Genomic DNA, 72089 nt, shown 5'->3' with positions numbered 1-72089 from the left:
GTGAATTGTGCATACCTCACAAAATTTGACAATAATATTGTAACGCTCTTACAATATTTTAAATAATTCCATTTCTATTTTAAAGTTGAGTAAATGAACTTTTAGATAATAAAAAGGCATTGTGTGAAAATTGGAGACAATGTTTTATATTGTACATTGGGAATGTATTTCTGTAACATTTTTGTGAAGTGTTGAGAAATTTTTAGCAAAAAAAAAATAGATCTTTTGACTTATGTTAATGTATTTTTAATTCTTTACTGTAAATGGAAAAGGTGTATTTAAAAATGTATTTGATGTTTTATATTTACTTTAAATAAATTTACACATTTTGGAATATAGAAAAATGCCTTTAAATAGTTCTTGATGGAACACATTTTACACTGTTAAGGTTCAAAGTGTCTTGTCACTGTAGTGGTAGGATCAGATTTGTACCTTTGATGAAGGTACAATATTGTCTCTGCAGGGTTTTAAAAACCAAAGGTACATTTTGATTTCCCATGGTACAAATCATGTCATTAAAGGTACAACCTGCAATGGTACAAATGTATTTCTTTTTTTGTCTTAAGGTTAAATTCTGTTCCATGAAAAGGTACTGCCGAGTGACAAGGGCTTGTACCTTCTTTAGTACAACATTGTACTATTTTTTTTCTTTTTTTTTGAGAGTGTAATATGCAAGTAGTCTCTGTAGTTTTAGTGTTTCAAATAATTGTATTTATAATTCATTCATTTTTCTTCGGGATTTATCAGTGGTCGCCACAGCAGAATAAACCACGAACTATTAACGCAGTGGATGCCCTTCCAGCCACAACCCAGTACGGGCAAACACCCATACACACAGTGGCGGTTCTAGTTTAAATGGCACTCTGGGCGAACCACCCCAGACACCCCCTTATATTTATTTTTCAATAAATATAAACATTTATTTATATTTATTATTATTATTAATATTATACAGTTATTATTCTAAATAATAACAGAAATCAATCCTAAATGTTACTGGAAAACAATGGAACAACTGAAGTGATATGCTAAGATCACTTAAAAAATCTTTTGCATGAATATTAATTTTGACAATTCTATAGAATACCAATATATATATATATATATATATATATATATATATATATATATATGTTTTATAGAATTATCTGTTGTCTTATAGACCCGACTCATGGGCGAGAATTAATGTTATGAAATCTTACCTCCCTGACTCTTTATCCCTTATTTCTGCTTTATAGCCATGTTTAGTGAAAGTAACATCATCGTCATATTACATTAACTTTAGTTTTGTCGACTTGCAAAACTCGCTGCATGCCGACACCTCTGCACAAAAGGCTGTTACTCCGGTTTTTACGGCGCATGAGCATTATTTTATCGGCATGCATGCAAACAACTAAGATTCACAAAGTGAGGCATGTGGGAATGGTTTTCTGTGCACATGCGTCTGTTTGCTTTTACCAGAATTGTTTCAGTTACACATAGAGAATAACAAAATTTGCGCATGCAAAAGATGCCAAATGTGAATGGCCCCTAACATCTTTATTCTGGGATTGCCACTCTAAATGAATACACTTGCAGCCAATTTAGTTCATTCAATTCACCTATAGCACATTTCTTTGGACTTGTGGGGGAAACTGGAGCACACAGAGGAAACCCATGAAAACATGGGAAGAACATGCAAACTCCACACAGAAATGCCAACTGGCCCAGCGGGACTCGAATCAGCGACCTTCTTGGCTCAATACACTTTCTAACTTGCTGATTATTAATAGTTATTATGGTAGTAGTTGGGTTATTAAGTTGGATTAGGGACGTAGAAAAGATCATGTAGAATATGTATTATATAAGTACTAATAAACAGCCAGTATCTTAATAATATGCAGGTAATAATCCAGTAGTTAATAACGAGTTTTCGGTACCTAAACTAAAGTGTTGCCCCATCATTCTTGTTCCAAATATGCCTGGGAATTTTTTGGTATAAACCCCCTTTTCATCTTTGACCCATATACCAAACCCAGTCTGTTCACAATGAATCTAAACTAGCTACAGTTCGAAGAAAATTCCCAGAATATTAATTGCACCAGTACCCATTAATTGTCTGGGAATTGTTGACCTGGGCTCGAGTTTGGGGATATTTCTCCATGCAAATGGTTCTGTCATAGCATGTACAGCTGAAATGTAGAGTGTTTGTTCCTCTCCCCTCCCCTGCTCAATCTGACTCTGATTAACGCCGCAGCCCATGGCGGGGTGGGAACTGACCTCCGCAGTGATGTCATCATGACCGGAGCACTCCAGGTTGACCATCGCATACGAGGCGGAGTGCTGAGTCATGCGCTACATGCCCGGAGCTCTGGATTTTCCGTCAGGAATAGCGCGGAGCACGGCTGTTTGTTTCCCAGCGCTGGCTGAGGTCATGACGGGATTGAGTGGAACGTGTGCTGTATCTTTGGCTGGGCGAGAGGCGTAGAGAGTCCACCCTCATTCTGATACACTCGCTGCTGGGCCTCCTTTTCGCCATGTGCTCAGACTCGCACACACACACACACCTCTTCCCTGGAGAAATCTGTTTCACCATATATCCTTAGGACCGGCCAGGCTCAGCGATCACCACACACACTTTTGTTCCTTGACAGAGTCTCACTTTTCATGCACTGGGACCCGTCTCCTACAATACACGGCCCACCCAGGAGTGCAGCCTACCCATTTCATAATGTGTGTGCGTGTAAGTAGGCAGGTGGTTGTGTATTTGCACAACTCATCTGTTTCTGTAGGTGATTTGTTTTAAAACGAACGTATGCTTTGGGACGCAGTGTTGCATTCCATGTATGTACGCATAGCGAACACAGCTGTTCCCGCTCACCTCGTATCACTGCAAATATCTGGCTCTGCCTTCACATTCACTCTGGAGCCTCACACAAATATCTATTCCTCATTCGTCTGTATTTCCAGCAGGCATCTCCAAGCTCACGTCTGCCATTTTGCCTCTGTTTTCTGCATTTGTGTTGAATGCAAGCACCGACATGCGGAGGACAATCGTTCAACGTGCAAGTCGATTGGTCTGACAGTCCTGTAGAAAAGGCCTGACAAATGGATCATGGCAATCTAAAGCCAAATCAAGCTGTCATTGGGCTCCCAGAGCAAACGAATGAGACATATCAGAGATCAGAGGACATGCTCGCAACACTTTGCTGTTTATTTAAGCCATTCATGCTTGTCGGAGACTAATGTACATGGTTCTTTGTGCGTCTTTGAATCTGTGCCAGCCTTGCAGTGTCTGGGAGCAAATGGAAACTGAGAGGATGCAGTCTTGGTTGGGGTAAAACAAGAATGCAAAAAGAAATCATGCTACATTTACCAGATAGTATCCAACGAAATGCATGGTTTACAGGGCAAATATTTAATTTCATTCATATATTTTCCTTCGCCTTTGTCCCTTTATTTATCACAGCGGAATGAATCGCCAACTTATCCAGCAGATGATTTACGTACACTTTTGCCAATTTGCTTTATTCAATTCACCTTTAGCACATGTCTTTGGACTGTGGGGGAAACCGGAGCACCCGGAGGAAACGAACATGGGGAGAACATGCAAGCTCCACATAGAAATGCCAACTGACCCAGCCAGGACTCGAACCAGTGACCTTTTTGCTGTGAGGTGACCACTGCTAACCACTGAGCCACGTTCCACCCAATATTTAATTTAAGGTAAAAATTCAATTAAGACCTAGTCCTGTTTAAAGAGCTTGGACATGTAACTTGTGAATTGCCAGCTCTGGGCTTTAGTGACTATACAACACCATCCCTCATATGTTTTCAACAAGATTAGTCCAAACCCAAACAGGACTGAAAACTGTCTGAAGAAATGCACTAGGCCAGAGGTGTCCAAACTCGGTCCTGGAGGGCCGGTGTTTTGCTGAGTTTACCTCCAACACACCTGCCAGGAAGTTTCTAGTATATCTAGTAAGAGCTTGATTAGCTGGTTCAGGTGTGTTTGATTAGGTTTGGAGCAAAACTCTCCAGGACACAGACCCTCCAGGACCGAGTTTGGACACCCCAGCACTAGGGTATATGCATTGGTATGCAGAAGGACTTTTAATTTTGCAGTTACCTGGGTCAAGCACTTCTGGTGAACTGTATGCCATTACAAAATCGGCATGTTTATGGTATGTTTTCTTTAATCTTTAATCTTCATTGCCTGGTTGATAGGCAATATAAAGTGGGTCTCAGATTGTACAAGAAACACTGTATTCAATTAAAATTTCCCATGGCATGTCTTTAAAATATGAACATTTATTTTACCCCAGTATTTTCAATGTTGTTTCTGCACTCGCCTGCTGATCATGATGGGCACGTGCATGTAAATGGGTTTTCATCTCGGTTTACACTTGAACAACTAAATGAATACTGAAGTCTATTTAACTGATTGTATTTTAATTACAAGATCGATGCTGTTAAAGGAACCATATAAAATTGAAAAAAGTCACATTAACTGTTCACCAGGAGTGTATCAGTATGGGAAGAAACACTAGCTCTGCATATACCATCAATAAACATCAAAGGGCACAGACAGTTTTTCACTTTGACAAATACAACTAGTTGTTGAAAAGCATTATGCAATATACTCGTAACCGAGGCATAACACAAGCCTTAGTCAGAGTAGATGTCGTATTTAATGGGAATTCTTCCAAATATTAAAAGTGTCATCACTTACACTCATTTCACTCAGTCCAGATCTGTTTGACTTCCCTTTTAGCCACTCTGAAATACAAAAGAATTTATCAGTGTGTTACTTACTGTCCATGCAGTGAAACAAAGTCCATTTTTTTATTCTTCCAAAAAAAAAAAGAAAATAGTAATTAGTTAAAAAAATAGTATCTAAAGCAGGTCAGGAAAATTTTCAGTTTAGTTCAGTACATTAAAGGTCATGGCATGCATTCTCTAGATCAGAGATGCCCAAACTAGGGTCCGGGAGCTTAAGTCAGCCCATGGTAACCTATGATTTGGCCCTCCATCCCATCTGAGAAGAGAGGGAGAACCATGTGGATGGTTTCGAGATTGTCAATTCAAATTTAATGTAACTCTTTTTTTTTGTTTGTTTGTTTTATTCTTAAAAGTTGACCGATATGAAATTGTTTAAATTAAATGGTATAAATTAATCAGATTTTTAAAAAATATACATATTGTCACCTGACAATCCGGAGGCTTTGGTGAGCAATTCAAATCAAAGGCAGATTTTGATTGACTAGCGTACTCATCATTGAACTCCACTGTGTTATAAATGTGTTTGTTTATATTTTTATTGCAATGAGTTATCATTTAACAAGATACACTGCATTAGTTAATACCATTTAATGCAAAGATTTCAATTTATTTAGAAATATTATTAAATAACTTAGAAAACTAGCCATGACAACTTTCATGTAATATACTGTAGTTTGGTATATTTACCTTCAGCCCACGGCTATCAATGATATTTGGGTTTTGGCCCTTCATATGAAAAAGTTTGGGCACCCTTGCTCTAGATGCTGAAACTACTGTCTTTGTGCATGCACAGTAGCTAAGGGAAACTAGAAATTACATTTTTAAAAAGTAATTAGAGGTTATACAACAATATGTAATTAAATTGTGAGTTCAGTAAGCAGTTTTCGAGATTTGAGAATTCAACCATTCACTTAGATAAGGCTTTGGTCTTGGATAAGCAGCAAATATGGCTGCCAAATTAACCGACTTTCCATGAAAGGGATTTTGACTATACAGTACATGCATTTTCTTGGAGTCAGTGCATCTTTAATGTGCTGTTTTTGATGGATATGACTAAGCAGAATGTTCTTCTGGTAATCATGGACCATTATTTCTTGCACATTGACCACAGAGAACAAAATTGTTAGCATCCAAAGACTTTTAGGCCTTTATCTTCTCTCTTGTAAAATTACTCGGAGTTTCAATGCGATAGTTGTATATTTCGGGTTGGATGCTTGGTCATTTCATCTTATCCAACATCCATTGGGAGGATGCCATCGCAAATGGACCTGTCAGACGAACGCCACTCACTTTCATGTTATATTTGCCGAATAACTGTGCTTATCACTGGGTGACAAGCTGTTATAATACGCTGAAAGCATTATGTAAATAATCAATATAACTTATCTCAAATACAACAACAAACTCTGTACCGCATCGGGTATCATTCCCTCGCTGTAAATAAAAAGCGTTCAATGTCTAACTTGTATGAATTCGCATGATCTCACTGTAGCGCTTAGATTTGGTCACATCAGTGATGTCATAAATAGGGACACACAAAGCTCCCAATTTTGCGGCTGTCCTACATTTTTTTCCCACTACAGAGCGACTGAGGCATGAGCTGAAAATGCTCTGCACTTTTCTGGAAAGCATGCAAGGGTTACAGCAGCTCATTTGCATTTACACATGAAAACTGTGTTGGCATTTTCAGCATGGTAAAATAAATAATCCTTGGAATATATTGGGTTGAAACTTCCCAGACGTGTTCAGATTATGCACAAGACGTATACTGAAGAATGTAAAACTGCATAATAGGAATCTTTAAAATAATAAAGCTTCTTTATTGATAGCTATGGTTCCAAAAAGAAACTTAAACATCCACTTAACAATAGCTGTTTCCATTGACCCATATTTTTATACGCATTTTGGATATGCGCATAAAAATTGGTTGATGGAAACATCAAGATGCGCATCAATTTTAAAAATGCATATAAAAGTTGTATGCGCATAACTTAGTAGCATAAACTTTTTATTCGATAAGAAAAGATGCACAAAACTATGATGGATACACTTTTACCGAACAAATTCCAGTATGCGCATTAAAAATGTCATGTGATTTTGTTAAAAGACATCATGTGATGATAAAAATGTGTGTGAATGGACAAACCAGCAGGCTGAGCACATTGTAAAGCATCGGAAATGTTGTTTTGGTTATTGTTAAATACCGTTTCAGTACTATGCCTCATTCAGACTAGCAGCGACTTTGAAGGTGCCTGTCTCTCTGGGTGGTGACCTGTTTCAAAGACAGGGGTGTGTAGGTATAAACAGCATGAATACAACCGGCCTCTGAGCGAGCTAAGAGAGGATCACGTGAGCTCTACCGGTGTTCCTTTTGGCTGCCACTCAAGAAAGTTGCTCTTCATTTGCATAAAGTTGAAGGATTCTCAACTTTGTCGCGTCGCTCGACATGCCCACCTGGTTGCTAACTGTCGCTGTCGCTCGCGTAAACGGAGGTCACCAGAAGTCGATCACTCTCTGTTTTGAACGGTCGCATGTCGATTTGCCGCTGCGAGTCGCTTGTAGTGTGAATGAGGCTTTAGTGTTACTATAATATTAATTACCTCCAGAAATGTCAAGTGCGTCTGTGCTCCACGTCTCACGCCTTCAAACGCCACTACTTGTTTATTGCGTGTCGGCATTGTCTTCTGAAGTGCAAGTAATTTATTAAATAAGGAAAAGATCCACGCAGCTTCTCCTACCTCAATAAATTCTATTTTACTTTTGATATTTGGCGCCAGTTAATCACGAAGTGACGACGTTGTTCTCTTTGACATACTGGATGAAAACAGTGCTTTATACACACGTCTTTTATGCGATATTCCAATTTTGAACATAAATTTAATTCACATATTTGGATGGATACATAGCTAGTGAGGTACTTCAGATTATGAAAAAAAATTGAAGTTAAGACAGATTAAAAAGAAAGTTATTTGAAAGGTTCTATTGCGAACATAAAATCATTTTTTCCTGCTTTACTGCAAATTTTTCCTTTTGAAGGAATATATACAAATATAACAAACACATTTTTTTACTAACTTAGTATTTAACACCACTTGTTTGTGATATAAAAGCAAAACACAAGCTCAACCCATTACCTGCATAACGTCATCCCTGAGAACACTGAAAGTGAATCCATTACCATGGCATCCATTGTGTAGAATAGCTGTTAATTACACCCCAAATGAAGCGGTTTCCTTGACAACGCCCCACCTCTCAGCAGACCAGATTTCTCTGGCAGGAAGAGGCACAGATGCTCTCTGTTTCAGGAAGGTAAAGACTATGTTTAATGTAAGTCTGGGAGGAGGACACTGCCTCTGGGATAAAGCAGCTGTTTGCTCCTGTTAAAAAGAAAGAACAGAAAAAAGAAACATTACGAGAAATATACTGAAGAATGCAGAGGCTCGTATGACCATACGAGACTCGTTGTTGGTAATTATAGTCCCGGAGATAATGGCATTATCAACGGCAGAAACATCTGCACCACTCACACAAAACTGCACAGACATGTTTACGGCATGTGGCTGGAATCAACACATGTTTAAAGCTGCTCTCTGCCATCTAATGAGTAACTGATTCTTTGTGGTATTTGAGCCTAGGTCTGAATTACGTGTTACACATCTTTCAGTTAATGGTGTATAAGAACTCTGTGGGAGTAAAACATGTTCGAAGAATAAGTTTCTTAATCAGCCTACTAAAATATTTTCATAACATTTTGAATTATTTCAGGAACAAACCACTCTGTTACAGGTTAGTTCCCCCATCCAAGTGTTGTGGTGGTTGTCATCACAAAGGCTGCTTTGGAATGAGGATAATACGACACCTTGCAATGTGCATTCTTTTCTATACAAACATACTCGGAATTTGCTAATGAATTGTGTCCACTGATAGTGTTGTTTATTTGCACCCACAGTCTGCTTTGTTTCTGCACCTTGATTCATGCAAATCAGGTTACTGAACAGAAAAATACATCGCAAATCTTGTGAATGCATCAGACTTACATATACTGATGTGTTTGCCTGGGATTGTATAGCACTGCATCAAAATTGTAAACCTATATATATATATATATATATATATATATATATATATATATATATATATATATATATATATATATATATATATATAGAAGTGTTTACATGGACACTTTTAGTTTCTGATTTATCCAGACATAGTACTTACAGTACATGAATGTTAAATAAAGTCACCTAGTTGACATGCTTATTGTCACATGCTTAAAATCGGATATGCACTGAACAAATATAGAGTCCAGAATATCCAGAATAAAGGGTGACAAGGTGGCTTAGTTTTTAGCACTGTTGCCTCCTGTGTCCTGACTGGGCCAAGAGAAATCTCTGTGTGGAGTATGCATGTTCTTCTTGTGTTCGAGTGGGTTTCCTCCGGGTGCTCCGGTTTCCCCCACAGTCCAAAGACAAGTGCTACAGGTGAATTGGGTAAAACAAAACTGGCCGTAGTGATTGTGCGAATAAAAGAGTTTATGGGTGTTTCCCAGTGATGGGTTGTGGCTGGAATGTCATCCGCTGCATAAAACATATGCCAGAGTAATTTGCAGTTCATTCCACTGTGGCGACCTCTAATAAATCTGGGACTAAGCTCTGGAGGATAATAAGTGAGTGATCTAGAAGAAAAAAAAAAAAGAAAAAGAAAAAAGATTGAAAAAAAGGAATGGGCAAAAACATCAACAATCAACTTGCTGTTAAGTCTTTACGCAGGACTTTATCCTAAAATGAGGGTAATTAGGTAAAGAACACAACATCCCTTATCTATTACCATTATCAGTGGTTCCTCGCAGATTGAGACTGAACTCCACCACTGAGGAAAGCTATTTTAACAAGACCCTTGAAGAAGGAAAAAGATGATCATAAAGTCAGAAGTGTGCATGGTGTCATGTTAAACTAATCTGTGGAATTTACAAGCGTCTTTCAAGTGCTGACCAGAGAGCAAAGTCTTGTGGGATTTGAAAGCTGCGCGGTTTCACCCCAGGGCTCAGAAAGGTGAGTTAATATCAGATTCAGCAAATAACCTGCGTCACTCCGTTTAACACCCTTTTATTTTAAACATTCACGACTCATTATGAATGAACGGAGTTTTGTAAACATGTCGAAGACTTCAGAAGAAAGCCAGGATTACAGCGCCGGTCAATTTACATCTGTCTCCACTTGTTATTTTCATGTTTTAGAGTTTTCCTTAGCTTTAGAGATTCAACCAAAGTGAGGTAACCCGCATATTCCTTTTTCAGGCAAAGAAAAATCTGTCACTAATAGCTACAGATGTGAAATATGAGCAGCATTATTAAAGGTAACAACTTTTTGGGTGGCACTGAAGGGTCATTGTGGACATTTCAAAGACAGCCGTTCTGGATTATGGTTATGCTAGCGATCATATGATAATGCGCTGCTAAATACACCCTACGCTTTGCATTTTTGGAGGTTTTGTGACTATGTCCCCATCTCTGTGGGATGCTCAGGCCAGGTCTGGGCAGGCTGTGCTGCACATCTGTGCTGCAAAAATGCCAAAATGTGTGTCAGACTCAATTTAAGCTAACACGAACTAAACCCACCCCTAGCCGAGTTGCACTGCACCTGTAGATTGAATTTTGAACTGTGAAATTCTTCTATTCCCCATGCATTCTTGCAAGCCCCTTCCTTAAATAGGAAGAAAAAACAGAACAAAACATACACTTCACCTCAAACAAAAGTGGTCACGATTTCACTCGTGTGAGTGTCTGGGGTATGTATTGCAGCAATATATGCAATGCATGTTAACCACCCGCAAGTAATACAAGAAAGCCAATGGGGAAACTTGGAAAACGCATCTGCTGCATGTGTCCATTTTGCATAAATGTGTCGATTCGTGAGGTCTGACTGAGATGTGCACGCAAGGAATATCTAAATCTGTGTGTATCCATCTATGTGTGCATGTGGGTAATCTAACAGATTTATGGACATATCTCCAAAATCAGTCCTCGGCTTATCTGAACTGATGTACTGCGATACCTACAACAGTGTGATGGACAAATTTGGTCATTTAGTGTAAGAGAACACACGCACTTTCACATAAAAAATATATTTGGAGAGAGAGAGACTAAAAAAGCATAACTTATGTGATTAAAAGGAAGACATCTGGTCGTTTTCTTTAACTTTGGAAAGCATCCAGTTGTCAGTGATAACATCATTGTTTGGTATGGGCAATAAATGTGAGATGTTCCAAGTTACTGACCTTTAGAGAGCAGGTAAATTAGGCTTGAATAAAACACTGCCAAACCGTAAACACACTTCGGCCTCACTGAAAGCATGACATACATTTTTAAATTATAATTTAAAAAATAATGATTACTACAAACTAACTCAAACCATCATATTCCTGTCAAATAAACTGTTTGCTTGCATATTTAGAAAAAAAAACTAGATTTACATTATGTACTATAATAATCTTTAAAGACATCAAAGATAGACGGACATTTAGTTTTAGTTAGATTGAAGGTTTTTTCTGTGCGTGACGATCGGGTTGTCGTGGTCCTTACCTTCGACCACCACCCGTTCCACAATGCGCCGGCCCCTTACGGCTCCCCCTACAGGTGGTGGGCCTGCGGGTGGATGGTCCCACGTTGATCCTTCGGGCTAAGCCCGACCAAGTTCCGTGGGAAAAAACCCAGCCACCAGGCACTCGCATACGAACCCCAAACCCCAAACTCCAGGATGGGGCCCCGGCTGTGCCATACCGGGCGACGTCACGGTCCTTGATGTTTTTGTACTCGTAAGGGGTTTTTGAACCGCACTTAGTCTGACCTGTCACCTAAGACCTTTTTGCCTTGGGAGACCCGACCAGGGGCATTAGCCCCCGACAACATGGCTCTTAGGATCACTCAGGCCCTCAAACCCCTCCACCACGAAAAGGTGGCATTTTTCTTCTCTGGGTAGGTGTTCAAGGCATGTCCCACCGGGAAGAGTCCTTGGGGAAGACCCAAGGCACGCTGGAGGGACTATGTCTCTTGGCTGGCCTGGGAATGCCTCAGGATACCCCCGGAGGAGCTGGAGGAAGTGTCTAGGGAGAGGGAAGTCTGAGGTTCTCTCCTAAGACTGCTGCCCCTGCAACCCGGCCCCGGAAAAGTGTTAGAAAATGAATGAATGAATAAAAGTATTTTCACAGATTATAAAAAAATGCTGCGCTCTTTCAACCCAAACTTGGGTTGAAATATAGACAAACCAAACTGTTGGGTTTAAAAAATATTTAAAAATACATTTTAAATTGGACTCTATTGCTAAATAGCAGTTATGCCATGTTTTTGTAAGCAACTTGTATACGTTAATTTTCTAACCACAAAAAACATATATATAACTTATATTTTAACTTTAAAATATTAGTTACTTACATTTTTTTAGGTAATTGGTTTCAACAAATGTTTTTTGTATTTTGAAATTTTACAGCGTTTATTAGAGATTGTAAATTGCTAGGGCAGTTTCTTATGTCTTCGGTTTCTTCTCTAGGGCACTAGGGTTTATATTCTAGGGTTCTGTTCTTATGCATAAGACCTGCTCACCTACAGACTTAATTCTGTAACATTTGGATATTTGCTTTATGCAGAAAAAGAAAACAAAATGCACATATCACAGTAAAATATATTTTACAGTAAAATATACACTTTAGCCTGCCTGCATGACATAATCCACAAGGCTTTAAAGACTCTTCATTCACTGTGCTTTTTGCATCTTGCGGTGAAGAGATAGAGAACCAATGTGACAGGTTGGAAGACTCTGCTGTGTACTTCCCCCTGCTGGTCAAGATAAAAACTAACATCTCTCTTCCCGCTCACAGCCTTACATCCTTACACCCCTATCACTGTTACGCTCTTAATATATCATTCTCTTTCTGGTTTGTTTTACTGTTTAGACTAACTACACCTAGAAACACTTGATTAAAATCTGCTTAAATTCTTCAACATCCAGTCCACTTGTTTTATTTAGAGGTCAATTTGAATTATGTAACAAGACAATACATAATAATGAAAAAATGTATCAGTAACACATCGGACTATAAAGCAATTGCATAGCCTATTAGATCACAGACATCTAGTATCATCCTGGTGGGCTTAACAATTTTAGGGAACCCACTATGAGATCATTTGACATCTTAGAGGTGATTAACACTTGCAGTAGAGGTAAAATATTGACACATAGATCAGGTGTTATCAAAGCTGAAGAACGTCCAACTCTATTGGCAAGCAAAGCATTCCCATCCCAGACGGTTTGGCTGCCCCCATTGGAGTAATTCAAAATTTAATTGCTGCTTAGACAATGATGTGTCCAGGAGGGTCTTCCCCCAGCTTCTCTCTTCAGAGAATATTGCAACCCAAAGCAGACAAGAAGCAAAAATGGAAGCACCTTGTACTGAACTCCCCATTCTCTTTTAAAACAATTCAAGAAAGTTTCAGCACTTTTGTGAATTCAGAGTCCAGGGGTCAGAGGTCTTGGAACGTTATCGATCCCACATTTCTTCTGCGCTCAGTTTACTTCGTCATCTTTTAACTTAATGGGTTTACCTCACAATCTTGTGTTCCTCTGCAAGCGTTTGAACTGCTGGGTATATCTTGACCTGGCTGAGCTCTTCACACATACCTGTAACTGATTGAACCAAACACACCAGCCAAATGGGAAATCAATGTCTTCTCAAATACAGCTCAGAGCCTGCGGATCACTCACTGTTATCAAAATAATGTCTTTCCCATCAATGCCATGAGGCATACTTAAGGCTAGCCTCCCTTAACATGCAAACAACCTGGCCATAGTATGTGGAATACAATACCACACATTACTGTCTTAGTAAGAAATCTTTGAGTCATTCATTACAACAGTTTTTCTCTTTTTAAATTGTTATTTCATCTACAGATGACGTTCAGAATTGTTGGATGACTTATTTCTAACGCCCTATTGTCGGTAAAAGAGCTTGTTAACACACGTCAATGTTGCGTAAACACTTGAGAAAATATAGATATTAAAATGAAGTCAGGAGACATATAATTGAGATAAAGAGTGTGTTTTGTAATATGTGTCAGTTTGGGCAGCCACTGCCTCACGCCTGACTCAAAGTCATCCTCCGTCTGACAGGGAAGCCAGCAGCACATTTACTTTGCAATCAAAGCAAACGGTGACGTCCAAAGAAGCATCCCGGCCCTGATGGGAGATAGCGGCCCTGGCTAACTATGTGGTCTTTGTTTTTTTGCCCTGTGGTCATTTTTCTGCTCAGTTGATGAGAAAATCAGAGTTAATTGTTGCAAGAAAAGACGAGGTCATCAGCCAGAGTAATTTAAAGGAAAATGAGGTTCCGCTAAAGATGACCTCACCTCTGCGGTCAGAATCCCCTTTCCCGCCTCCTCGGGCGAGGATGAGGGTTCTTCTCTGGCCAAATCCTGCACATGTGGCTGTATGGGAGGTAGACATTGAGATTAAAATAGGGGTCAATGACCAGGATAGACTTTTCAAAGTGCTTCATCAGTTCTATCCTGTTCAACTGACTGGCCAAGTTACACTCATTGATAGCTCAAGGGGCTCATAGATCACTCAGCGCCCGTCTGTGTATATCTAGCAGTGTCGTTCATCACATGACTAGGAAATCTACTGGATTTCTTATGTGACCTTTAAACTCTTGTTCCCATCTCGAAGGGGCTCCCCCTTTTCCCATGTGGTCCAGCACTCTGTTGATTGCTGCCTGGATTAAAGTAGAGCAGGGAAAGAGTTCCGTGTGCTGTTCCGCTCTCAAGCTGATGTCCTTTAATCTCACAGTAACTTTGATCCACCCCCCTGATCAGGACCTGGAGGAAAATTAAAGACCTTCCACCGACTCGCAAATCTTCAGTTGGCTCATGAATTTGCCAGCACACTGGTGCACATCATGAAGGAGTGACTCCTCGGTCACCATGTCGAAGGCACAGACTTATCAGGACAAGGCCTAAACCACCTGTGCACAACCCTTTCTTTGGTTTAGCATTGGGAAAGAATGAATGAACTTCCTTGACCCTGCTGTGAATTTAAACAACAATGCGTTTTGGAAGTCAGGGCCGAGGTGCTGAGGACGGTGGGATTTTAGTGGTGGGGGATTGGCAGTGTTTGGGGTGAGGGAGGGACACACCATTGCACAATTTCATCCACTTTTTTTAAGAATACATTTCGACACAAAAGTAAACTGAGCGATCTCTTAGAATCCACGGCTAATCTCATCCTCACTCCCCCAGCACAGAAACCCACACATGCAAACACACTACTAACTCCTGGAACAAGCAGACAAACACAGACATCAAGCTAGGCAGACTTATCGTGTGAACGTCCATGCAAACACAAAGAAGACGGGGGTGATCCATAAACAGGGTGATCCACAAATCAAGCAGCACTCAGGTTTAACGAAAGTAAACAACTGCACAGCAAAGCAGTAATTAATGGCACCCTTCCCTTTTCTACAGTAAAGACATGTCAAACAGTGGGGACCTGGCAAGGTAGATTACCGAAGATTTGCAACACTTGAGGATTACTCAAGAATGCCTGACTTTGATCTCTCTGCACTTAGCCTTTGATTCAGAGTAATTATTTAAAGGAGTGAGGATTTTCCCCACCAACACAATGATAAATGGATCTAATGATTTCTTAATTTTCAGGCAGCGAGACAACCTTATCTGTGTTTGCGTGTGTGTGTGCACGCCTGTGAGCATGTGATGTTTGAGTGCTTTGTCTGCCACATACCCCACTGAGGTGAAGATATCTATGGACATGCCATATATTATTTATGTTTTCAGTTTTAAATTCAATTTCACAGGAACAGACATAATTCCTAAGGTTGATCTGCACCCTCCCTGTCTGAAGTATTCTCACCTGCATCTTCTCTCTGCTGCACTTCTAGATAAACAGAGAGCACATAAGTTATTCTTAATTACAGAATGGATTTATGCACTGCTGTGCTATTATCTTCTGGTTAAAAATAATTCTGCCTGCTGTGCCCATGTTCCTTTCCATCAAAGGTCGGTCAAACTAGATTGACTATTTATATATAGTCAATACATAGTCAATTCAGCACCCATATTGCTACTTAAATTCAACTCCTCAACTAAGTTCAGAATGGTGCAAAACCCTGACCAAAATGCACACAGCATTCACATCATTCCTATGCCCAGCTACGAAGAAGTACTATATGCACACTCAAACCTTCTTTGATCTAAATGATGAGGGCCAACATCCTGTTTGGAAATGCAACACAAAAATGAATGAATTTTCATTGTCTGTCTCCCTCTTACTTTTTCAGTGTACTCGAGAACAGCACAGTAACATTGCATGCTACCAACAAAAAGATGTAACCCAAAGATGAAAGAAAGCCTGCATGTTGTTCGAAAGAAGACCAGACAGAAGAATACAGTCTCCAAAACAATCCTTTCCTTAATGTAGCACGGGTATAAGGGTTTGCCTTCCTTTTTTTGTAACTCCATCAAAGCTCTCCTCAAGAGCCAAAACCATAGCTCTGAATGAACATAACTGAATCTTCAAAGACGACCACTATCTTCCACTGCCAGCTTGCTACATGTTTCATGGGCGTCTCATGGGCGGTCAACGTTTCTGATTAGCATTTATCAGGTGCTGGCGTCTCTCACGTCATTGTGGGCCTTTAGGTGATTGCTTAGGCACAGCCTTGTGGGGCTAGATTTGCACACGGATTTTGCCTCTTCCCATCTTAAAGGATTAAGTTGCACCCACATGATCTTAAACAGCCATGTCAGATAAAGAAAAAAACATCCAGCTATTCGGTAATGACAGAGGAAACTGTGTGTCACGTTATGATCTTAGGGTGAGCCTTAAAGGGTCATGAAACACCAAAACACATTTTTTGAGATGTTGACAGTCATATATATGTCTCACATTGCTAAAAACACAATTTGGACACAATATTTCACAAAAATGTGAAAATTGGTTGTTTTGCATCATTTCGAGCAAATTCGTTCTTCCAGTTTTAAAAGAAATTTTGAAGCTACGTCACGGCCATGAGATCCTTGAGTAAATTCCAGCGTGGAGACTGGATGTCTGTACTGGCAGGTACAACGTGACGTCTTTGAGCTTTCAGCATTAATTCATGAGAAAGACTTTCACGTTTTTCCAGACCACCAATCAGCGCACTCTATTGTGAATGAGGTACAACTTTATAATTATGCATGATATAGCTTCGAAGACCTGTTACAGTGTTCAGAGAGACACCACGTTGCGTTGCCAACTGTAATTAAAACAAATGAAAGAAGAATACGTTTTCAGAGACATGGGTTGTCAGTGTTGTATTTGTGTTTTGTTTTCGCTGTGTGTGGACGTGTGTGGATTACAGTGGTCTGCTAACAGGCAACAAAAATAATATCGTCAGCAGTACACCTTCAGTTTTTAAAGACATGCCTTAGTCAAAATGATTTAGTTACTTAGTTTGCAGTACGTTAATATCACTACAATATTATGGACTGAAAGATTTGCTGTAAATGCTGCTCTCCTAATTTAAACATCTTAATCAAACTATTGTCGTCATGTAGGATTTTCGCCGCATTTTATGACACACACAGCACTTACTGAGTCTTTACTTCTACCGAGAAATGCGGAGGTTTTTCTTCCCATACGGAAGAAAAACAAAAAATATATACAAAAAATCCTGTTAAAACAACCCTCTTCCAGCAGTTCCTCGCATCCAATATCTTTTTTGTCACGGGGGGCATGCATGAAAGTTTCCTAAATGAAAGTTAAAGTGCCAAACTGCAGTTCAAGTCGACAAACTAAGAATGAAACACACAAAATTGCATAAAACTCTGGAGGAAAAGTGGATAGCTTGGTGACGCGATGACGTTAATAGTAATATGTGCTATAACATGTAAAACGGGATCATGAAAGGAACATTCAAAAAGCAACGCATGTTGCCTTAATCATATTATTATTTTATACAGATTAAGGCAAATAATTTGATGACTGATGTTCACGTAAACTAAGTCACTGCTATGTAGTCTCCTGCATCTGTGTTGCCGCTGTGAAAATCAGCACATGCACTGAAATTCCCCTTTTCATGAAAACCCTTCCCTCTTTTGCCATTCGACACTCCCACCTAAACAAAGCTGGACTCACCCACTTTCCTGACTTGGAGGGGGGGGGGGGGGTTCATGGCCCTTTAACAACATCAATTATTAATTGCAAAAATAAAACTGAAAAATTATTTGAATAATACAATTGGTGTAATGTTCAATTAAAACCACAAGGAAAAAAAAAATCTCCATTTCACTTGAAGAGGTAATGGATGTCTTGGGGCATGTACTGCACCACTCAATAAAATGCAGGTCAAACCACTGATTCCTGAGAATGTTACAACTCAGCTTCCCTGAGATGTTTACATTTAGTTGATTCCTTTCAGGACAACCCTTCTGAACTGGCTGCTGTATCAGTCTTAACACCTGTGAAAGGTACTTCTCTGTTCAAATTTACTTTATATTGGGTCCGGTCCAGAATGAGCCAATTCTGAAGGAATGTGAAGCCGTGCCAGGCTAGCACGGCTGCTGCTCCTCTGTACAAACAGGAGTGTCGGGCGTGAATGCCATGCCAGTTCATCTGAGACCAAAAAGCTCAGTCTTTTGCCGACAACGGCCCCAGACCTGTCACTGATTTAAATGAATGATTATTGGGAACCTGAGTTTTTAATCATTCACAATTGCTGGGTTCAGTTTTAATTAAAAACATAATCTTTGTTGTATCTCTTGCATTCAGAGGTCATTTTGGGTTTCTCGATTAAAGGTGTCATTCAAAGTATGAACCATTCAGAGATGAGCCCAAAATGGATCCTTAATGCTGAAAATTAAATGCAGAACTCAACATTTACACACAAGCTAAGAACATGCTTCAGAAAATCAGTCAGGACCAATTCCAACTAAACCAGTTGAATTTCGTCTGCTTGCAATCAACCACACTTCATTGTGATCACATCATTGTGACATTTTAAAAGAAAGCCTAAAAAGCCTTCAACCCCTTCAATCTGGGCATGGTTCCAGCCTGTCTTGACAGATCCCCTGTCTTTACAGCAGTCAGTTTCACACCTGATAGGACCACCTGAGTTTGTTCCCCAGAGGCTGAAATCAAAGAGGGCCATCAAGTGTACCCTGCACCAATCCACTCTGATTTGAGAAGTCACTATGAAAACAGATTTTAAACATATCCACTGAAGCGGCGCATTTCATAAATCTCTACATATAATAAATGACAGTCTATCATATGGACCAATGAAATCCTTTACCAAGTAGATGTTGCATTCCCAAACTTCTGGTCATTTATTTCACATTTGATAAAGATGTATTCCTAAAGAAAAAAAAAATAATGCACAATATTATTGAAATATACTTATGATGCATTTTAAAGATAAATATAATATTATTTTAAAAATCTGACATGTGTAATTGTGATGTATGCAAGTCAACATTGCCTAGCTTTCTTTGCCCACTCTTGGATGAAGATGGGTTGAATAGCTTCAAAGTGTATCAGACAGTATGCTGGCACACCCAAATTAGGGTAACACTGCCAGTCATTAGAGAACAGATAAACAGATATGGGCAGTTTGACAACGAACTGCAGTTATACAGAATGAATACTATCAATTGCCCAAAACACCCCATATTCAGCTCTAGTGCCCTCTGGTGGGAAGACTGTCTAATTGCCTCAGGTCTAAGCTTCATTGTGCACTCATTCACTATGAAACAGCCTAATAACCTATTAAGAAAAGTAGCTGATTTCTGTACTTCTGACTTAAAAACTACATACAGCAAATATATATATGTATATAATGTTTGCTAAACTTGTAAAAAAAAGAGGTTTAAAGCATCAACGTGTAATATAGCTTGTTTTCAATCCTGAAAGTGTTTTCTAATTGAGTTTTTTGATATGCATTACATTATTTATAGAAAACAGACACTAAAATGCTATCAGTTTAACAATAGTTTATATAGTCAGCTATATACATGTATGTGTGTGTATATATATATATATATATATATATATATATATATATATAAACAAACCATTTGATGACATTAAAATGCACACTTAAATGATAAAAGTGCAACCCCTAAACATACTAGTTAGCTACATATTTGAACAACTATGTAAGCATTTATGTGCATATATGCATTTGTTGAACTAGTTTCTCATAAGATATTTCACCAATGTAATTTAAAACATTCTACAATTAAATCACTGTAGTATATTTAATTGGATGCGTTTTTGACCCAAACAAGAATACATTGTTTTACATTCCGTTGGATTTCATTTATTCATTCATTATCTTTTTGGCTTAGTGCCCTTATTAATCAGGGATCACCACAGCGGAATGAACCACCAACTTATCCAGTATATGTTTTACGCAGTGAATGCCCTTCCAGCTGCGACCCAACACTGGGAAACTCTTTCACAAACATACACTACGGGCAATTTAGTTTATTCAATTCACCTGTACCGTATGTCTTTGGACTGTGGGGGAAACCGGAGCATCCGGAGGAAACTCACGCCAACACGGGGAGAACATGCAAACTCCGCACAGAACAGCCAACTGACCCCAGCTGGGGCTTGAACCAGTGACCTTCTTGCTGTGAGGTGATCGTGCTACCCACTGCACCACCGTGACGCCACCCTTGGATTTGTGACTATTATGAATTTAAAATAGTATTTCAGTAAACCACAACATTATCAATAACAATCAAAATTGTTTTTTTCCACCAAATGATAACTGTAACCTGTTTGTCACTTGAAGCATTGATATAGAATCCAACTAGTCACAGATAGATATGTTTAAAGCTTATAAGCTTTAAATCAGGCCTGACATCAGAATTGTAGCAATCTGCTTTATAAAAAGAAGAAATAAAAACAATAAAATGATGCCGAACTCTCCTCCCCCCCTCTTCTTCCCGTAAAAGTCTTTGTGTTTTGGGCTGTCGTCACCACTCTGGCTGCTGATCAGGGCTTGGAGGGGGTTATCTTCATTAGCTTGCCACTTGGCAGCTAATTGCTGGAGCAGGCGAAAACAAAAAGTTTGGTGTCCGTCCCTACATGCTCTGATTGCTCTGGGACAGGGGAGGCAAAAGTCTGTGTGCCCCAAACCGAGGGCCTCACTCTGGCATGACTTGGCAAGCATGCCTTCTCCCCAGTATGGATGTTTGTTTGGTTGTTTTTAGAGCTTTGAGCGAACAGGTCTATAGGCCAGGGGCACTGAAATCAGCATGACAGCCTTTTCCTTTTCTTTTCTTTTCTTCCTCGAAGGAGACACACTAAATCCCTTAATTTAGGAGGAAATAGCATCTTAGATAAGTGTTGTGGAATCCCTTTTGGAATATCAGACAATTCATTTCGAAATTTGGGCAAGACCCTTTGTTTGAAGAATAACTAGAACTCACTCCACCGGTTACATATCTACAGTCATCCTTTGTGAGTTGTTACACATCTTAGCGGTGAGGAAAATAAAGCAGCTTTTTAATGAATCAATGAGACGGATTGTTTCCACTTATCAAGATCTGGCTTGGGTTCAGGGTGCAGGCAGTCGGCGATTGCAATTGCTTCAGTAAAACATGCTCTGGTTCTTCTCCCTCACATGAATGAATCTCAACAAGAAACATATTGTATCAGCCTGTGATTTCCATGACATGTTTTCATTAAAACTTCAGTCACGTATATCTCCATCCAATGGAAACCACTCCAGTTATTGAACATTAGTTTACTTTATCTTCTCCACTTTGATAGGCAGATGAAATGATCAGATTGTTGTTTATTTTAGATCCTAGCGAGAGGGATTGATAAGTGTCTAGACAAAAGGCAACAAAACTGTTCATAAAGGTGTAGAAACAAATGTCACAGTGCGCCAAAGGGATCGGCATCTCTTTCTTCTCTTTGATGCATTCAGCTATCGTCACAGTCTGTGGTTGTGTTCTGTCCGCCCCAAAGGCGTGATTTGTATGTGGAGTCAGGTGTTGTCACTCAGATGTGCGATGACCCCATCAGATGTCTTTGTTAAGACAGAACACGGCTTCACAGTTCAGACTTGCAGTGTTAGAAATGTATATGATTTCTCCAGTTGCTGCCGAGTTAAACAGTGCTTCATTCAGGATCACAATGACAGTCGAGATGAGATCTTGTTTCTTTTGTGTAAAGTACTCATCGAGTCCAAACAGGTAAAAACAGGATTAATTCTAATAGGTTTTGACAGGTAAGACAAAATAGACCACCTATGAGAGAGTATTGGATAAAATGAGGAAAACAATGCACATAAAGATACTTTGTTCTACACACTAAAGAAATGCTGTATATACAAACCCAATGTAGCGTTATGTATTTTTATTTAAATTATATTTCTCGAACCAAATGCGTCCATATTTGACCCTGCTTTGGGTTAAAACAACCCAGCTTTTTATAGAGAGCAAGTCATTTTTCAAACACAGGAAAAAAGATAGACATGCTTTCATATTTTCATCACTTGTTCAGGCCAACTATCTACAAACAGCAAAAAGACAATCAAACATTTTCACATTTGTGTGGTAATAACAACCACTACTGAAGGTTTTTAAGACGCATGTGATTGTGTTTAGAAATAAACTTGAATTGGAACCAATCATGATGAATGTGCATTTGCTAAATTCCAAAAGTCATGAAAAAGAGCAGAAACCAGACTTTGGGCTGTAGAGCAAGTGTGGGCTGTTCTCTTGTTTCTGAAGCATTACAGGAATCCCTGATAGCGAGGTTAAAGTAAACAGGGACATCTAGTGGTTACGTTGCAGCATTACACTTTTTTTTTCGAAAGATTTGTTTTAAATTAATTAGTTAAATAAGTAGGCTCTATAGACAACATCTGTGTCATTCAGTTTGTTCAATTTGAAAATTATTAAACATATATTCTGCTCTTTTATGAAGCAATGAATCGATCAAATTAGACAGCTGAGCAATTCCAGCAGTCACATTATGGATGTGACATTTACAGTAAAAACTTAAAACATAAATTTACAGAGAAAGTATATGTTAACACTTTATTGAAACATATGTTTATATTTTCCAAAAAAAAAAAATAACCACAGTTAGTTCAGGGACCAGAAAAAATATCAATCTGTAAACATCTTTATACTTTAAATGTGGCAAATAATTGTGTTATGGATGTGACTAAAGTAGTATGCGAGTTTGTGGTATATAACATACTTTGAAGAAATTCTGTGAATTAAACTGCACAAACCAAAAGAAATAATGCTAACGCTAAAGAATAAGAGTTGGATCTCTATAGAACAAAAATGAATGATTTTATTTATTTGACATTTTTGTATTTATGAAGAAAATAGCTTCATTATGGGTGTGATGTCTATCCGTTATGGATGTGACAGATGTGAAATTGCTACTTGTGTGACTTTGGTAAATAAAATATAATTGTTTGAGAACATTGACAGATACATTTTTGAGTATTTTTAGTCCTGTAAATACAAGCCTACACAAAAAAACCTTAGAAAGGATTTTGCTATTTTTAAAAACATATTTTTTTCATGACAAGGTTGACATTTGCATGGAATTGCTCAGCTACAATCAAAACGTCTTAGAAGAGATACTTCACCCAAGACTGAAAATTCCCATCATTTACTAACTCTTCACTTATCACAATGTTGGTAACCTGTAACCATTGACTTCCATAGTATTTGTTTTCTATGGAAGTCAATGGTTACAGGTTTCTAACGTTTGTCTAAACAATATTTTTGTGTTAAACAGAAAAATGAAATTCAAGTTATGGAACCAAATGAGAGCAAGTACATTTCAATCTTTGGTCTTAAAAAGAAAATGTACAATGGTTAAACTGTTCAAACTGTTCACAATATTATTTTTACAGACTTCTCATTAATTTGGTTTTAGGAAAGCTAAACTTTTCTTAATGTAATCAGCTGAATAATATCCAAACAGTTATGAAACAATCAAATAAACTGGCTGTGTGAGACACATTCAAGCATTAAGAATGTGACATCTGTACACAATGACAGCTGAAATGTTGCCCTAAAAAATAAACTTGGAAATATGTAATGCATATTCTTACAGCACTCAAAACTCTTAAAAATAAATGTTATATATATATATATATATATATATATATATATATATATATATATATATATATATATATATGCATGACTTATGGTTCCATAAAGAACCTTTAACATCCAAGATAAAAGAAAAGAGAAAAGAAAGAGAAAAGGGTTAATTAGATGATTAATATAAGTATATATCATTATAATGCTGGGCCGATAAATGTTTATTGTACTATATATATATATATATATATATATATATATATATATATATATATATATATATATATATATATATATATAAATAATATTAAATCACGTTAAAATTTATGTCAATAATAATGAAAAGCTCTGGACTTTTTTACTCTATGTTGATTTAAGAGCAGCATCACGCAGGCGCAGTGGGTACAACAAAAAGGCCGCTGGTTCGAGTTCCAACTGGGCCCGTTGGCATTTCTGTGTGGAGTTCGCATGTACTCCCCTTGTTGGCGTGGGCTTCCTCTGGGTGCTCCGGTTTCCCCAACAGTCCAAAGACACGCGCTATAGGTGAATTGAATAAGCTAAATTGACCGTAGTGTATGTTTGTGAGAGTGTGTATGGGTGTTTCTCAGTGTTGGGTTGCAGCTGGAAGCCACATTAAACTTTGTATTTGGATTGACACATTAAACTTACACTAAATGTCAGTTTAGCAAATAAAGTGTTGTTATGTTGCTGATTATTGGTGCTGAAAATGGTTAATTATTGTCACAATTTGGACTGTACTAATTGGTTAGACCTGAAGACTGCCAAAGTTATAAGAAATAAAAACACCATCTGAGGGACAAAATGTGTTTGTGGTTGGTTGACTGAACCAAATGGGCAAGAATCTTTACAAAATTCATTCTTGTTTTTATAATTCCTGCAAAATAAATGAAATATTAGGCTACTATTTTAATTAATACTGCTCATGCACATATTTGACCACCTATTAAATTCATTCTGTCAAAATATTATGCCTTTTCCTGCTTACTAAAACAATTTCACAGCTGTATTGTTATTTAAATAAAAATCTTTATTTCATTCTAATTAAACAGCAGAAAAGTGACATAATGATAATAATACTGCAATATTATGGTTTTGAGAAACGCAAGCTAAGAGAAAAATCATCTCAAAGGGTTTCAGTATCAGATCTCCAATAGGCATGGGACGATACCCGTTTTCAAGGTTTACTGTGGTTTGGAAAAGTGAAGGTTTTAAAAACACAATTTTTTTCTGCTATACTGTTCCTAAAATATGTGTAAGATTTCTTTTATTTACATTTTTTGTTGTTTTGTTTTTAGGACAACAGTATCTCCAGCAGAAAAGATATTCAAAGATGATGTTTATTTGTAAAAGAAATCTGTGTTTTTGAAACAAATGAATACAGCAGACGTTAATAATTCTTCTGAATCAATTAGCCTAACATGTTTACTACTCCAAACTATTATAAATGTTTCTCAAAATAAAATATATTGAGTTCCAAGGGGGAAAAAGTTCTTATTTTTTACCCAGCCATTTAAAAAGAATATATTTAAGAGCAGTAAGCACAATACCGTCAAACCGTGATATTTTTATCCAAGGTTGTAATACCGTCAGAATCTTAAACCTGCCAATGTCTCCAATTTTTAAAAAAAAGTGTTCATGTTAAAAATCAAAAGTGCTCATAATGGCAAATTTCCAATTTATTTTCTTTAATAATGAGTTTGGCCTCTCCAATTTAGTTTACATCCATGTTATATTGAAATTCCGTCTGAAATCTATTCTAGTCAGTGGGTAGTTTATTATGCTGTCAACTACCACTTTCATAATGATGTTACAATCAGTTGCAGCTTTCAAAAGACCCGGTGATAAATGTCAGCGTGGGATGGAAAGCTTGTGTGTGGAAGAACCAGCAGGTCCCCCCGCCTCTCAGCAACCGAACTCACCCTCTCTCCCGTTACCCGGAAGTATGCAGAATTCCCAAAGATGGCGGAACAAGGTCCGATGGCGATAGCTATGCGGCTAAGAAATCAGCTGCAGAACGTCTACAAGCTCGACCCTCTAAGGAACGAGGTAAGTGAAAGTGACGAAAATCGCTTCACCGTCCAGTTCATCGCCGCTCTCCTCCCGCGTGTGCTGTAAACGCGCGTGAGAGGAGCGATAATCTGTGTGGCGCGAAAGCCGAGAGATGGAGCGCGAGCCCGAGCTGCGTGTCTGCGCAGGCGTGAGTGTTGCGAAGAATCAATCCACTGTGTCTAGCGATTGTGTTTTTGTTCTCCGTGGCGAGGCTTTTCTTGTCAGATCTAGTCCAGGTCAAAGCTCGTGCCCTGTAGTTTGTCTCAACTCCAAAACTGAACACGTTGATAAAACGGGTTGCTCTGCACTAATATAACGGTCGTCCTGCATGTCTCGTGTTGCGATCTGATATCCCACATGTTTATTAATGCCCGCTGGCCCTGACGAGCGAACAAGTGCATCGATGTGATATGATGCAACGTGCTTTATCTGTAGCGCGTGCTCGTGTTGACTGAATATGTGTTACTTCAGAATCCAGTCATGGGACGTAATGTGACCCCTAAGGTGCGTTTGTGTGTCCTGTCGTTTTCTTACCTCGACATCGAGTCCATGTTTAATTCAGTAGCTTGTGGTGCTGGCAGTGATTGATACTAAACCCGCATTCTGATATAGCTACTTTGGTGGTTCGTTTATCCAATGGCAGGTTTGTTTACAATTTTGACACCTGACTTGGTAAAAACTAAAGCGCGCTCCAGTGAAAAGAGCGTGCATGTGAATAGTTGTACGCGACAGAATTTGCTTCTGGGGGTTAACTCGCACAGTTGTCAGAGGAGGTTTGAACATGTTTCAAGTTAATGTAACATTTTTAAAGTAATTTTCAGGGTTGAAAACACTTTTTGTCATAACTAGTTTGCCTTAAAATTCCTCTAAACTGCATGACTATTTGAAATTGAAGTCAAAAATATTTTTTGTTGTTGATTTACTGACTCTCTGGGTATTCAAGGAGTAACTTGGATGACTTTTGTTTCCTTCAGTTGGACATTAATTATTTATATATATATATTTTTTGCTGAAACTGATCCTTGGTGATTTATAAAGCTCATGTAAACAGCTGTTGGCACCTTGAGAGTCAAAAACACACATAGACAAAACAAAAATTAACATCTTTGACTCCTGTCAACGTTGAGGACTTAAAAGAAAAGTGTCGGCCTGCCTGTGACAGGAAACTTTCTGCACTGAGGTAAATTTGGTTTTATATTCGCACATTTGGGCTTTCTACTTAATAATGTACTTTCAGAAAAGTATTGTTTGCAAATTTTAAATAGTGAAATCATATTAGCAGCCAGTGACTATCCAAGTACAAAATGTTCAGTCAAATAAATAGAGGTAATGTTGTTTAAGAAGTACAAACATGTGATTTTAGACTGAATATTCAAAGTACCATTGTAAACAATATAGGGAGCGTATCACAATTTGTCACTTAACGAATGTGCGAATATTAAACCAACTTTACCTCAATCTGTTGTTAATGCACTCTGGACCATTTCCAGAGGTTTGGGATACAGGCATTACAGGCATAGTTTACTGCCCAAAAATACAAATTTACTCACCTTTAAGCTGTCCCAAATCTGTTTGGGTTTCCTTTTAATGTTGAACACAAAAGAAGATGTTTTAAAGAAAGCTCAATACAGAAACTATTGACTTTGTTTCCATAGTAGAAAAATCAAATGCTGTGCTACAAGGGTGTAGAATTAGCATGGACGGAGGGGACGTGTCCCCACCAATATCCACAGATTATTAAAATGTTCCCTCTAATAATTTAATCACCTCCAAAAATAAAATAATGCTTTGACAAATTTTCCTGTCAGGCTTACTGTGCCAAGACTCAGAGACATGGGCATAAGCAGCTACATTTCAAAGGAAAGTGTCAGTCACTTGAAGTCAAGTTCGCTACAAGTCCACCATAATAGTTACCATGGATGTGTAATTAATAAAACAATTTGTTTTGGTTTTGGCCTCCACGATGATTATGAAAAAACAACAATAGAGATAAAAATGGTAATTGTGTCATATTCCACCCCCTTTACAGAAGTCTGTATTCATTCCTTGTTAAAGTAAAATCATGTAAATTTACTTTTGCACCATAAGACATGCTTGATTTAATGTTGTTTTTATGGCTGATTGTGTTTGATTTATTTATTTATTTATTTATTTATTTATTTATTTATTTATTTATTTATTTATTTATTTAAAGTGCGGAATAGAACATGTGCTGTTCTGTTTGCACACTCAGAGAAGGAAAAGGACATGTAAAGTCATCTTTGAGCTTAAAGTGCATAAATAGCAATATTATACTTGCAAAAATGTGTTCAGATGAGGTGGTAAGGGATTATGCACCAGCCTTCAGTAAATGGACGTTTATTATACTATCTTTTTGTCAGACAATTCTTTAACTTTCCACACCAATTTTCAAAAGCATATCTATGCCCTTGCTATGCTAGGTTTCCAGCTTTCTTCAACATATCGACTTTTGTGTTTAATGGAAGAAAGAAAGTCTGACAAGTGAAGGGTGAGAAGAAATGCTGAATAAATTTTAAGTTTTGGGTGAACTATCACTTTAGACATCTAAATAATGTTTATTTTGCTCAAACTGAACATTTTGCTTTAAAAGACGTCAGCGTATCATCAGGATCCACATATACTCAAAAGTTTGTGGATTATTTCAACTATAACTTGGGTATAATATGCACAAAGCCGACTGCTGGCTTCAAGTTTTTTATGTTAACCAAAGAAGTTTGTTCATAATTTACGCATATTTGACTTGCCCAGCATTATTTTTGCACATTTAAAGTATTGGTAGCCATTGCCGTGCTTATCAAGAGTAACCAAAGTTCATTGTTTCAGCTACAAATCTTCTGTTGTTTTGTTCCACTGAAGAAAAGCATAATATACACTCACCGGCCACTTTATTAGGTACACCTATCCAACTGCTCGTTATTGCAAATTTCTAATTAGCCAATCACATGGCAGCAACTGAATGCATTTAGGTATGTAGATATGGTCTAGACGATCTCGCTGCAAACCAAGCATCAGAATTAAGAAGAAAGGTGATTTAAGTGACTTTGAACGTAGCATGGTTGTTGGTACTTCAGAAACTGCTGATCTGCTGGGATTTTCACGCACAACCATCTCTGGGATTTACAGAGAATGGACTGTAGGAATATTTCCAATAACTTGTTGAATCTATGCCACAAAAGATTAAGGCAGTTTTAAAGGTAAAAGGGCGTCCAACCCAGTACTAGTAAGGTGTACCTAATAAAGCGACTGGTGTAGTGTAGATGTCATTACTTGGGTATTTTGTATGTGTCAGCTGTTACTTAAATTCAAAGTCCAAAAATAAAACTCTTTCAGAATACTAAAAGATCATAAAAAAAACAGCATAATGATTATAGGAGATAAATTACATTAAAGCAGCTCAAATATTTGAAGTAGATTTAGTTGTGTTATAGCATGTCATAATGCAGGACGGTGCTGAATTGAGTGTTTGACTGTATATGGGTCACAGACGACATGTCCCATTTTGCAGCCTGCATCAAATAAAATATGCAAAAGGGATTATAAATACACAGAAAAGATACAAGTAAACAGTCCATTAGTTTTTCATTAACTTCCATGCAAATGTCATGGTAAGAAATTAAGTTTTATTTAAGAGATTAAGCAAACTTTTTCTAAGGTGTTTGTGTGGGCTTTTACAGTACTGCCCAAACACTCAAAAATGTCTCCTTCATTGTTTGCAAACTATTTGATTTGATTTACCAAAGTCACACAAGTGCTGATTTCACATCTGTCACACAACAAAGCTTTTTCCATGCATACAAAAATATAAATCAAATATATTGTTCTACAGAGAAACAGCTCTTATCCCTTTTGTTAGCATTATATCATTTGGGCAGTTTAATTCACAGAATTTCTACAAATTATATTGTTTACTGTAAATTGGCATACTTTTTTATGGTCACATCAATAACGCATGTATAGTTCTGTCATTTAAAATATAAAACACATTTGCAGATTGACATTGGTCACACTTTATTTTGATGGTTCGCTTGTTGAATTTAAGTTACATTGCAACTAATTCTCATTAGATTATAAGTAGACTGTTTGGTTGGGGTTAGTGTAAGTTGACATGTACTTGCAAAGTTTCTTATAGTCATTTAAACATCTGTTGAAGGAGCAGTATCAGCAGATATTGAGCAGACAGTCTACTAATACTCAAATGGACCATCAAAATAGTGTTACCTTGACATTTTTTTCCCTTAAATCTGGTTAGTTGTTTTAAAACATATAAACAGCTGTCTCAATATACTGTTAACATATGTGAATTTTTGTTTCATACGTGCTGGAATTTCTCTTTTGAGAACACAAATTGTCAAATATATGTGAAATAATGCTCCATTTTCAATCAGCAAAACATAGTATTGTATGCAAAAAAAAAAAAAAAAAAAATATATATATATATATATATATATATATATATATATATGTATATTGACCGGTACTAATTCCTAATTCAACTTAAATAGGGGGAGACCATTTTAAATAAGGGATCATACACAATTTTATAGTATTTTAAATGTTTAAACCTAGTAGTTTGAACGGAATTGTAGTGGCATAGTATAAAGATTACAATGTAAATTACAACTAGTGCTTGATCTTCAAAATTTATTTTAAAATGTCATCCGTTGATCCTTGTGCATACTATATAAAATTACATACTACATACAAAATGCATGCATGAATGCTCACACACACAGATCTGGCGATAGTTGTTTGACCTGTATGTTATGTTTGTTTTATTGTACATGATTTGTCTCCTGTAATTTGTGTATCTATTTGTAAAAAAATATAACTATATAGTTTTATATAAATATAAAACTATTATTACACTGAATGACGTTCTTTTGGTTGTCTTCTGTTAATAATGTGAAAACATAAAAAAAAAAAATATATATATATATATATATATATATATATATATATATATATATATATATATATATATATATATATATATATATTAAAACAAAATAATATGAAACAGTCGCATTGAACGTGTATTGTTTTGATACTTGAAACCCCTTAATTTTTGACCTATATATGTGCAAACATATATGCAAAGCAATGTAGAATAAATATAAGTATATATATTTTCTTTTTTCAAAACATTTGAGACAATTCAGCATAACAATATTGAACTGTAGATTACAGTTGTCAAAGGTATCGAGTTAAAAATAAAGTTTGAAATAAAAAAAAAAAAGCATCCATATTCTTGCTAACATTTGAGTATTGTTGAATGCATCCTTAAAAACCGATGAGTGTCCAGATTTAAGAATGATGACCTTCACAGCCAATCACAGTAAATTCTGTTGAGCATGTGAACACAATGGCCAATCAGCAGTGTTAAAGTAAAGCTCTCAAATGTTAGCGAGAAATTGACGTTTTTAAAATTTCAGTACCAAATACCGTTTGGTACCGAACTCGATACTTTTGACAAACCGACTGTAGATATGCATTCATGAACTGCTGCTAATGTTACTGAATGTCCACAGGCATAATAATCTCACTAACCTGTTTTTTCTGTTTTGTACCACAGGAAGAAGTTAAAATAAAGATAAAGGACCTAAATGAACACATCGTGTGCTACCTCTGTGCAGGATACTTTATCGACGCAACCACCATCACAGAATGTCTCCATACGTGTAAGTGTAGATATTTCTTTTAGTTACACTCAGTTAGATTTAACAGCCTACTTGCCGGAGAAACTCTCAACTACTTTGTTTTATTTAATATATGCTAATTTTCTTTCCCACCATCTTTTTACAGTCTGCAAGAGTTGCATAGTGAAGTATCTCCAGACCAGCAAGTATTGTCCAATGTGTAACATCAAAATCCACGAAACGCAGCCCCTGCTGAATCTGAAGTTGGACAGAGTCATGCAGGACATCGTCTATAAATTGGTTCCAGGTCTACAAGAGAGTGAGTACAGAGAAGTGGATGGTTTAAACGTGAGAGAGTTTGACCGGAGTTTAAACGCCCGTCTTGAACTTTACAGGTGAAGACAAACGAATAAAAGAGTTCTATCAGTCACGAGGTCTCGAACGCATCATACAGCCGTCTGGAGAAGGTCAATGACAGCATGTACTGATTGATTATTTTTATTTGTTTAATTTAAGATTGTTTTTTGTAAAAAATGGTATGTTTTTTTTTACTTTCTTTAGATTCAGTTCCAGATAATACAGGATTACCGTACACAAGCTTTGACCACTCAAAAGCCCACTTCTACAGATATGATGAGCAGGTCTCTTTATGTCTGGAAAGACAAAGGTAAGCCGACAGCAATTTATGTTTACTGTTCTTTTACTGTTCACTGTTCAAAACTCTGAGGTTGGCTGCTTTATTTTTAGATTGTTACTTTCAACATTATTTTGTGTAAACAAAAATGTAACAATGCTGTACTTTGAAGTAAGTAAAGAACCACAAAAAGTAGTACAACTGTTTTCAAAATACATAATAATAATAAGAATGTTTTTTGAGCACCATATCAACATAATAGAAAAATTTCTTACTTATTTCTTATTGCGACACTATATGAACTTGCAAAAACATAAAATAAAATATATATATAAAGTATGATGAAGTGTTATAATATGATGGTGTTAAATATATATTTTTTATTTTTGCAAATAATAAAACATATATAATATTATTTGCAAAAACAAAAAAAACATATATTTATAATTGTATATATTTTAAATATATATTGTATTATATACTTTATTTATATATATATATATATATATATATATATATATATATATATATATATATATATATATATATATATATATATATATATATATATATATATATATATATATATATATATATATATATATATTAGGGCTGCAGAAAAATCTAGTGTTGCAGTGTTTTGCTGTTCTGCAATATAAATTGCGATTATGAATACAATTTCACCAGATGACTTCAATATCTCTATTTGTAAATAACATTATTTTAAATTGCATATATATATATATATATATATATATATATATGTTCATTCATTCATTTTCTTTTCGGCTTAGTCCCTTTATTAATCCGGTGTTGCCACAGCAGAATGAACTGCCAACTTATCCAGCATGTTTTTACGCAGCGGATGATTTTTACGCAATCAATTAAGTTAATCCACTGAAAATAAAATGTTTGTTTTCTGACTAATTGATTTTGCATTCGGAGTAGCTGTCTTTCTCTGATGTCAGTTTGACAATCCACAATATTCTTAGCCACGCCCCTCTTACTATTAGTTTGCTAAAAGAGAATGATGTGCAAAAATAAAGCTCCACCTCCTACTTAATATACAGTTTCAGTTGAAAGTACATCAACATACTGAAATAAAAGTTTCAGTAACTTCCAGTTAACATATGAATTATGTTTCAGAAGTATATTTTTACATTTTTATTTATTTATTTTCTGAGATCAAAAGCTCACTTTCATCATTTCTTCTTGCTTTTACAGTTCGTCATTTTCTGGGAAAGACAAAAATAAATTAACTCTACAGGTAAGCCAACAGCTTAAACAGGAATATGGACGTACATTTATTTATGATTATAAGTGACGATACATTTGTTTATTTCATGTTTTCTATTTCCGCAGCAGAAATTTGTACGTTGTTCAGTCAGGGCAGAAGTACGGCATTTGAGGAAAGTGTTATGTCATCGACTCAACGTGGAAAAGCATCAGGTCTGACAATATTTTTCATTTCTTTCCCCCATTGATTTTATATTTTACACCAGACTGAAACAGTTGCCATTTTTGTCAGAAACATTTTTTAAAAATAAAGCATGACTGCAATTTCAAAGGCAACTCATGAACACTGCTTAAAGTGTAATACAACTTTCTTTTTTCCCCATGTACATTAGAATGTGCCGTTTTATTTATTTATTTTTGTTTTAAAAAAAACAAATGACAGTAATGTTATCAGTATTCACAGAGGACACACAAAAATGTCATTCAGTGTATCAATAGTTTGCATAACTAAGTAATATTGTCCCCAGTGTTGGGGAAAGTTACTTTAGAAAGTACTGCATTACAATATTGAGTTACTCTCTAAAAAAGTAACTAGTTACTTAGTTACTTTTTTGGGTAAGTAATGCATTATGTTACTTTTGAGTTACTTTTGCATGACTTTTTCTGACCTCGCTGAGGCTTGATCTTTTTCAGAACATGTTTTTTTTTCTTTCTTTTTTATTTTTAGAGGAGTTCTGCAATTATCGATGCATGTATAACCTACATTTACCTTTGAAAAATCACATTAAAAAATAATATTTTAGGATAATGTTATCTGATAACTTCCTAACCCCAGAGCTTTACATGCCGTAAATACAGATTAAAGTTTAAAGCAAATGTGTTTGCTACATTTGTATTATTTATCTGAAGTAAAATCACTGTCCATCGAGACTAAAATCCCCTTTTCCTTTTCTTCGATGCATTCAAAATAATGAACACATTCTCTCATTGACTGCGTGATTCATTGTGACTACTTTAACTTTAATTTAGCAATTTATTTTTTAAAAACTCATTAATTAAACTAAAAAGTAACTTGGCACGACGTGGTGGCACAGTGGGTAGCGCTGTTGCCTCACAGCAAGAAGGTCGCTGTATCCAGCCTCAGCTGGGTCAGTTGGCATTCTGTGTGGAGTTTGCATGTTCTCCCCGTGTTCGCTTGGGTTTCCTCCGGTCCAAACACATGTGGTACAGGTGAATTTAATAAACTAAATTGTCCATTTTGTGTATATGTGTGTGTGTGTGTGTGTGTGTGTGTGTGTGTGTGTGTGTGTGTGTGTGTGTGTGTGTGTGTGTGTGTGTGTGTGTGTGTGTAAATGAATGTATGGGTGTTTCCCAGTAATGGGTTGCAGCGGGAAGGGCATCCACTGAGTAAAACATATGCTGGATAAGTTGGTGGTTCATTCCACTGTGGCAACCCCAAATTAATAAAGGGACTAAGCTGAAAAGAAAATGAATGAATAAATAAAAAGTAGCTCAAATATTATTACCTAATTAGTATTGCGTTTCTTTACTCGTTACTTACAAAAAGTAGTATTACATAACTTGCATTACTTGTAATCCAGTTCCCCCAATACTGACTGTCAGGTTATTTGTTATTTTAATAAATACTATTTACATATTTAATGTTGACATATATTAGTATTATTACATATTATATAAAAACACATTTAGAACAAGTTTCATTTGTTGACTAAGGAAATAATAAATTATTTATTCAAGTGATTTTATTTTTTATACTATGCCGCTATTCTTCAAAACAGTAGGTTTTCACTGCATGACAGCAAGACATTTTACCACTTTACATTTTTACTTTTGGGGCGGCACAGTGTCACAGTGGTTAGCACTGTTGCCTCACAGCAAAGTGACTGGTTTGAGTCCCGGCTGGGTCAGTTGGCATTTCTGTGTGGAGTTTTCATGTTCTCACCATGTTGGCGTGGGTTTCCTCTGGGTGCTTCGGTTTCCCACACAGTCCAAAGACATGCGCAATAGGTGAATTGAATAAACTTAATTGGCTGTAGTGTATGTGTGTGTATGGGTGTTCCCCAACACTGGGTTGCAGCTGGAAGAGCATCCGCTCCGTAAAACATGCTGGAATAGTTGGTGGCTCATTCCACTGTGGCAACCTCAGAAATAGAGACAAAGGAAAATGAATGAATGATCACTTTTTTTAAAAATAGTTATTTACAAATAATTACAAGTCAAAATGTTTTATTTTTTAAATTAAAATTAAAGTTATTTCTCTTACACGCTAAATGACTTTCAACACATTTTGATGTTTGAACAGTTTTTTTTCCACAAAAGTGATTTGAAATAATAAAGTACACTTACCTTTTAACCTTTATTTATTTATTTATTCATTAATTTTTGGCTTAGTCCCTTTATTAATCAGGGGTTCCCACAGCGGAATGAACCGCCAACTTATCAAGAATATGTTTTACACAGTGGATGCCCTTCCAGCTGCAACCAATCACTGCGAAACACACTCAGTCACACACATACACTACGGACAATTTAGCTTACCCAATTCGCCCAGCGGCCTTCTTTTTCAGCGTTACCCACCGCGCCACCCTTATTTATTTATTTATCTATTTAAGGTCAATATTATTAGCCCTCTAAAAAGTTTCTATGAGCTACAAACCATAATTTCATACAATAAATAGTACAATATCATGTACTACTATCATAGCAAAGTCAAAATAAATGATTATTAAAATTATTACATTTAAAAATGTCGGAAAAAAAAACCTTAAACAACACTTACATTTCCAGCCTGATATCACAAGGAAACACAACTATATTACCTTTTTGTCAGTTTACTGGCTAATTCGTACAAATTTATAGGAGTTTAAAAGGAGTTTAAAAGGAGGCGTGGCACCGACCAAAACTAACCTCTAAACCCAACTGTCATTGGTAGAAGTGCAAATTATACTTAAATGAACAAAAGAGAACGTACAAATTCATAGTAATTAGCCACTAAATAAAAAAACTTGGGAATTGTAGTTAATTAGCGTGTGAGAGCGATTACATTTCAAAGGAGTAGTAATTTAACTATATTGACTGTGTCTCATTTCGAATGCATCCTTCAGAGGATGCAGCCTCTGAAGTGCGTTGCGTCATCACTGTGCGACGAAGGCTCCTTCAAACGCAGCCTCCAAATGCGTCCTTCGTTTCCCAGGTAATGAAGGATACAAGCGGTGGATCCTTTGTGGCCTCGAACGTCCTAAAATTCATTGCGCGCTGATAACGGTAGGACGTTTTTAAAAGAAAACTCCGGGTTAAATGTATGAATTAGGTTTATTTTACTTGGATGTCTAAGCACGTTAAAAACAACAAAAAGAGTTTGACGTCTTACTAAAGAGTGATTTTAGAGACAGTTTACATTTTTATGTGTACATGCATGAATCAAAGGAAATATATTTCCAGCTTCTGTATACTTTGTTTTGCCTTCAGATCGCTTAAAACAAGTTTGCACTTTAAAAAAAAAAGGTCATTACAAATTTTATCAGTGCTTATTAACGACAGCTGTTATGGTTGCCTGGTGACGAGATCTGTCCTCTGTATGGTAGATCGTCTCATTTCAACACGCTCTGTTCAGCCTGTGTGTACTGCATCCTTCGGAGGATGCAGCCTCTGAAATGAGACAGCTACAGTCATTCATTTCTATAAAAGAACGATTAAGTGTTCAAACCAATCTCACGGCAATTCGTACCTTTTTGATATAGTGGCTAAATTTTATTTCATTCATACAATTTAGTACGATTTGTTCATTCCCCAATGACGGTTGGGTTTATGGGCGGGGTTGGGTGCCACGCTTCCTTTTTAAAATCGTACATTTTTGTACGACTAAACTCGTACAAATTAGCCACTAAACTAACAACCCTACTGAAAAATCCAGCTTAAACCAGCCTAGGCTGGTTGACCAGTCTGGTTTTAGAGGGGTTTTGGCCATTTCCAGCCTGGTCTTAGCTGGTCAGGCTGGAAAATGACCAGCTAAAACCAGCTTGACCAGCCTAGCCAGGCTGGGAGCCCAGCCAAAACCAGCTATGTCCAGCTTAAACCAACCTAGGCTGGTTGGCTGGTTTTAGCTGGTTGACCAGTCTGGTTTTAGAGGGGTTTCCAGCCTTTTCCAGCCTGGTCTTAGCTGGTCAGGCTGGAAAATGACCAGCTAAAACCAGCTTGACCAGCCTAGCCAGGCTGGGAGCCCAGCCAAAACCAGCTATGTCCAGCTTAAACCAACCTAGGCTGGTTGGCTGGTTTTAGCTGGTTGACCAGTCTGGTTTTAGAGGGGTTTCCAGCCTTTTCCAGCCTGGTCTTAGCTGGTCAGGCTGGAAAATGACCAGCTAAAACCAGCTTGACCAGCCTAGCCAGGCTGGGAGCCAAGCCAAAACCAGCTATGTCCAGCTTAAACCAGGCTGGTCAAGCTGGATTTAGCTGGTCACTTTCCAGCCTGACCAGCTAAGACCAGGCTGGAAATGGCTGGAAATTAGCCTGGAAATGGCCAAAACCCCTCTAAAACCAGACTGGTCAACCAGCTAAAACCAGCCAACCAGCCTAGGCTGGTTTAAGCTGGATTTTTCAACAGGGAAAATGTGAAATACTTGCGTTTCCTCGTGAGATCAGGCTGGTTCAAACTGATCTGCAGTCAGTGAGATGTTGATCAGATCCTCTCAGTTCTGTTGTTTACAGCCTGTTTTCTTCTTCTGTCCTCATTGTTTGCTGTTTGTTGCTCTACAGGTCCAGATGTTATTCAATAACGAATCTCTTCCAGATCACATGACCATGAAGCGTCTCTGGCTCTCTCACTGGTTTGGAAAGGTATCGCAGTCTCAAGCATCTCCAGCCAATTTCATACCGCATTCTTTCACACCATCAGCCTTGCTTGCATTCCCATTAGGTGGGATCTTGATATATCTGGCACACACTAGCGATTTAACTCGCTGAAGGAATCTTCTGAGGGAAATCGCAGGCCGAGATTTATTAGCACTAGGAAAAGCCATATGCCTGATGTCGCCTTGCGGTCTGCAAAATGCAATGGTCTTGTTGTTCTCCGTATTGCCTTATGCAGTGTCTTGCTCTGGATTTTGGGAGTGTTGTGAGAATTTAGCACAAGTAATTTGTATGTCTCATCTGTTTTAAAGGGGACCTATTATGCAAAAATCTATTTTATAAGAGGTTTAGACACAGTTTTGCGGCAACAGTGTGTGAATATTACCAGTTTGCAATGATAAAAAAAAATATCATTTAATTTTTCATAATCACACTTGATAAAAACAGTCTGCAGAAACACTTTTCACAATTCTCCCGTTGTACGTGTCTTCAGAGGGGTAAAGCCCCGCCCATTGGTGAAGATCTCTCCCTCATTAGCATATGACGTTTTTGAATCTGCCACTATGCTGACACACAGGCATTTGTAACTCCACCCTGTTTTGAAAAGAGCCCAATCTCATTTGAATTTAAAGCGACAGTTGCAAAAATGGCACAATCAGGATCAAAGCCTAAAAGGGACCATTTCAAAACGTTTAAAAATATTATTTGTGGGGTAGTTTGAGCTGAAACTTCACATACACGCTCTAGAGACATCAGAGGTGTATTTTACATCTCGTAAAAAGGGGCATAATAGGCCCCCTTTAAAGTGTGACGTATTACATTCTGAATGCAGCCTTCGTTTAGTGTCAACGTATTTAGCCTTTTTTGTCATTTAAATGTGTCTGATTTGAATGTTTTCCTCTTTTTTTTTTTTCCTCTCTCTTTTTAGGCACAACCGCTGGTACTCCATTACACTATAAAAGACAAACGGACGAGATAGGAGTGAAAATATCAACTGGTGTACATATTTTGTATTTCACATATTCTATTTTAATAGATTTCTTGTGCATATAAACTTATTTTTTGGTTTTGTATTTTTGAAAATAAATTTTAAGTGGTTTAAAAAAAACATTGAGCGTGTTTTATTGTGCTTTTAATTCTTTCGTTCTTGCATAAAAAAACCCGAAATAAATGCATGTAATATTTTCTTTTTCAAATATTTCCCAAATGATGTTTAACAGAGCAAGGACATTTTCACAGTATGTCTGATAATATTTTTTCTTCTGGAGAAAGTCTTATTTTGGCTAGAATAGTAGCAGTTTTTAACTTTTTAAAAGCCGTTTTAAGGTCAAAATTATTAGCCCCTTTAAGCTATTTTTTTTTTTGATAGTCTACAGAACAAACCATCATTATACAATAAATTGTTTAATTACCTGCCTAACCTGCCTAGTTAACCTAATTAACCTAGTTAAACCTTTAAATGTCACTTTAAGCTGTATAGAAGTGTCTTGAAAAATATCTAGTCAAATATTATTTACTGTCATCATGGCAAAGATAAAATAAATCAGTTATTAGAAATGAGTTATTAAAACTATTATGTTTACAAAGGTGTTAAAATCTCCGTTAAACAGAAATTAGGGGAAAAACATAAACGGCTAATAATTCAGGGGGGTTAATAATTCTGATTTCAACTGTAGCTACTGTAGTAATTACGCATAATTACATGTAACCCTTGTCCTGACCTTAACCATATTAAGTACATGTAAGTACAACTAACCATTGTCCTGGCCATAACCATAATTGGTACATGTTAAGTGCAACTAACCCTTGTCCTGACCTTAACCATATTAAGTACATGTTAAGTACAATTAATTAATATGACTTTGTAATTAAATGATTCGTTTTACTGTAACAAAGACACCTTAAAATAAAACTAACAATATAAATGTGATAAACACTTGCGCTAATGTTACGGGTGTTATGGGTTGGTTTAAAGGCTGTAAATAATTACAGAAATGAATTACTGACGTAATTACACACTGTAAAAAATACTGGGTTTCACACAATTGCTTCATGTTGTCCTAACACAAATTGATTAAGTTAACCGTTTAACCAAATTTATTTGGATTCGACATAAACAATTAAGTCCAAAGAATAATGGGTTGGTATAAAGGCTGTAATTAATTACAGAAATTAGTTACTGTTTTAATTAGACACTGTAAAAAAAAATACTGGGTTTCACACAATTCCTTCATATTGTTCTCAATACAAATCAATTAAGTTAACTTAATCATGTTTACAAATTTAGGTGGATTCAACATAAAACAATTAAATTGTCCCCAAAACACTTAAGAATTGTGTTGTTTCAACTCATTTTAAATAAGTATAAGCAGCAAACGTAATTTGTTAAATGCATACAGGTATTTTTCAATAATGTGTGTGTACAAAATAAATGCATTGTACCAAAAATTAATATCAGTGTAAGTACATAATAAAGGGCGAGCAAAAATTGCATAAAAAGTGTCCTTGTTACACAAAAGTCCCTTGTATTTACAGTCGTAAAAACACAGTTATGTATAAATACGTGTAAACATAACCCTCATCCTATTCCAAACCATTAAGTATACAAACTCCGTAGTTAAATCTACTAAGTAAAAAAGGACACTGTAAAAAACTTAACCAAAGCTGATATAAACAGATGTATTTTGAAGTGAACCGCTAGGGTGCGGTGTTGGTCTTCAGGAGAGCTTCACTAACACTGCTGCTCGACGTCAGTCACCTCACAATGACTCCGTTAACATCATCTCAAGGCATTTTCAGCTCGGGTGAAGTGCCCTGAAGATGTAATGTAAACCTCAGCCAGAATGTCAAGTACTAGCCGCCGTACTAGTGGAAAACATACTTGTGTCAACCCCAAAAATGCAAGCGTCACAAGAGGGGACAGTAACTGTAGGCTAACGACTGTAATTAGGCGCTAAAGGTTTCGCGAACAGGAAAACAAAAATCTGCCACTCAAACATCAACAGATTATCAGATGTTATGTTGGTCAGGCAGAATAATCTTCAGAAAATACAGGTTTTATAAAATAGATACATTTTAATAGAATGTATCTGCTTTATTATTTAGTTAGTTAGTTTGAAACTAAATAGACTACATTGTATCTTATTGTATTCTCTTAAGACTAACCCCGTCATTTTAACAGTATACTGAAAAAATTATTCAAAGATGATTCCTTGGATTTACTCATTTTTTTTTACGTTAAGTGGTTGTAAACAATTTATTTGGGCTGAATTTAAACAAACAAATTAAGTTGAACATTGTTAAATTTAATTTACTTGTTTAAATTCAACACAAATAAATTGTTTGCAACAGTTTTGCATGCAACACTATTTTCAGTATACGTTTACAGCTGGCTTCAAAACAATTAGAAATATCAAATATGAAAAATGTTTATTGGTAAACCGTTTGTGTTTATTATGCTAGTTTTATTTTATTAGGCTACCTCAGGCCCATAGACAGCCTGGTGAATGGGTGTTTCTTTTTTTTTCTCAAAATGTGGGCCTTTTTGCAGTTATTCGCCTTATTTTCTATTTATTTATGGAATTTAAGAACTGCATTTTAGTAATATTTTAAGCATTATTTTTTAGCTGGATTACCTTGTGGGGTAGTCATCATAATGACTTTTAATGTACGAAAACATTTCGATTTAGAATAAAGAAACTTATTTTTAAAATACAAATTTATTACATCATGTATCGTTAGGGGGAAAATAGGAATCTGTTAAAGTTTTAAATTAAAAACTATTAAAAACAAAAACCTATTGTCATTTATTAGGCAAATTACAAACTGACCAGCACATTTAATTTTCCTCGGTCAGAATTTGGCTATTTAAATAAAAAAATAAACATAATAATAATAATAATAATAATAATAAAAGAGCTTCGTGATTTGTCTTGCATCTCTTGCAAAAAGTACATTTAATTGAAAATCTATAGATAACACTTGACAAATTAGTATTCAATTTAATTTTAATTTTGGCCACTTTTGGTGCTTCACACATGTTATAGGTAATTTTTGTTTTAAGAAAAAGTTCCGAGATTTAGAATAAAAGTTACTTGTAAAATGTTTCCTCTATTTAAAAACAATACAGTAGTAAAAGAAGACTTCACTTACATCAGATTGTACGTTTTCTTGCTCAGCTGGATGTTGGACTCATGGAAAACAATAGTTTTCATTGGCCAAAACTGATTAGCTGAAGTCACACTGATGTGACAGTCAACAAATGATTCAACTTGGTCTTATAGCCTTTCTTAATGGGTTATTTTCACAATTTATGATAGTGTAGCAGTCAAAATAGGGCAAAATGAGCTCATGTATGGGACAAATTCTGGACCTTTGTCATTGAGGAGTGGGTCTTTCAAACCACCCGAACCCCCCTGGCTACGGGCCTGATAGGCTATTTCATAGGCTATATACTGCGTTAAATCACCTGTGAGGCCAACACTAAAGCACAACTCTGCTCCACTTGGTTTGCAATAAATATTTCAGTAATCTTAAATAACTGTAAAATAAATTAATACTTAAATATTTTAAATAAAACAGATATGTAGGCTATTGATGTAGCCTAATTATAGGCCAATATAATGTATATTAGGCCTATCTATATTAAGGTTAAAATATACAAGGCCTGTTTTAAAATATACGATGTTTAAGATTTCATAAATTCGCTAATAATGATATAAATGTTTGTTTAATTGTTAAAAAATAATACAAAAGGGGGAAAGCTTAGATTTTTATGTTAAAACTGCGTAGTCCAAGATGATATGGAGATCAATATATTTTTGGAGGCAAATAGACTAAAGCGTTATTTCGTTTGATTTGTGATATTTCTGACTCGTTTTTCATATCGTAGCTGCCATGCAAATGTAAAAATAAAAAGAACACCACAAAAACACTATAGGTTATTTTAAACCAAAATGTGGGTCAAATATGGACAACAAACAGCTTATTTAATGATGTGTTCATTCCAACAGTAATTATATGAAATAACTCAGCATTTTTAAAGGAAATTGAGAATAAATAATATGAATTATTATTCTCAATTTCCTTTACAAAAAGCTGGGTTATTTCATATAATTAGTCATTTCATGTAATAAGGCTTTAGTCTGCATGCATGCACGCACTCTAAGAAATGCTGGGTATTTAAGCTTAAAATAAGAAAAATATGGACCAACACAAAAACTGGGTTAAATTTGGCCCTATAAATTAAATTAACCCAGCAGTTGGGTTAGTCCCTGTTACACCAAGAATTGAGTTTAATGTAATATTTAATTAAAACAATAATTTGTCTCTCCGTGTAAATAGCCTTCAGGTCAAATTTAAGACCATTTTAGAGCCATTATGAATTAAATTTTAGACTTAAACGGGGCTAAACATTAATGATTTTTTTCTAATGGGTTACTTCTGTAAATAGATTGTGTAGTAATGGAAGATCATGAAAAGGGATGTGTTACTTTAGTTTTCTTTCCCTGCTTAGGCAATTTAAGCAGGATAATTTGCTAAAACAATGCCTAACAGCTGTTGTGTATCTCTTTGCAATAAAAACAAATATATTAAAAAAAAGTTTTGAGATGGACTATTGATGATTGTGTGGACCTGATTGGGATTTACTTGGACATAGGGAAATTAAGAACCGTTTAAAATGATTTAAGACTTACAACACAATATTTAATTGAATTTAAGACTTTTAAAGGCCTAAAGGAATTTACCTCGCGGGCACCCTGAGCCTTACAAATCGAGTAATTTTACCTGCTTTAATTTACAGACTATCGTTGTTTTGTTTTTGTTTTTTTTTTCCCAGAAATTACATTCAAAAATGCAAATATTATCTGCCATCTAGTTGGCCAGCCTCACACTGTGAAATCGTGGCTTTCAATCGAACGCATTAATATTCATATACCTTCGAATTCCAATCATCTCGATTCTCAGTAGGAGCCCAAAGCATTTTGGATCTATTGTGCAGACTTCAATCTGAACAGAAAACAGCAGGAGAATGTGCGTCTGCCTCGACAGCTCTGAGAACTGCGGCTCTCCGGCGACTCTTTCCACAATGCGCTCATAAAAATCTACTTGACTTTTCAACCCCAACTATTCCGAGCGATTAGGCCAATTGTACCCCCATCTTCTCGCTGCCCCAAAACCGCTGCCCCGGTCTGCTCACAACTGACACAAATGGGCCGAAAGAAATCCGGCAGAGCCAAGAAGCAACAAACCTCCCCATTTCCATCGGGTTCCTTTTGAGATTTATTCATTAGGAACCGCATGCAAATAACACGCTATTCATGGGCGTTTTTTGAACACACGGGCACAGATGTGAGGTATTATTTGGGCTCGACCGAGCGAAACTGTTAATGCGCGCTCAAAGGCGGGTTAACCTAATCAATCACGTTGACTAGTTTGTGTTAGAGAAGATTCATAAACCATATGGCGCAAGCTTTATGTTGTCCTCGTGACAATGTGAGAGGGGGAAACCTTGTTCAGTTGTCCTAATTAAGCTTCAAGCACTTAACACACACACAAACACTCCTAAAGCACACAATGAAGCGATGTGTAAAAGTGTTCTGCCTCTCTCAGCTGTTTAACTCCGCGAGAGTGTGCCATAAAACAATTTGCATAAAGTATTTTAAAAAAAGTACTTGTGCTTAATTATACTGTAAAATGCATCTGAAAGGGTAAACTTAAATTTAATTGCTGCCTTAAATTTTAGGTGCTACAAAACTACAGTTAATAATTTAATTAAAGGAATTACAAATTTGTTAAAACGAGAGAGACATTTTAAAATTGTAGCATAAAGATGGAGAATAAAGAAAAGTGTGTTCATGGGAGAAATATTACTTTATAATTTGGCTCAGCATATACAGTGCATGATTAAATACTGACTCAAGGTTAAGCAACATTGTGAAATTACATATACCCTTTATTTACATAAATGAGGATTAAATAGAATGTTACAATAAATTTAACGAGTTAGATGCATCATAACTTGTTATATATACACAACCTTGCCCTTGCATTGTTTTGGACATACATCTTTTTTTAATAATTTGTAAATAATGCCTGTAGGAATTGTGTCAGGAACTGGGATACATCATGTAAAACTTTGGGAAATTACAGTGCAGAACCAAGACTGAAAAAGTTTCTGAGGACTTCTTGTGTTCTGAAATTATTTATAAATATATAATTCTACTCAGCTGAGAACTGAATTGAAAATCACTTTTGGCATAAGAGTTTCTACAGCGGTCATAAAGGTGTGTCATAAATGGTGTAAACAATTGCACACGTTTCCTTTGCAAAAAGAAATGGAGAAATAAAGCTTAAAATGTACATACACTTTTTGCAGTCTTGATACTGTACCATTTATCTCTAAGTGTTTCTTATGAAAGCGTATTCCTTAAAACCGTGTCTTCGATCTGCACGTCAGAACGTGGAGGTCCTTTCAATAAATTAAAAATGAGGGAGACAGAAAACGTTCCTTGCATTTCAAGTTCTTCCGTGCAAAAAGTTGTGAAAAATGCCCTTCTTTGAAAACAAGGGCCTGTGTTTAATCGTCCACCTCGATTTCCTCGTCCTCCTCTGAGAACTCGTCTGTGGTTTGGCCTCTGGACGAGGACGGGGACTGTGGAAAGGCTCTTGGGGAAAGACTGGGAGAAATGGGCCCCGAGCCACCGTGAGCGTCTTCCATGTCTTCCATGGACACCAGTTTCTGCAATGCCTGTGGTGGGATTTTCTTGAGAGACTCTACGTCCGCCTTCATCTCCTCCAGGTCTCTCTTGAGCTTGGCCCGTCGGTTCTGGAACCAGGTGATGACCTGGGCATTGGTCAGACCCAGCTGCTGTGCGATCTGGTCTCTGTCAGCCGGTGACAGGTATTTCTGGTACAAAAAGCGCTTTTCCAGCTCGTAGATTTGGTGGTTGGTGAAGGCTGTGCGGGACTTCCGTCGTTTTTTGGATGCCTGTCTTTGGCCGAAGGCGTTGATGTGTTCACGACCTTAAAATGGAAAGAAAAGAGAGTTGATTTCCAGGAACTCATGACAGAAATAATGCATGCAGGCAGTGTGTGTGTGTGTGTGAGAGATCTAGCTCACAATTTCAAATAAGTTGGTAAGTCATTCTCAAGCAATATACTGATTTATATTAAGTAAAACAACTTGTACGGATTTCCTATTTTTGCTTATTTGAACTGTGAAGCAATTTTTATGAAGGTTATTTCAAAGTTTCTCTGTGGTCCTATTTTTGGATGTACATGTTTCTTGAGTTGCTATGTGGTGCTCTGGAGACCTAAAAGTCTTTAATAATAACTTCTTTAAATTAGTGTTTGGTTTCTATAATTTGCACACCAACAAAGCAAACTGTTAGATGTAATTTTGGGGGATTTTCTTTGTGTAATCAAGCTGCAAAATCCAGTTTGGTTCAAATTAGAACTTTTATTTTTAAGAGTGTACACACTGTTGTGTTATGTGATAGGCCGCAGTTGTTCATTCCAGCTGCATAACAGCTGTTCTTGAAAAAGGGGGAGAAACTTTCCAAAACATCTGAATTATTGATTGCCAAGTAAATTTGAAATATTTGATGTGTTAATCAAGCAGCCTATCACGCCACAGGACTGGCCTCAATCGTATTACCGACGACCTTAACTGTTAGTGTGACCCACAGAGACAGACAGTTCTGCAATGTCAACACGAACGTCATGCTCTAGAACTGTTTTCAGTAAATATGTCGAAGCGAACATGAATGATTTCCATCACTTTAACATCCTCGTAAATGCAAGTCGATTTTTATCATGTTCAGCTACATTTTTTGAACATTAATGTTTTAGAATGTTTTTGGAAATAAAAAGATCTTAGTTTTGTAGAAAAGGGTAATTTAGCTACTGGTATAAACAAGACAAAACATTTTTTAAAGAAAAAAACAACTCAATAAAATTATTCTTTATTGTAAGAGGGGTCTTTTGGTTGACAATGTAAGAAGTTTTGATTTTGAGGGCGGTGGGTGAAATTCCTGAAATAGTGACAATCACACTCCACGAACCGCTATTGAAATTCGGCTCAGAGATATGTATAACAAAGAATGCGGATAAATAGGCTAAGGTTATCATTTTTGAACCTAAAAACAAAATAAATATGGTACTTTTGACTAACAAGTAGTAAATAGTACATCTACATTTGTATGTGTTGTACATAGACTATTTTATATAATCGATTTCGTGTAAAACATGCATTCATAAAATGATAGCTAGCATATCCCAAAAGCGTCACTGAATATCCATATGTGCATTGAAAACTAGTGCGACAATTCGTTAATAATTATGAACTTTTTACCTTCTGCTGCTTGTATAACGCTGACTTCCAGACCCTTAAAGGTTTTGCTCGCCAGCTCCTCCAGCGCGCACAACGGCGAGGACGGAGCGCTGATCCCGTTCCGAGACGCGCTCGAGCCGGTCACTTTCTCTAGCACCCGCGGAGGGCATAAACTACCGACGGACTTCTTGACGGAGGGTTTGTTTAAGATATCCTCAATGCTGAACGGGGTGAGAGGCTTGTTGGAGTTGGCCGGGGGTGGGAGTTGGTCCAAGGGACCCCGCCGCCTCTCCTCGCCGCTGGACTGCAAAACGGATCCTGCTTTCATGTCTTTAGAGCTGGAGGTCATCTCAGTCCCAAGAAACTATTTCAAATAGAAGTCACCTATAGCTCGCTCAAACTTGTTTATACATACAAAAGCCTTGTCTGTTCCTTTCTTTACAAAAAATCGTTGTTGTTCCTCACTCTGAAGTGGCTCTCCAAAAGCACCATGCTTCAGGCGTCACATGCAGGAAGGCACCCAAACTTTAGTCCTCATACGCGGTGTTCTCTGAGCTGCTCCATGAAGATCTTCACCGTGTGTAGCCGTGTCTCAAGGAGCCTCAAAACAGCAAGCAACCGCTAACGAGTTCTTGTTGATTGCTTTTGTGAAGTTCAATTAGAGAAACACTACACTACTTGCTGACCCGCTGCTCCGTCGTCTTAAAGGGCCAGACCATAATAATGAATTGGACCGAGAATAGGAGGAGTTTCCCCCTGAAGTTTAAAGAGAGGGGAGATGGTTGGGGATGTTTATGCATCTGTTGATGCATCCCACTCCCACTTAGGGAAAACCACGTGCTCCACCCGTATACCACCCTGAAAAGGGAGAGTGTGTGCTCATTAACACCAACACAGCGTTCAGTAAACCAGTATGTTAATTAATACAAATACATTTCAAAACAACAACTCAATTTCAAAACAACAACGATGATACTAATACTAATAATAATAATAATAATAATAATAATAATAATAATAATAATAATAATATGATGATGATGATTGATGAAAAATGTATGAAAACATTATCGAAATGTCTATAAAAAATCAATATTCATTGATGACGTTCAAAAATGCAATATTTCTGTAATAATATATTCAAAAGTTGCCCTAATGGCAACAACTTGCTAATTACTGTAATGTTGCAGGGTGTGATTATTGCACTTTTGGAGGCTGCTATGACAGCGTAATTGTCTCACACCTCGTGTCTCTGCTGTCATCATAACGCAAGGCTGGTGATTGTTTCAGCACAATACAAATTATTTCTACTGAGAAAGCCGCAGCAATTCTTTAGACAACAATAATATTATGCAAAATTAAATACGTTATGTATATTTACATACATGTGTATATTCCTTTTTACACCAATTTCCCCATACATTTTAATGCTGATCTTGACAAAGCACCTACATTTTTATAGCCATTTTTAAGGAGTCTCTTCAGGGCATTTTTATGTAACAAGGGCACTATCCCATTTTTAAAGATTATTATTGTTATATATATTTTTTTGACAGGAATTCTTCATTTTCATACGATTTTAGGAACAGTTTTGAATTGAGAACACACACACATATATATACATATATATATATATATATATATATATATATATATATATATATATATATATATATATATATATATATATATATATAATTCTATTGGACAATTACATTCTACGAATTGTGAAAATGCCCGTGGATGAAGAAGAAAAAGCAGCATATACTTCCAGCAGTGCTGTTCTGACACAATGCGCGTCGGAGAGAATCCCAAATGATGCTCGTGAGACTCGTGGGCAAGAATATGCAGGTAAGAATACATCGTGTTCTTTCTTTAGAAAGCACCGAATATATGAAAGCAACGGCTGATGTAATGAGACCTAACCAGAAGAATATATTTAACAAAAGCATATCTATTTCTTAAAAAATTCTTACACAACACGTCGTGATTTCTTTGTGCATCTATAATAGGCTACGAGATGTTTTCTTTACCTCGATTCACCTTGCTTTTTAACCATCAACATATTTTTTTCTTTATATAGGCCTTAATAATCTCAACAGTTGTTTTATTTTAATGTGCTCCCAATTGTTTTAAATTGTAAATTTGTATTACTTGTAAAATGAATAAAATGGTTTAGCACTTCATGACTGAGTTGCTAAATAGTAAACAGATATAGGCCTATAAAATAATGAAACAGAATTGCAACGTCTTCGCTCAATCCTTTGCTAAGGCCTGGTGAACATTTTGGTGGTCTCCCCATAAATATAAAACACTTGGTAATAAAGCAAGCGGCGACGTTGACATCTGACAATATTTAACAGGGTTTCAATAATCGATTAGGGTGATAGATGTCTCTCTTACACGAGTCGTTTGCGATGTATGGCCAGTTCGCAGAAATATCGCATTGTCCGTGCCAAGAGCACCATATGGTGACATCCGTACAGGGACTGAAACGAGCCAAACAGCTCACGAGCAGTAAAAACAGCACGACATTCTATTAGTGCGGGTCCAAAGCGGTCGACGTGGGCGACACGGGGCCAAACTCAATAGAATATTTTATGGCAAATGAACACCAATGCATTGAACAAATGTAACTAACCAGACTGCACAAAACATGCTAATGAGTTTACGCGTTTCAGCAATGCGCATTGTTTTGTTACATTTTCACAAGACACACAAAAGAAATACACCTTTTGAAACTCCATTTACGTCATGTTTCTACCAGCCTGATACATATATAATTATAATCATCAAACGACATTTTATTTTTGATTATTATTTTTATATATTTTAATTATTTTTAATTTAAAGTGTAATCGAAAAAACAATTGACATTCGTGTAAATAAAATCAAATAGGCTAAGAATACTTTATTTAGTTAAAATGAGCAAGTGATTACACTAATAATAATAATAATAATAATAATAATAATAATAATAATAATATTAATAATCATAATAATAATAAGGTCACACTTTACAATAAGATTTCATTAGTTAACGTATTTAATAACAAGAACTAATAAAGAACAACACTTGTACAGTATTATTAATCATATTTCAGCATTTACTAATGCATTATTAACATCCAAAGTCATGCTTGTTAACATTAGTTAATGCACCGTGTGTTAACATGAATTAACAAATACTGTAATAAATGTACTGTTCATTGTATGTTAGTAAATGCTTTAACATTAACTAATACAGCCTTATTGCAAAGAGTTAGCAATAATAATAACTATTATCAGTCTGGTCGGCTTCAAATGTCCTTAACGAATTGGTCACCCCGGAATGTCGGGTCAGAGCAAAGCTGCTAAACCTATTAAATGATACACGGCTATTAATGTAATGTGGATAGATAGGATTTCTGATAGGGAGAATGATGCCCTTCAGCGCCAACAATAGCACATTCGCATTACCCCACAGAGGGCGGGTAGAGAAACCGAAGCTGAACATGGTGTTACATTTCTCTCAAATGCGCGAGCATTATTAGTTCTAAAGATAATCCCCGCCATCTCTCTTCTCCAAACCGCTCGGAGAGGATCCTGACGGTCTCAAGCGGAGCAGCGCTAATTCGAAAGCTTTTCTTTGGCCTAATTTAAACGTTAATTAGAAACAGAACACCTGACATCATCAATCATCAAGGCTTTAGGGGGAGCAGGCGTTTTATTTTCGCCCAGCCCGTGTCTGCGTCACTTCCCTCAGCAGATACGCAGATGGAGGTGGCAGTGATCGGGCTGCTCCAAATATTTATGAGGATATAGCTACTGTGCATATTGAATTGTTTTCTCAATGCAACCATATAGAGCAACATAAAACAAAACTGAAATATATAATTGAATAGTTTGCATTATATAATAATATTTAACTATCTTAAAAAAATCTAGTTTGTTGTATAAACTTGTTTCTCTTTCAGAATTATTTATTTACGCGCAAAAATATTAAATGGATTTCACAAATATAAATAAATCTTGAAATTTGCAAATAATTCTTACTAAAGAAATTATAGCATTGCTGCCACTTTTCTGTAATTGAAAATTATGCTGCTTGATGTGTAGTAATATTTGTTACCATTTTATTTTAATTTTAAGTTTGTAGCACAATTAGTTTGATCAATTACAAACAAAAAAAGCTACCGTGTTGCAAAATTAGCTGAATACGCGATTAAATAAACTAAAATAATATTAATTTGCAAACGCGTCCTTTTTTTTACATTGTTTTCTCTTATTTTGTAATTGATTAAATTCCTTAATCCAAACCAATTAAAGAATTAATAAAACAATGAACTGTCTGATTCGATTTCAATCCTTGACGCAAACGTTCAGATTTCATGGCAGGTGAATAGAAATAAAAGCTGAGTCGCTGACTGATATTGAATGTGTATTTTTCAGAAAACACATCAGATGTTTTATCTGCACTGAACATTAACACAGACTAGTTTCTGCTAGCATTGCTCTCTCTCTCTCTCTCTCTCTCTCTCTCTCTCTCTCTCTCTCTCTCTCTCTCTCTCTCTCACCCAAACAGCTGTACTAACTACTATATAAACATGATACGGGGACATACGCATTAACGTGGAGCCAAGCGGTGACATTTGACTGTGATGAACCTATGGGGTGTTGTGTAGTGAGGTGTTACTCTGACTCGGTGCATTTTTTCTTCCTTTTCTATTCTAAAATACTGTCTTGACGCAGTTTGGTCCCACGAACACTGCTAACGAACCTATAAATAGGTAAGATTTCATTTAGAAATATTTTAGAATGATTGAATTTGAAATTACGATCCAGAATTAAGAGGTAAAAATAGTGGCAGTGAAGCTGTAAATCCACACAGTGTGACTGACACGTTCCTTTGTTATAGGTATCTGAACTGTAAAACATCTATATGTTTGAGTGCTTTTCTACAAAACACACAATAAATCAAACTCACACTAGCAATTTTTTTGGCCTATAATTTGATGATCACAAGCACAATAGTATTTATAAGCGAAGCACATTAGAGTTTATATGCATATGATATGTGTTAATATTTGACATACAAATATATTAAAAAGTGCAGCTATAATTATTGTTACTGTTATTATTATTATTTAACAGGGCTACTAAATTACTGTTAATAAAAAACAATTAAAACATATATATTTAAATTTACACATTTATATAAACCAAAATAAATACTAAATGAAAAAGAATCTCTTAAATTACGTTTACGTCTATATATATATATATATATATATATATATATATATATATATATATATATATATATATATATATATATATATATATATATATATATATACCATAGTGCAGCATAAATTACGCTTATTATTTAATTGAGATTTTTTAAATTTAGTATTTATTTTGGTTTATTTAATTTAAACTAAAGACAATTTGTTGACGCGCAGGACTATAATGAGCTAATCGATGTGGTCATGAGTGTTAATTGTGTTTAATAATGTCTTATCGATGAGCGTTTCTTCCAATTTGACAAGCTCAAGTCAATTAAGAAGCAGCAAAATCGGAAATCCATTATAGTGAGGCGCGTGCACTTTTGACGGTCACAGGTTAATTGCGCGGGCGCGCGCTGGTTGAACGTGTCCAAAAAGCTCTCATTATTACCGAGACGCCTCTCTCTCTCTCTCTAAAACAATATAATCAGAGTCGCCTGCTGTTTTACATCCCATGTTGCTTTTGATGGTGTCATGTTCAGCAGTATTTAGTACCTGTTGATGTTTTCTCTTTCTGTGGATGACAAATGCCTCGGCTCCCCAAAGCTAACGCACCCTCCCCAACAGCCCCCGAGCCCGGACAAACGGACGCGCGGATCAAAGGCTCGGACCCCACCAGAGTTGTGTTGCACCCTGCCAGCGCGCCACTGGGGTCGGCACGAGATCATAAAAGGGCCGTGAGGGGCACGACTCCTGCAGGGGATTATGGAGCTTTTCGCCGCAAGTTCCGAAAAAAGAGCAGGAAAGGTGTGAACAGGAGGAAATGGATTCGTCCGCACTGATAAACACGGTTATTTGGATAGATCAGCAAAGCGTGGGAATCCGACGCAGGTCACTGCTCTTCACAAAACAAAAGTGCAATAAATCACATCAGTAACTTAAATCCAATCAATGTTTTTGTTAGTACAAATCAACATCAAAATATGTCCTAGTCAACGTCTTACAGATGAATACTTAATATGTATATCCAGAAAGCAAAACCGTCGCTCCGATTTATTTTTGCACGTCACATCAATTTTAACATGGAGACATTCTCATTCCCTCTCCACTGAACCCCTCCACCCCTTCTCTCCTCACCTGAATGAACGGTTGACACCCCAACACACTTCACTGATGGACACGCGCAATTACGCACATCTGCGTCTGAGCGTCCAATGAGCGGCGGCCAAAACAGAGCTGATATGTGTTCCAGTCCATGGCACTGCCACTGTGCCACGCTGCCAGAGCCGTCCATGTGTGAAGACTCATTTCAGCTCGTAAAATCTCGTTTTCAGATTTGTTTTTTTTTTCATGAAGGGGATTAAAAAAACATCTGACAACATTTGAATGCAATTGATCACAATGACACTAACAAGTCTGTAACTGCGAGCTGTTCTACAACATGATTACATATTATACACACGCGTTATTCGTTGTTGTTGTTATTATTATTATTATTAGTCAAATTGTAGAAAGCACGAGTATTTCAGTATAATAGTGTTTTAATTTACTAGCCTTTCCAAACATTTAAATTAGGCCTATAATAAAATTTATTGATAATTCAACAAAAGGAAAACACGGAAATAAAGAACGGATTTAAAAAAATATATTTATTCAAACGCAAACTAACATAAATATGATGATAATAATAATAATAATAATTATTATTATTATTATTAAACAATCACAACTAAACAAGTAACATTTTAAAGCAAGCAGTAAAACAATAAAATGCTAATAATAATGTGCTATTAGTTTAGACTTTTTCCACAGCGTTTTTAAACATGATTTTGTATTTATTAAAAATTTAATTGAAGTATTTGATTGACAATCCTTGTTGTTTTATGGTTTTCTACAGACACGTGAAAATCTCACGTGTTTTGTGCTATTTTTATCATAGACTATTTGATTTAGCGGACATAAAAAAGAAGAATATTACTTGCATAATAAAAACTGCGTATTTTATCTAAATAAAAATGAGTTTTCACACAAATTGTAAATTAATCATAATTTATTATCCCTTACTTTAAAAACGTAAGAATATACTTAAAGGAAAAAAAATCCCTGTCTGAAACATACGACTAGGCCATCACGTGTCTGATTTGTTTTTAATTTACTGCGAGGCCAGCAGACAAACGTTATCGGTCTACCTCTCTCTCTCTTACCTGTCTCGTGCGGATGTGTAATGTATTCTGGCCTTTGAGCGCCTTGCTGATGTAAAACCACGGAGCGAATGATCAAAGAGATGCGCGCTCACGATCCCACACTGACGACACTGCAATCACAAACACAACATTTACTTGAATAAAGGGTAAAGATTTTTGACCAAGGTAGACCTTTATAATAAAAACATAATATTGTAAGATACTTTTACCAGTAGTCATGTATGTATGTATGTATGTATGTATGTATGTATGTATGTATGTATGTATGTATGTATGTATGTATGTATGTATGTATGTATGTATGTGTATATGTATTAATGTGTTGTGTATATGCTAAATTAATATACAGTACGTGGACCACTGACAAATTAAAATCTCTGTAACAAGAAACTGAGTTTTTAATGAACAAATAACACGTTTTATGGGATAAAAAAAATGTAATAGTTGCATTAAAATTGGTTACATAAATTAAATACAGTAATATCCTGCATTGTTGTATATTCTTTAAAAATGCTGGGTTGCTGTTGTAACCCAAAGTTGTCTCAAATGTAAACAAACACCATTTTGTGATTTTTTTTCCCAATTAAATTTATATTAGCATAACCCAGCGGTTGGGGCTTTCCATATTTAACCCATTGTTGGGTTTCAACAACTCAGCATTTTTTAGATTGTAATGTAGTTCACAATTTGCATCAGCAGATGTAAGAAACAGATTACAAAGCGACATACAAAGACAAATAATTTAATTGCATTTCAATGCATCGATTTATGCTGAATTGTAATAGCATTAATACTGTAGACATGGACTAGTATATACTCGTTGTTTGAAACTAAGGTGTGCAGTATGGATGTAATTTTATTAATATTATTGTCTTTTTATATATGTAACTTTTATTGTTTGTCTAGTATATGGTACATGTGCTGTGACTTGAATTTCCCTTAGGGATTAATGAAGTCTAAACAAACAAACAAACAAACAAACAAACAAACAAACAAACATTTGCTATAGCCTGTTTGGAAAGTGCAAATTTATCAAAGCGTGCATTTTAACAAAATTGATCAAATATATGATTAGCCAAATAAATGAATAAATAAATAACCCAAATGAACAAAAATATATTGGAAACCGTTGTTTTGGTTTTCTTGTCGCGACAACCAATGTTTAATAATAATCCTAAATATTTTAGTAGGCTACTAAGTGTAATAAATCGAATTATTACCATTATATTTTATCATTTATTTCATGTCACCTTAGCCTTATTCATTTATTTGTGTTATCGTTATTAGCAAAATATGGCTATATAAACGAATACAAAATCTAAATGACCTATGCTAGACGAGGTGTCGTTTGTAACGCATTTTTAATAACTCAGCAGACTGAAATGCAAATGAATTTTCATCTGAAAGGAAGAGATCTGTTCATGACACCATGTCGAGCTGGGATGGAAATAAGTGATCATCAGCTGATTATGGCGCATGTAACCGGAGAAGCGCAGCATCAGACACGATTTATGTAGTTCCCCGAGAAGCACCGTACGCTTTTTTTTAAAGAGGGATTTAATTTGGAGTGCACTCCGGGTGCATATCAGCGCTTATGAAGATAAATGCTATCACAAGAGCACGCCGTTCCGTGGGAACCACAGCTGAATCAATCACCGCAATTCTGGCCGCGACCGCTTGGGCGCTTAATGGAGGAGAGGTGGAGTGAATCATCTCATCAGAAACCCCGCGAGGACCAAAGGCCAAGGTTTAAAGCTGGATTTGTCAAACGCGCAACATGCACGGCACTCAGCACAGCTTGATGCCAATGAACTCATCCTGTAAATTTGCTACTTATAGCCGAAATGCCAATAAGTTATATATATACCGTATATACTAGGCTATACACTCACATTTTTTTGCTGCTTGTTCAAAGAGGTTTTTTAAAATGAGCTGAATCAACACAATTGTTTCATGATCAATCAACTTAATTTCTAAAAACTATGAAGTTAACTTAATTAGTTTGTGCTGGGACAAGATGAAAGAATTGCATGGAACCCAGTGTAGGCTATAAAAATCATGGGTTCCACACAATCCCTTCATGTTGTCCCAACACAAACTAATTAAGTTAACTTAATTGTTTTTACAGATTTAAGTGGACTGAAGATAAAACAGTTCCAAAAATCTTAAGAATTGTGATTTTTCAGCTTATCTTAAAATAAATAGTTTGAACAAGCAGCAATAATAATTTTGTGTAGAGTGTAGAAAAAAAATAGACTCCAAAAATTAGCCTTATCAATATTTTCGAAAACACTAAGATTGTATGAAGAACCAGTATCTAGTAATAATTATTAAAACGTAGATCAATACAACATTCCTTTCCTAAAGATGAAAGTACACACACACACACACGCACACACACACGCACGCACACACACACACGCACGCACACACACACGCACGCGCACACACGCACGCACGCACGCACGCACGCACGCACGCACGCACGCACGCACGCACGCGCACACACACACACACACACACACTTTTTAATATTAGGTCTTACATGAGAAAGCAATTAAGCTATTAAGAAAAAAAAATGGTATTATTAAATGTTTTAATGTTATATATAAAATATTTATATTATTACATTTATATAATGTTTGTTTTTGTAAATTTGTACATTTTAATAACAAAATAAAAAAAACATTTTCTCCTTTGCATGACCAGTATTTGAAAATAATTCAGTAGTAATTCTAGTAGTTTTTACTCATATAATCAATATATATATATATATATATATATATATATATATATATATATATATATATATATATATATATATATATATATATATGGTGTAATATTATTGTAAACTACCCCCACTTTATATTAACTGGCCTTAACTAATATGTATGCAAACTCAAATTAATCGTTTGGTACAAATGTACGTTTTGTGTAAATACATTTTTTACATTGTACCTGCATGCAATTACATCTGAAATTAATTTCTGTAATTAAATGTATAATTACAACGTTGACCATCCCTTACAGCTTAACCACCCATACCACCAAACCCATATCCAACCTCAAGAGCACCAGAAATATTCTGCAATACATTATTAACACAGTAAGTACATTGTACTGTACATATATATATATATATATATTTTTTTTTTTTTGATGCAAGTACTTAATAGTTAAGGCCACTTAATATAAAGTAGGACCAAAAAATCTAACATTTTAAATTACTTTTTATCTTCTTGGGCATGATTTATTTGTCACTAACCTACACCATAATATCTGACATGTACAATAGGCATAATTACCTAGGTTAATAAACAACAAACTCAAAAAAAGAAAGACTTCTGCTGCTTGTTCAAACTACTCATTTAAAATGAGTTGATACAACACAATTCTTAAGTATGTTTAGAACTTAAATGTTTTATGTTCAATCCACTTAAATTCGCAAAAATGATTAAGTTAACTTAATTTGTGTGTGTGTGTATATATATATATATATATATATATATATATATATATATATATATATATATATATATATATATATATACACACAATTATATCGTATATAAAATATTTATATTATTACATTTACATAATGTTCTTTTTTGTAAATGTGTACATTTTAATAACAAAATAAATATTATTATTTTTACGCAGTACTTATAATTGATTAAATGCCTGAATGTAATTTCATCTGTTATTAATTTCTGTAATTAAATTTATAATTACATCGTTGAACATCCCTTACGGCTTAACCCACCCATACCACCAAACCCATATCTCACTTCTAGAGCACCAGAAGTGTTCTGCAATACTTGCAACTATTAACAAAGTTAGTACATTGTATAATTTTTAATGCAAGTACCTAGTAAGGCCACTTGATATAAAGTGGGACGAAAAATTCTAACTCTAACTTTTTAAATTACTTTTTATCTTCTTGGGCATGATTTATTAGTCACTAACCTACACCATAATATCTGGCATGTACAATAGGCATAAATAGCTAGGTTAATAAACAACAAACTCAAAAAAAAAAAAAAAGAAAGACTTCTGCTGCTTGTTCAAACTACTCATTTAAAATGAGTTGATACAACACAATTCTTAAGTATTTTTGGGACAACTTAAATGTTTTATGTTCAATGCACTTAAATTCGCAAAATGATTAAGTTAACTTAATTTGTGTGTGTGTGTATGTATATATATATATATATATATATATATATATATATATATATATATAATTATACCGTATATAAAATATTTATATTATTACATTTACATAATGTTCTTTTTTGTAAATGTGTACATTTTAATAACAAAATAAATATTATTTTTACACTGTACTTATAATTGATTAAATGCCTGAATGTAATTTCATCTGTAATTAATTTCTGTAATTAAATTTATAATTACATCGTTGAACATCCCTTACGGCTTAACCCACCCATACCACCAAACCCATATCTCACTTCTAGAGCACCAGAAGTGTTCTGCAATACTTGCAACTATTAACAAAGTTAGTACATTGTATAATTTTTAATGCAAGTGTAACCCAGCTCACTGACTAGGTCACTAAGACAAATTATAAATAGTTTATTTTATATTCTAACATTTTATTTTATGATTGAGACAAGAAATTGTGAATAAAGTTCCTTTATATGACATACATAGTGTTTAAATAATAATAATAAATAGAGAATAAAGTAAGTTTTGTCTTGGTTGAGGTCGGAGGTTAGCTCCGCCCCCTTGCGTGTGTGAGAGAGCTGCCGGTGACGGAGAGTCACTTTGATTAAGCAGCGCGAGCAGATTGAACGAGATTAGATACATTGAGATAGCAGTTTAGATCCTTTAAACTATCTAAAATCATATTGTTTTGGTAATTGACTGAAAGAAAGCCTTAAAGTTTCAGATTTTAAGGATAGGAAGCTGACAACAAGTTATAGAGTGAAACGAGAGAAGTGCGAGTACATTGAATCGCCCGAGACAACAGAAAACTTATAATTAATCGAGACACATTCTTCTTTATTCTCCCTGTTCAGCTTTAACTTTTCTTGGTGAGTACAAAATTATTATTATTAGCTGTTTAATTGGTTTTGACATGCTTTTGTAGCTGTTTAGAATGGAAAGCAAGCATGATTTATTTGAAAGTGTTTATCTGGAGTTTGTTTTATTACTTAATAATTGTAAATATTGTTTATGCACTCCGAAAATGTGCATTGGTTGAATTTGTATTTTTTTTTCCTTTATTTCTCATGGGAAATGTATTGCATGTGACGCTAGCTTTGCTAGCCATGTACATAGACTTTAATGCATTCAGTGAGAACATGTGACTGACTAGCATGTATGTTATCTATGCTGAAATGAGTAACGGAGCAGACAATGCATTTTATTTAAACATGTTTATTGAGTAATTTATACTTGTTTTTCTTTTGGCTTTGTGTTTTATCAAGGCCGGGTTTTTTTTTTTGTATGTATGTTCTTCTTCGTGTTTCTACTCTGAAATCCCGATCTGTCCCTGCCGTGGATGCTTTCTCGGTGGTCCGGACATGGCGAGCCGCCCTCTTTGAAAGATCGTGCCTGGAAGTAAATTAATCCGTTGTTCACTGAACTGGTAGGACAAAACATTCTTGCACTTTCACTGCGCTCATATTTTTGTTTTTATTCGTTTTTGGACTTTGCTCTATCTGGACTGATTTTTTTGGATTTTTCACATCGAGCTGGAACTGAAAAGAACATTCGAGTGTTGAACATTGAACTTGGACTTTGAATTACTACTTTTATCCAAATTTTCCTTCTTTTTTTGTTTTTCTTCTTCTTTGAACATGCAACACGTGATTTGTGAAACTGAATCTGTATGAAGTGGATTTATCATCTGAAGTGTTGGGGATTTCAGTGTATATGATATATACATAGATTACTTTAATTTAGTATTCATAAAACTGAACTTTTAACATTTATTTATATGTTTTATTTTGTTTCCATCATTTAACTTGTTTAATATACTTACCTCAGTTATTTACTGTAATTTTTGAGTCTGACTTATTTATCTATCAAAAATCGGTTGTTATTTCTATACACTCTTGTGAGCGAATTAAAATCTTCTGACATCTGGTCCTAATAAAATAGCAAATACTGTAAAAATAACGCAATAGAAAACACATAAATAACGCATAGAAAAGGGTTACAGAAAAGTTGGCGAGCCAGCCAGGAGTGTACAAAGCTAAATTTCAACTGTTTTAATTATCATTTATTACATTTGAGCATTAAAATAAATAGACATGGAAATTGTCAGGCGTGAAAATATTGACATTCAGAATTCTGTTATTGTCAGTGGCTTAACACTCTCTGCTTTAGATGAAGAGCTTGAAGATTATTTGAAAAGATATGGATCAGTCAAACGTAACTTGCTTATTGATAGTCCAGAATCAGAATACCATAATAATACAATTGTGGAGTTCGCCTATGATACTGCAATGAGTAATTTGGAGCCCTCTCTTCCTATGGATGTCCAAAGTACACAAGATTCAAATGCTGTCTTTCATGTTCGCAGCTTAGGGAGCGTGTATGCCTCTGCAGCCAGCAGCAGTCTAACTGAAGGTTACTTGGAGAGTCTGGTAGCCATTGCCCAAGCCAGCGGAAAGCCTCTGCAGGATGTTCTGCAAATGGAGCTGCAAAAGATAAGTGCTTTGAAGCTTCCAGCAACTGACTCCCTTAGACCTGACACACCTGCACAAATGATTCCAGAACCTGAAAACCCTGCCAAGGAAAGCACACCAGTTAAGTCACCCTACCATTCTATAAGCCACAATGCTAGTGCTGCAGACACCATATCCTTGAATTTACCTACAAGTGCTTTGAATCCCCCTGGCATTCAACGAGTAGTCATGGAACATGTTGTGAAAACCAGTGATGCTGTTTCTTCTTCAAATGCTGCTTTCCGTCTCAAAGCCTTCTCAGGAAGAAGCCCAAGACAGAGCACTGAACCAGATTTTGAAACTTGGCGGGCAAGCATTGACTTTCTGATTAATGACCAGTCCCTTTCTGATTCGCACAAGACCCGAAAAATTCTTGACAGTCTGTTGCCCCCAGCCTCAGATATTGTCCGCCATGTTGGTCCAGATGTTTCACCAACCAAATGCCTTGAACTTCTAGAATCTGTGTATGGCTCAGTGGAGGATGCTGATGAGCTGCTAGTGAAGTTTATAAGCGCTCTGCAGAACCAGGGAGAAAAACCGTCAGCCTACCTACATCGTCTTCATGTAATGTTAAGTGCTACAATCCAACGAGGTGGTGTTACAGAGGCTGAACGCAAAGGCTATCTTCTCAAACAATTCTGTCGTGGTTGCTGGGACAACAATTTGATTTCAGACCTGCAGCTGGAGCAAAGAAAAGCCGCACCCCCCTCTTTTGCTGAACTCATCGTACTCATCCGTACTGCAGAAGACAAGCTGTTGTTAAAAGAAGAAAGAATGAAAAAACATCTTGGAATAAATAAACATGCTTCTGCTCCAGTGAAGTTTCGAACAGCCGCCCACCAACAGTCTGTCTATTATGCTGATGCATTTGATGAGCCCAGAGTTGAAGAGAACAATCATGAGAGTCTGAGGCAGAGGTCAGCCAAGACTAAAAGTAAATCTGATCAGTCTGAAATGGATGCACTGAAGAAAGAAGTCGCAAAGCTGCAGGCCAAGATTTCTTCAATGATGGCTGACCCTATCAGAGAAAATAAAAAGAAAGCTTGCACTGATGCCAATGAATTTAATGAACTGAAGAAACAAGTTGCTGAACTACAGGCTCATCTTGTACCAGTAGTGCAAGGGAGATATTTTGAGAAATCTCCAGCTTCTAAAAATTTTCCTGTGAGACACAGACCCAGTGTAATGGGACCAGAGATGCATAAAGAGGAAAGACCCACCTGGAACTCTACCAATAGACCTCGTCCTGGCTATTGCTTTCAGTGTGGAGAAAATGGCCATATAGCAGTCCATTGCAAAAATGCTCCAAACCCCCAAAGAGTTGAAGAAAAGCACCGAGAGCTGAGGGACAGACAAGCTGCATGGGATCTACAGAATTCTTCCCACTTACAGTCTTTAAACTGAGATCAGTCTCAGTTGTGGGGCGGACAGAGACTGGAGGAAACAAACAATGCCCAAGGAAACATAGCTACAAGCAAAATGTTAATAGCACTTCTAAATTACCTGCAAGATTGGTTGGAACAAGGTGCACTGCAAGTATTCAAATTGAGGGAAAAGTAGTCAGCTGTCTTCTAGATACCGGTTCGCAGGTGACCACAATTCCAATGTCCTATTACAAAAAACATCTATCCAGACATCCCATGAAGTCAGTGGAGCACCTACTTGAAGTTGAAGGAGCCAATGGCCAGACTGTACCCTACCTAGGTTATGTAGAGCTCAATTTAAAGTTTCCCAAAGAATTTCTTGGTGTGGAAGCTGAAATCCCGACCCTGGTGTTGATAGTTCCTGATCTAACAACTGTGCCACAAATTCTTATTGGCACAAACTCACTGGACGTACTGTACGCCAATTATACTCAAGAAGAATCATCTGCCTGCAAGTCAAACTTTTATGGCTATCAAGCTGTCATAAATGTATTGGAGAAGAGAAACCGACAAGCTTCCATTGGAACTGTGGGATCTGTAAGGTTAAAAGGAAAACAACAAGAGATAATACCAGCAGGATGCGTTGTAGTGTTGGATGGAGTCATGCAGCTGAAAAGTCCTCTGTTTGAGAAATTGGTGTCAGTGGAGTCACCTATGTCATCTCACTTACCTGGTGGTCTTCTAGTGGCAAACAGTCTCCACACTTTAACTGCAAGCCAACGTGTTGCACAGTTGTCAGTTCTGGTGAAAAATGAAACCCAAACTGACATGATCATTCCATCAAGGGCTATTATTGCTGAAGTTCATGCTGTAGAACGAATTATAGAGAGAGAAATTTCTAATAAGAGTGCTGAAAGTGAGAAGATGGAGTTAAATGAACCAAAGATCCCAATTGATTTTGGAAACTCCCCACTTTCACCTGAGTGGAAGAAGAGAATAACATCTGTGTTGAATACCATGCCTGATGTCTTTGCTTTAAATGATTTGGACTATGGACACACTGATAAAGTAAAACACAGAATAAAGCTTAATGATGACACACCATTCAAGCATCGAGCTCGTCCAATTCATCCCCAAGATGTGGATGCAGTCAGGAAGCATCTCCAAGAACTTTTGGAGGCGGGTATCATCAGGGAGTCAGAATCTCCATTTTCGTCTCCAATAGTCATTGTGCGGAAGAAGAACAACTCTGTGCGCCTGTGTATTGACTTCCGGAAGTTAAACTCCCAGACCATAAAGGATGCATACGCCCTTCCTAACCTGGAAGAAGCCTTTTCAGTCCTAACTGGATCAAGATGGTTTTCAGTCCTTGATTTGAAGTCAGGCTATTATCAGATTGAGATGGAGGAGGCTGATAAGCAAAAAACCGCCTTTGTATGCCCACTAGGTTTTTGGGAATTTAACCGGATGCCACAGGGAATCACAAACGCGCCGAGCACATTTCAACGGCTAATGGAGCGTTGTATGGGAGATTTGAACCGGAAGGAAGTCCTTGTGTTTATCGATGACCTCATTGTTTTCTCAGAGACTTTGGAGGAACATGAGACAAGATTAATGCAAGTGCTTAAAAGACTTAAGGAGTTTGGATTGAAGCTTTCACCAGAAAAGTGCAAGTTTTGTCAAACCTCTGTTAAATACTTGGGCCACATTGTGTCTCAACAAGGAGTGGAAACTGATCCATCAAAAGTAGAAGCCTTGAAAACCTGGCCAAGACCAAATAATCTAAAGGAGTTAAGATCTTTTCTTGGATTTTCAGGGTACTACAGAAGATTTGTGCAAGATTATTCCAAAATAGTAAAACCACTAAATGATCTTACTGCAGGATATCCACCACTGCAAAAGCGTTGTAACAAGAAGAGGGATGAGACCAAACAGTACTTTAATCCAAAGGAACAGTTTGAAGAAAGGTGGACTCAGGAATGTCAGCAAGCGTTTGACACTGTCATTGAAAAACTTACATCTGCTCCAGTGTTAGGATTCGCTGATCCAAGGTTGCCATATGTGTTGCACACAGATGCCAGTACCACCGGTCTTGGTGCAGCCCTATATCAAGAGCAAGATGGGCAGAAGAGAGTCATTGCCTTTGCAAGCCGAGGACTTACCAAGAGTGAGGCGAGATATCCAGCTCATAAGTTAGAGTTCCTGGCGTTGAAGTGGGCAGTCACTGCTAAATTCAATGATTACCTGTATGGAGCTGACTTCACAGTGGTAACGGACAGTAATCCGCTGACGTATGTTTTAACCTCTGCCAAACTGGATGCAACCAGCTACAGGTGGTTGTCGAGTCTGTCAACGTTTACCTTTAAAATTCAATACAGAGCTGGAAACAGGAATCAGGATGCGGATGGTTTATCCAGACGTCCACAAGAAGTGGTGCCTGATGATCTAGAAACAACAAAAGAGAGAGAGAGAATCCGACAGTTTGCTTATCATCACCTCACAGATGCGTCAAGTGCAGTTGTTTCATCAGAAGCAATAAAAGCCATCTGTGAACGTCATGAAGTTTGCCAGTCGAACGGTCACACTGATTCCTTGTACCAACCAGTGACCCTTGTAGAATCTTTTGCTGTTGGTGAAAATGTCTTGCCTCAATCATTCCAGCAGGAAGAAACTTATCGATCTGGTGAGATATTCCTTCTGTCAGAGCAAGATTTAAGGGAAAGACAGAGAACAGATCCAGAAATTGGAACCATTATCAAACACCTGGAATATAAGAAAAAGCCTTGTCTTAAAACCATACCTTCTCATTTAGCTCTGTGGTTAAGGGAATGGAATCGCCTGGTAATGAAAAATGGTGTACTGTTCAGGAAAAGGAAAGAGCAAGGAAGTGAGTTGTATCAGTTGGTATTACCTCTTAATCTTCGTGATGTGGTTATGAAGGAACTGCATGATGAGATGGGACACTTAGGCATTGAACGAACCCTTGATCTAGTTCGATCCAGATTCTTCTGGCCTAAAATGTCTTTGACCATAGAGCAGAAAGTGAAAACATGTGAGCGATGTATTCGACGAAAAACTCCTCCAGAGAAAGCCGCTCTGTTAGTAAACATCAAAACCAGCAGGCCATTGGAGTTAGTTTGTATGGATTTCCTGTCAATTGAGCCTGACCGAAGTAACATCAAGGACATACTGGTCATAACCGACCATTTCACAAAGTATGCGGTGGCTGTGCCGACGAGAAATCAGAAGGCCCAGACGGTGGCCAAGACTCTGTGGGACAATTTTCTGGTACATTATGGCTTTCCAGAAAAACTCCACAGTGACCAAGGTCCAGATTTCGAGTCTCGAACAATTAAAGAGTTGTGTAGAGTGGCAGGAATTTCCAAGACAAGAACTACTCCTTACCATCCAAGAGGTAATCCAGTAGAACGGTTTAACCGGACCCTCCTGCAAATGCTGGGAACTTTGAATACAAAGGAGAAGTCAAACTGGAAAGATTTCGTTAAACCTCTCGTCCATGCATACAATTGCACAAGGAATGATGTGACTGGATTCTCACCCTATGAACTTATGTTCGGAAGACAACCCAGATTACCGATTGATTTGGCTTTTGGTTTACCAGTCAGCAATCAGCCTGAATCCCATTCAAAATATGTACAAACTCTAAAAAATCGTTTGGAAGAGAGTTACATGGTTGCTACTAAAAATGCTTCAAAAGTGGCTGCACGTAACAAAACAAGGTATGACCAACGTGTGGTTTCCTCAATTTTGGATGTGGGTGACCGCGTGCTTGTGAGAAATGTCCGTTTGAGAGGAAAACACAAGCTAGCAGATAAGTGGGAGTCTGATGTGTATGTTGTAGCCAAGAAGGCTGGTGAGTTGCCCATCTATACAGTGAAGCCTGAAGGGAAGGATGGACCTCTTCGAACTTTACATCGAGATCTGTTGTTGCCTTGTGGATTTCTACTGATGGACAAACCCAAAGAACCACTTAATATGGAAGTGCCTGTGAAACCCAGAACCAGAGCCAGTTCTGTCAAAGAACTTGAGAAATGTGAATCCCAAAGTGAATATTCAGAAGATGAAGATCTAAGTGAATGCTATGCTCCTGAAAGGACTTTCGAAATTGAAACAAAAATTGTGTCAAATACAAATCCTGTTGCTTGTATCAGGAATAGACAAACAAAGAACTTACCGATTGTGGGAACTGCGATAGAGCCAGATGTAGGATGTCCTATCCAGCAAGAACCCATTAATGACAACTTACCCGAACCTGTGGAAAGAAATTTATCATACTTACCTGAAGTTGAAGATCAAGATCTCCTATGTGAACCTGAAAGAGAAAATGAAGAAGAATTAATTGACCACCAATCGACAGAGAATGAAAGAAATTATATTTCTTCACAAAATGATTGTACCCCCTACCAGAATCCTCTGATTAATCAGGATGAGATACCTCAACCTGGAAAAAGTCAAAGACGCAGTCAAAGATCCCATGAACCTCCCAAAAGACTTCAATATCCTCAGTTGGGAAATCCTCTCAGTATGGTGATCCAGTCCTTGCTGTCAGGCCTGAGTACAGCGTTTACCAACTCCCTGGAAGAAAACCTGGACCAGTTTAATAGTGTGCCCACCATTGTGACTGTTCAACCTCAGATGCAGAGGGACCTGCATGCATTCAGGAGGGGAGAGTGTAACCCAGCTCACTGACTAGGTCACTAAGACAAATTATAAATAGTTTATTTTATATTCTAACATTTTATTTTATGATTGAGACAAGAAATTGTGAATAAAGTTCCTTTATATGACATACATAGTGTTTAAATAATAATAATAAATAGAGAATAAAGTAAGTTTTGTCTTGGTTGAGGTCGGAGGTTAGCTCCGCCCCCTTGCGTGTGTGAGAGAGCTGCCGGTGACGGAGAGTCACTTTGATTAAGCAGCGCGAGCAGATTGAACGAGATTAGATACATTGAGATAGCAGTTTAGATCCTTTAAACTATCTAAAATCATATTGTTTTGGTAATTGACTGAAAGAAAGCCTTAAAGTTTCAGATTTTAAGGATAGGAAGCTGACAACAAGTTATAGAGTGAAACGAGAGAAGTGCGAGTACATTGAATCGCCCGAGACAACAGAAAACTTATAATTAATCGAGACACATTCTTCTTTATTCTCCCTGTTCAGCTTTAACTTTTCTTGGTGAGTACAAAATTATTATTATTAGCTGTTTAATTGGTTTTGACATGCTTTTGTAGCTGTTTAGAATGGAAAGCAAGCATGATTTATTTGAAAGTGTTTATCTGGAGTTTGTTTTATTACTTAATAATTGTAAATATTGTTTATGCACTCCGAAAATGTGCATTGGTTGAATTTGTATTTTTTTTTCCTTTATTTCTCATGGGAAATGTATTGCATGTGACGCTAGCTTTGCTAGCCATGTACATAGACTTTAATGCATTCAGTGAGAACATGTGACTGACTAGCATGTATGTTATCTATGCTGAAATGAGTAACGGAGCAGACAATGCATTTTATTTAAACATGTTTATTGAGTAATTTATCCTTGTTTTTCTTTTGGCTTTGTGTTTTATCAAGGCCGGGTTTTTTTTTTTGTATGTATGTTCTTCTTCGTGTTTCTACTCTGAAATCCCGATCTGTCCCTGCCGTGGATGCTTTCTCGGTGGTCCGGACATGGCGAGCCGCCCTCTTTGAAAGATCGTGCCTGGAAGTAAATTAATCCGTTGTTCACTGAACTGGTAGGACAAAACATTCTTGCACTTTCACTGCGCTCATATTTTTGTTTTTATTCGTTTTTGGACTTTGCTCTATCTGGACTGATTTTTTTGGATTTTTCACATCGAGCTGGAACTGAAAAGAACATTCGAGTGTTGAACATTGAACTTGGACTTTGAATTACTACTTTTATCCAAATTTTCCTTCTTTTTTTGTTTTTCTTCTTCTTTGAACATGCAACACGTGATTTGTGAAACTGAATCTGTATGAAGTGGATTTATCATCTGAAGTGTTGGGGATTTCAGTGTATATGATATATACATAGATTACTTTAATTTAGTATTCATAAAACTGAACTTTTAACATTTATTTATATGTTTTATTTTGTTTCCATCATTTAACTTGTTTAATATACTTACCTCAGTTATTTACTGTAATTTTTGAGTCTGACTTATTTATCTATCAAAAATCGGTTGTTATTTCTATACACTCTTGTGAGCGAATTAAAATCTTCTGACATCTGGTCCTAATAAAATAGCAAATACTGTAAAAATAACGCAATAGAAAACACATAAATAACGCATAGAAAAGGGTTACACAAGTACCTAGTAAGGCCACTTGATATAAAGTGGGACGAAAAATTCTAACTCTAACTTTTTAAATGACTTTTTATCATCTTGGGCATGTTTTATTAGTCACTAACCTACACCATAATATCTGACATGTACAATATCCATAATTACCTACGTTAATAACCAACATACACTCAAAAAATGACTTTTGCTTGTTCAAACTACTTATTTAAATGAGTTGAAATAACACAATTCTTAAGTATTTTTGGGACAACTTAGCAGCATTTTTTACAGTAGAAACATGCATTAAAGTTTAGAGCTTTGTAAAGTGCATGTGGAAGCGGGGAAGTGATGAAGGTGCATTCGTGTAGCATTTTACGAGTTGAATGTCTGCGCGTTCACAAATAAATACTGCATATAATGCGGTGAAGCACCTCTCTGGAGAGGTGTGTAGTTTCTCGTAGCCGGAGAGCATAAGGCTTTGATTAAGCTGTGATCAGCTCCTGCCCTCTCCAGCTCCACTCCGCTTCGAAAGCGCAATGAGGAAATAGCTCGTCTGGTCGCTGACAGAGCGCCGGTTTTTCTGTAAAGATAAATGACCCAAAGTATTAAAGTTTAACACTTTGACAAAACCCACCTGATCTGGAGGATTAATGCAATGAAAAATCCATCTGCGCGCGGCTCCATGGAGAGTAATGGCCTCGCACTGGGAAGGTCAAACAATATTTAGGATAAGTACATATCCAGTATATAGAGCTGAACTTTCCCAAGGCTCACACACTTAAATGACACCTACACACATGCGCATATGGAGAAAGTCAGAGAGGAATAGTTGTCAAAGTATAGTGGGCGCATTATTCTTTGTCAGTGCGCGTTGCCAATTTTGCTTTAAAAGTAATGCACGTTTATTAACGCATCAAGATGAATAAATTGGTGTTCGTTTAACCCTGGTGTTCGGTTGAAAATGACTGTATTGTTTCCCAGAGACCCCAAACGTATATGTAATAATATATTTAAAATATGTAATAGCTCTCATTTGGAATTAACCTTTTGTTTTACTTTAAACTAATTGTTATGTCAACATATAGTAGGCGATTAATATTACCTTAAACAGAAATGTGAGCCCCTGTTACATTTTTTGGCATCTGTTTTTAGCCCGTTTCTCAAAAATTGAGGAAATATCTAATGATTAAAGATCATTAATTATGCAAAATGCTCTCGAGTCTCTCACACAGGAATGTAGGTTGACTAAACAGCAAAACAGCACACAACCAGACCAAACCTGATTACGCAGAAGGAAGACTAGGGCTGCGTATATCCCAGATGGATCCCATAAATAGAGTCCAATTGGAAATGGCAGATAAACGGCCCTGTCAGAGAGGACAAAAAGATAATTTTTCAAAACATCCCAGAGAAACAGACCCGACCAAACCTTCATTACCCCTCTGGTTTTGGACGAAACAGAAACTATTCACTCCCTGGAAGTAAGTCATCTTATGGAGGAAAAAGAGCGCGTCCCCTGTGGAACATTCCTCACGGAACACAGGAGGGGACTGCTGAAAAAAAGGAGAGAGAAAGAAAAGTAAGTCTGTCAGACAAGATATTTTAGTAAACGTGCAAATTTCTATCTATCTATCTATCTATCTATCTATCTATCTATCTATCTATCTATCTATCTATCTATCTATCTATCTATCTATCTATCTATCTATCTATCTATCTATCTATGACATGTATGTTTTGGGTGTAGTTTTGAGTTCCTTAATTTGACTTAATTTCCTTTATCCTCAGTTCTCGTGTCATTAGTTTCCATAGTTCCTAAATCACACCTGTTCTTTGTTCCTTTGATTGCTTTCTGTATATAAGCCCTTAGTTTCTTCAATTCTTCGTGTTGTGCTAATGTTGTTGCAGTTGTAGTTTTCGATTGTCTGGTTGTTGAATCTTTTCTTCATTTTTGTTGGAGCTGAACTGTGACAGAAGGCAAGACCCAGGAGAAACCACAAGTCTGCCACAACGAACGGGCCTCGAAGGTCTCCGAAGACTGAGGACCAAGGTGAAGTGAGATGAAAGGAGCCCAGTGGAGTCAGAGGGATTTAAGTATGAGGCCAAACCAAAGGAGTGGATGACTCTAGTGTAGGCAGGGCAATTACTAATCCTAAGATGACCGCCGAAACAACCATCACCCCAGAGCCAGAGTTTGACACGAAGTATGAACTGGCTATACTTTGTGTTTCTGGTGGGCTCCATCTTAGCCCTTCAACCCTACTGCTCCTCCTTGGCTCCACACTCATGCTGTTATACTGGGGTATGCAAGTCCCACCAGAATCTCTTATACTCCACCTTGGCTAGTTATCGACCTGTCTTGACACAGTTGTCCACTCTCTGGCTCCATTAAGGCCAGGCCACATCAAGCAAACGGGTTGGGAATTGGGCAGTGTCGGGTTGTTGGTGAGTGTCTGTCAGTCTAGTTTCTTTGGTGTGCTCCACAAGTCATCTCTCATCAGACTCATGTCAGAGGAAGTTTTCCCCTATACAGCATGTAGAATCATTAGCAGGCGTTGGTGAAGGAGAGTGGTCTGATTGGCAATTCAGCTACATTTTAGAGCAT

General features: G+C 36.7%; 2 protein-coding genes across 3 annotated transcripts; one reads left to right on the top strand and one right to left on the bottom strand.

Moving 5' to 3' along the window:
- The first annotated feature begins 25860 nt into the window (after nucleotides 1-25860).
- On the top strand, nucleotides 25861-39473 carry pcgf1 (polycomb group ring finger 1). 2 transcript variants are annotated; one of them, XM_056471641.1, is made up of 9 exons: nucleotides 25861-25969; nucleotides 31566-31671; nucleotides 31796-31948; nucleotides 32025-32096; nucleotides 32191-32296; nucleotides 33488-33530; nucleotides 33629-33712; nucleotides 38273-38353; nucleotides 39294-39473. In XM_056471641.1, exons 1-9 carry the CDS (start codon nucleotides 25883-25885, stop codon nucleotides 39342-39344), a joined length of 783 nt encoding a protein of 260 aa, XP_056327616.1. In that variant the 5' UTR covers nucleotides 25861-25882; the 3' UTR covers nucleotides 39345-39473. The 2 variants fall into 2 exon arrangements, with proteins under 2 accessions (XP_056327616.1, XP_056327615.1); XM_056471640.1 differs by having other exon boundaries at nucleotides 25865-25969; nucleotides 33626-33712.
- A 5817-nt stretch (nucleotides 39474-45290) lies between these two features.
- lbx2 (ladybird homeobox 2) lies at nucleotides 45291-48473 on the bottom strand. The gene is made up of 2 exons (XM_056472135.1): nucleotides 47721-48473; nucleotides 45291-46390 (listed from the first exon to the last, which is right to left on the bottom strand). Exons 1-2 carry the CDS (start codon nucleotides 48046-48048, stop codon nucleotides 45945-45947), a joined length of 774 nt encoding a protein of 257 aa, XP_056328110.1. The 5' UTR covers nucleotides 48049-48473; the 3' UTR covers nucleotides 45291-45944.
- Between the last annotated feature and the right edge of the window lie 23616 nt (nucleotides 48474-72089).

The sequence above is a fragment of the Danio aesculapii genome, chromosome 14 (assembly GCF_903798145.1).
Source record: "Danio aesculapii chromosome 14, fDanAes4.1, whole genome shotgun sequence".
NCBI lineage: Eukaryota > Metazoa > Chordata > Actinopteri > Cypriniformes > Danionidae > Danio > Danio aesculapii.
This window is presented reverse-complemented; position numbering and strand designations above follow the sequence as displayed.

Coding starts and splice junctions, on each gene's coding strand:
- pcgf1 (XM_056471640.1), top strand. CDS start 25,883: ATGGCGGAACAAGGTCCGATGGCGATAGCTATGCGGCTAAGAAATCAG. Junction 31,672..31,795: donor CACAGAATGTCTCCATACGT/GTAAGTGTAGAT, acceptor ATCTTTTTACAG/TCTGCAAGAGTTGCATAGTG. Junction 31,949..32,024: donor GGTTCCAGGTCTACAAGAGA/GTGAGTACAGAG, acceptor TGAACTTTACAG/GTGAAGACAAACGAATAAAA.
- lbx2 (XM_056472135.1), bottom strand. CDS start 48,048: ATGACCTCCAGCTCTAAAGACATGAAAGCAGGATCCGTTTTGCAGTCC. Junction 46,391..47,720: donor CGTTATACAAGCAGCAGAAG/GTAAAAAGTTCA, acceptor TTCCATTTTAAG/GTCGTGAACACATCAACGCC.